A 72,089-nucleotide genomic window follows, 5' to 3' on the forward strand; every position below is an offset into this window, starting at 1 on the left:
GGTCCGGCACCAGGGCAGGCCGGCGCTGGCCTCTCGAACGACGGGGCGCGGCGGGGGGAGGCAGGGGCGGGAGGGATGGACAGCGGCGGGGCTGGCCGGAGGCGGGGGCTGGGGCCGGGGGGCGGGGCTGGCCGACGGCGGTGACTGCAGCGGAGGCGATAGGAGGAGAGATGCGGGCGCACAGGAGGGAGAGAGAAAGAGAGAGAGAGAGAGAGAGAGAGGGAGATGGCCACGGCCCGTTAAGTGGACCTTCTTTGTCGTCTGCAAGCAGACGGCAAAGAGGGCGACCGTTATGGCTGGCCCAGGTCTCCTCTTTGCCATCCGCTAGCGGACAGCAAAGGAGGAACATTGTCGTACGCTAGCAGATGGCAAAGTTTTCACCTCTTTGTCGTCTACTAGCAGACGGCAAAGAAGCTGACCTAGCCACGCCGTGCCCTATGGGGCCCACCTAGCTCTTTGTCATCTGCTAGCAGACGGCAAAGAGGGCGACTGTTAGGGCTGGCCCACGTCTCCTCTTTGCCGTCCGCTAGCGGACGGCAAAGGAGGAACATTGTCGTCCGCTAGCAGACAGCAAAGTTTTCACCTCTTTGCCGTCTGCTAGCAGACGGCAAAGAAGCTGACCTAGCCACACCGTGCCCTTTGGGTCCCACCTAGCTCTTTGTCATCTGCCTTTTATTTCTTTGCCGTCTGCTAGCAGATGGCAAAGAAGCTGACCTAGCCACGCCGTGCCCTATGGGGTCCACCTAGCTCTTTATCGCCTGCCTTGTATTTCTTTGCCGCTGACGGCAAATACCCTTTTTGCCGTCAGCTCTTTCTTTGCCGTCGGCTTCCTCAAAGCGGATGGCAAAGAACCTCTTTTCCATCAGCTGGCAGACGGCAAAATGCCAGATTCCAGTACTGTATGATCATGCAAAGCAATATGACAATGAATACTCAAGTCATTAAAACAAGAGTGGTGGAAGTTGCATGGCAATATATCTTAGAATGGCTATGGAAATGCCATAATAGGTAGGTATGGTGGCTGTTTTGTGGAAGATATAATAAGGCTTATGTATGATAGAGCATATCATATCACGGGGTTTGGATGCACTAGCGAAGTTTGCACCGACTCTCGAGGTGAGAAAGGGCAATGCACAGTACCGCAGAGGCTAGCAAATTGCAGAAAGGTAAGAGTGCGTATAATCCATGGACTCACATTAGTCATAAAGAACTCATATACTTATTGCAAAAGTTTATTAGCCCTCGAAGCAAAGTAATACTACGCATGCTCCTAGGGGGGTTGGTAGGAGTTAACCATTGCGCGCCCCCAACCTTCACACAAAGATACACAATCAAGGATAAATTGTGCTCCGACTTCCCGGCATAACGAGACACTATACATGCATGCTTCAGGAATCACAAACCTTAACACCAATATTCTTACTAACCACAAACGTTTACTAGTACCTCCCACATATTCCATCTCTATATAGCAAAACTATTGCAAGGAATCAAACATCTCATATTCAGTGATCCATAAGTTTTATGTAGGATTTCATGACTAATCATGTAATTGACCAATTAATCTTGACTCTCTAAATAGAAATAAGTGAAGCATGAGAGTTTAATTCTTTCTATAAAAGATCATGCTCTAACAAATATAAGTGAAGAAAAAGATCATTATACAAACAACGGTTTTCTATGTGAAGAGACACAGGCAATCCAAACTTCAAATGATATAAGTGAAGCACATGAAGCATTCTAGAAAGCCATATTCAAAATATATAAGTGAAGTGCAATGAGCATTGTATAAATCAACCATGGACTATCTCATACCATCATGGTGCATAAAAGAAAAGTGAAAACTAAGCACAAAATACGCTCCAAGATTTGCACATATCACATGAAACAAACGAAGACGAAAACATACCGATACTTGTTGAAGAAAGATGGGATGTCTTCCGGGGCATCCCCAAGCTTAGACGCTTGAGTCTCCTTGAATATTTACTTGGGGTGCCTTGGGGCATTCCCAAGCTTGAGCTCTTGCCTCTCCTCCTTTTCCTCATATCGAGACCTCCTCGATCTTTGATCACTTCATTCACACAAAACTCAACAAAAAACTCGGTAAGATCCATTAGTATAATAAAGCAAATCACTACTCTAAGTACTGTTGAAAACCAATTCATATTTTGTTTTTGCATTGTATCTACTGTAATATAACTTTTCCATGGCTCATACCACCGATAAAAATAGATAGTTTCATCAAAACAAGCAAAGCAATGCATCAAAAACAGAATCTATTTTAAACAGGACAGTATGTAGCAATCTGAAAATCTACCATACTTCTGGTACTCTAAAAATTCTTAAAAATTTAGGAATAAAGAAAAAATTAGTATAGCAATAGTTTGCAAAAAGTTTCAGAACCTTTTGACGTTCCAGTAAAAAATGAAAATTCACGCGCTACAGCCAAAGTTTCTGTTTCTGCACCGCACATACCAACAAGCAATCTACCCATCCTAAAGGCAAATCTGGGCACATTATTTTTATAATACAATGGAATTGTACAAGGGGATAATTATTTTTGTGAGAATCTTCATGAAAAATTCTACATTGTTTCCATGAGCATGAACAAGTGTTCAAGGTCGACCCTCACTTCTCCAATGCATCACCTTTCAACCGCTTCTCTTTTTATGAAGTTTTAAGTTCCCCTCTATATTTTCTTTTGTTTTTAAACTTGATAAAAGCACTCAACATACATAAATGACTCTCTAAAACTTCCGGGTTGTCTCCCTCGCAGCGCTTTCTTTAAAGCCATTAAGCTAGGCATAAGCGCTCAAGTAATGGATCCATGCGGATCCCAAGGTATATCAAAGCCAATTTTAATTAGCAATGATTTGGCATTTATTAATGAGCACAAAGCAACATATATCATGCAATGACGAAGTCTAACTCTCTTCCTATGCATCGGCATATCATAAAAGAACAATTCATGCACATCAAGTAATGGCCAATACATATCATAAGTAGTTTCTTGCAATTTTATCGTGTTGGAAACATAGAGAGGTGGAGATGTAGTTCCTCTCTCATAATAATTGCAAGTAGGAGAAGCAAGCACATGCATATTATATTCATCAAAATCATCATGTGCAATGGTAAAAAGCAACCCATCAATATAATCCTTAATAAGAGCAAACTTCTCTGATATAGTGTAGTTTGGAGAATTCAAAAAGATAATAGGACTATCATGCGTGGGTGCAATAGCAACAATTTCATTCTTAACATAAGGAACTATAGCAATTTCATATCCATAAGCATCATTCATATTGGCATCATGGCCACAAGCATCAAGTTCATCAAAAAGGGATATTTCAAAGGAATCAATGGGATCATAGCAATTATCATAGCATTCATCCTTCGGTAAGCATGAAGGGACATTAAATATTGTATGAGTTGGAGAGTTACTCAAATTAGAAGGTGGTCACGGGTAGCTAGTCCGCTCTTCCTCCTTTTGTTCTTCGCTCTCCTCATCATCTTTTTCATCCAATGAGCTCATAGTTTCATCAATTCCTTCTCCATAGACTCCTGCAAAATATTAGTCTCTTCTTGGACAGCGGAGACTTTCTCAATAAATATATCAATATCGGAATTGTATTTGTAATTATCATAGCAATATTTAAGGATGGCAAAATTTTCAGGTCTATAAACATCATCATTAAAAGCTTCATACTTTAAAAACAAAGATTCAATTTCATAAGCACCCTTAAAAGCAACAAATTCTTCTATTCGTTCCACATCATAGTAATCATATCTACCATAACCATAAGAATCTAAGGTTTCATTATCATTAAATTTGCATGAAAAGGGAAGGTGTGGAGCATTCATCCTAGAACAACAAGTAAAATCATATCTCTGACATAAACTCCAAGTGTACCAATGCAACATATCAATTTGATCCCATAATAATTTCCCTTTTTGTGTCAAGCGATAATCCCTAAAGTATTCACGTTGATCCAACGTTACTCCCATTATCATGTTGAATGGGGTTTTCTCGGGATTATCAAAGTAGTGCATATTTTTCACATAATGATCATCGAGGGTTTTAGGAGGTTCCCCATCTCCATGAGTAGCAAGTACAACAATTTTTTTTGGTGTTTCATGTTCCATATCCACAACTAAAGATAGAGAACAACTTAAAACAGGAAATAAAAACTACTTAGTGATAAAGCAAACAAGCACACACGAGAATATTCACCCCTCGCTGTTGCTCCCCAGCAACGGCGCCAGAAAAAGGTCTTGATAACCCACAAGTATAGGGGATTGTTTGTAGCCTTCTTCGATAAATAAGAGTGTCGAACCCAACGAGGAGCTAAAGGTAGAACAAATATTCCCTCAAGTTCTATCGACCATTGATACAACTCTACGCACACTTTCACGTTTTCTTTACCTAAAACAAGTATGAAACTATTTTACAAGAATAAAACTATGAGTTCTTTGCGAGAATAAAACTACGGATAAATTGTGAGTTAATAAAGATAGGTACCTTTTGTCAACAAGAAAGTCATTGGTCCCTAGGTAATCGATAACAACTACCGGCAATCATTCTTGTAATTTTATATGAGGGAGAGGCATGATAACATACTTTCTCTACTTGGATCATTTGCACTTATGATTGGACCCCTAGCAAGGATCGGCAACTACTAAAGATCATTAAGGTCGTGAAACCCAACCATAGCATTAAGTATCAAGTCCTCTTTACTCCCATACGCCATAACCCACTTATCCGCGTTTAGGCTGTTGTCACCCCCGCAACACTAACAATAAGCAAACCATGAATATATTGCAACACTCTACAGCGGGGGCCCCTCACGTTTGCGCGAGACAGAGGGCACCGTAGGACAGCACCAAAAATAAAATATACAGTCATACCAACCAAGATCACGATTAACCCACGGGACAAAATGGATCTACTCAAACATCATAGGATAGCCAAATATCATTGATAAATAATATATGGAGTTGAGCACCATGTTTAAGTAGAGATTATAGCAGGGAGAAGGGGTGTTACACCGCTGCGTAGAGGGGGAGAGAGTTGGTGTTGAGGGTAGCAAGATTGTTGATGTAGATCTTCATCACGATCCTAACCGGGGGAGAGAGCCCCCCTCCTCCTTCTTCTTCTTCCTTGGCCTCCCCCTAGATGGGAGGAGAGTTCCTCCTTTGGTCCATGGCCTCCATGGCGACGGAGGGGCAGGAGCCCCTCCGAGATTGGATCTCCCTCTCTGTTCTCTTCTGTGTCGTGTTCCCCAGATCTGACCTTTCACGGTTTCTTAAATTTCCGGAGATCCGTAACTCTGATTGCGCTGAAATTTTTACATGATTTTTTTCATAAATTATCTTTCTTGCGCTAGAAGAAAGGCTCCAACCGACGTTCTAGGAGGGCACAAGACACCAGGGCGCGCCTGGGGCCTATGGCATGCCCTATTGGGTTGTGGGCTCTATGGGCCCCCATTTGCGTTGATTCCACCTCCCAAAAATCACATAAATTCCAAATTAATTCTACGTAAATTTTTATCACGTTTGGACTTCATTTGGTATGAATTTTCTGTTATACAAAAACATGCAAAAAACATGAACTGGCACTAGGCACTGGATCAATAGGTTAGTCCAATAAATCATATAAAAAGTTGCCAAAAGTATGTGAAAGTTGTATAATATTGACATGAAACAATCAAGAATTATAGATACGATGGAGATGTATCACGCACGCACAAAAAACACATTTTTTTTCAGCGCGGTGCTTATATAGCGCGGCTGTTGGAGATGCTCTTAGCATGGTAGATGTTGATCTTTTTCATATAAATAAGGTCAAACTTTATGAAGTTTGACTTTAGACAATTCTTATATGCAGAGTAAAAGGACCGGAGGAAGTATTTAACATGCCTTTCCATTTGATTTAACAATGGCACTGTTTGGATACTCTAACTTAGCTAGAGGTTAGAGTTAGTTTCTAGCTCATGACAGTTAAAGGGGGGGAAGGGGAGAGAGAGAGAGAGAGAGAGAGAGAGAGAGAGAGAGAGAGAGATTGGTGGAATAGTTGATTGTATTTCTTGAGCCTCGTTGGCATATATATAGGACTACATGGTCATCTTGGAGTACAAGTCAAGGTAGAATAAATCCTATGCTATCCTACATTTCCTAAATAACAATGATACTCAACAATGACTAACCCTAAACTAACTCTAGACAAAGAGGTGTTTGGATGACCTGACCGAGTTCATGTGTTAAACAACTTGTAGATCTTGCGTCATGGCCGTGGGCTTTAAAATGTTGTTCCCGTGTCTTTTTGGGTGCCAGTAGCAAGGAGGAATTATGGTAAAGACCTTTGTATTTTTCTTATATGCGTGTTAACAAGGCTGAATTAAAACATCCAGTAATTCTCAAATTGAAGTTATCTGTGCTATTTGATTTAGATATTTCCATGCAGATGTGCATTTGGTTTTGTAGAGGAAAATAAAATTGTAAATATATATTCTTTGCCTGCATCAATTTGTGTGCAATGACAACCCTTTCTTTAGAAGAAAAAGTGAATACATAGGTCATGGCCTTTTAGGTTGTTAATAAATTTCTTCAAAGCTTTTGACAATTGTTGACAAATTACATGTGTTTTTCCTTTTCTATATTAACAATTTCCCGTGTGTGTACCCTCAGTCTGAATCATACCACGATGTACCTTGTCATTAACTTTCTTTACTGAGAACTACTTATATTTCATACTATTGATCATATGAGCAAGATGGGCCATTGAGTGCGGCAACGAGATTGGATTTGATAGATAGAGATGGTGGGCAGAAGAAGAACAAGGAGGGTGATATAATGGTAAAGAAAAAACTTGAACATCTTTCAATACATGTTTAGTATAATTGGTTATGCCCCATTGCAACGCATGGGCAATTACCTAGATCCAAACTTGTTGGTTTGGTATGTGCTTTTGATTCATTTTCCCCATGGAATCAGAATGTTGTAATGGCATAAGTATAGCCCGATGTTTTTGCATCTTTAATTGGTAATATGACTGCATTACAGTGCTTCCCATTGGAACCTGCGATTTATGGTGATGCCATGTACTCCCTCCGTTCCAATTTACTCGTCGTGGTTTTAGTTCAAATTTGAACTAAAACCACGACGAGTAAATCGGAACGGAGGGAGTAGCTGAGTTATGATTTGTTGGTCATGCAATTATTTTTTTCCTTGTGTTTTGTATAGATTGATGGAAGATCTTTGTACAGAACTGAAGATTAGGAGGAACAGAAACATAAGAAACAGTTCAGCAAGTCTTGTGATGAAGGCAACATTACTTTTCTGGTCCATTTTTGTCATATGATTGCTGTAACATCAATTGTACATCCGTTCCAAGAAAAATAGCAAATTGTACATATGCAAATGGTCGAGTGAAATTGTGAATTGATTTTTTCAATGAATAAAAATGTGGGCTTTTCTATACTTATGCATGATTACATCATATTTGTTTTGATCATTTCCACGGATCTGGACAGGGAAGTTGGATTCTTCCTTACTAGAGACGACCGATAAAGATGATTGAAAGGCTCTTTCCAAGCACAAGGTAAATCTTGTGCATTTAACTTTTTAGTATAATTTTTCCAGTATGATGTTTATTTTCTGAAAACTATATCGCCGTTGTAGTTTATCTGATGAAAATGACATTCTATGCTTGGTACTGATTTATATCTATACCTTATCTAGACATATTAATTGGAGAAATTCATGCTAAGTTTTGATCTACAGATGTCTAAGCCACTAAACTTAATTGTAAAACTGTCATAACTTAATATTTATGTAGAAGAAGAGCGGAAAGAAATCAGCAGCAGCATGCATGGCTTCTGTAAAAAGGTGATGGCACTTTTAGTTCTTTAGCAAATCGGTCGAGTTTTGCTCATATGTTGTTAGCCCGATGCATCGATCCGTGGTGAGCAAAACTCGACCAATACATAAATCACAAAATAATATACTATGCACCTCTGCCTTACCCAGTGTGTGATCCTGCTGGAATTCTGCCTGAGCGTGCTGCCAAGTAGATTTTTTTTTTCATTCTGATGGGCAGTTGTGGTTTTCAGTAGCAAAGTCTTGGGGTTGGAAATGAAAAGTACTTCTCTTTTTTATTTCATTTGGTTGTGCTGCTTCATCTTCATAGCACAAATGGGCTTGCGCTAATGTCTAAGACAGGAGCAATTATGCATTTGTCACGGGTTGTATTGTATATATTTCTTGGTATTATTTTTGATGAAAATGCATGAGTGAGCTGGATTCATTACTTTTTGAGAAGGAAATAATGGTGCGTTTGGTTGGCGGAAAAATGTGTTCCAGCGGTTATGATGGAAAACTATAGCGAGCGGTTATTTCGGCCACGATGGTTGTTGTAAGAGCGCTTTGTCTATCCTTTTGTAATGCACAGGCATGTTTGCTATATATTATTATTGTGGACAACAAAAATTCAAAAAAATTATTTCAGGCAAGATTCCAAAATCAATGAAGTATTTATGGGCTGGTTAGGACGGTGCTCATATTGTTTGAAACTGAACTATTTTAATCTCAAGTTGTGCTACCGATGGGTGCGCTGCTGATCATGCGAGAGAATTAGGACAAAACAAAGTAGCTATTGTTAGCGGTGTGCAGGGGTTGTGGAGCGTCTCTATGAATTATGACAAATCAAACTCTGCCATTGGTGTGCACTATTAGCTAGGCAAGCATGAAGATTAATTACAAAGCCTGACAGTCTATGCGCAATAGTGTTAAAAGCAAGATACTATCCAGATGGTAAACTTGAGGATACCGTTTTCGCCGGAAATGCTTCTTCTTCTTGGCAAGCTATTAGCTACGGTCTTGAACTCTTGAAAGAAGGGTCTGATTTGGAGAGTTGGGAACGGAAGAAATATACGCGTTTGGCGCGACAATTGGATACCCAGACCCTTCTCCTATAAACCATTCACTTTACAAGGGAGGTGCAGAATCCGCTCCGTCTCAGATTTGCTTAATGAGAACGGTTCATGGAAGGTTGGCTTGTTACATGAATTCTTTATGCCAGCGGATGTTGTGGAGATTTTGAAAATCAGGGCGTCGCCAAGACAGGAGGATGATACGTTGGCGTGGGGCCCTGGCAAGTTTGGGGCCTTTTCAGTGAGGAGTGCATACCAGTTTGGCTTCGAGGAAGCTCACAGAAGCACTTCGACGGGCTCCAGCTCATGTCCAGATGGGTGTCGGGACTGCTGGAAATTTATATGGTCGACTGATGTTCCTCCCTCAGTTCGTAATTTCGCATGGCGGGTCGCTACAAACTCTCTGCCTACATGGAGTAACAAGCATATAAGAGGGCTGGAAACTAGTGATTTGTGCCCTGTGTGTTCGATAGAGTCTGAGGACTGCTTCCATGCACTATGTCGCTGCACCCTTTCGAGAGCTCTCTGGGATGCTATGTCAGAAGTATGGACTCTACCGAATATTACTACCGTGCAGAATACAGGTGTCGAGTGGCTGTTGCATGCTCTTGCTCCTCTGCCAGATATTGAGCGTTCAATGCTTCTCATGACATTGTGGAGGGCGTGGCACATACACAATGAGATTGTCCATAATAAATCCCCGCCACCCATGGAGGCTTCTCGAAGGTTCTTGATGAGCTACTTGGACTCTCTAATTGGCATTAAAACTGATCTAATTGCTGATGCTAGCAAAGGGAAGTCAACCATAACATATATTCCAGTTCGGCCACATGAGGTAATGGTCGTAGCAGACCCCAAGTGGTCTGCTCCTAAGCCCGGCTGGGTTAAGTTGTGTACTGATGGTTCATTTGTTGTTGATGGATCGGCCGGTGCCGGAATGGTGTTAAGAGACGACAAGGGAGCTATCATCTTCTCTTCCTGTAGGCAGTTATTTTTTTGCCGGGATGCACTTGAAGCTGAATTATGTGCATGCATGGAAGGTTTATCTTTCTCCATCCAGAGAAGTGAGTTACCAGTGCAGATCGACATGGATTCTATAATTGCAGTGAATTTGATCCAGGCTTCAGAGGTTGACAGATCGATATATTCGTCTATCATCAAGGAGATTAGATATCTTATGTCTCTACGTGAAAATTGTATTACTCATGTAAGTCGTAGCCAAAACAAAGTTAGTGATAGCTTAGCTAAATTTGCTCGTAGTGAGGGTAGAACCATAACTTGGTTAGGTTCTGGTCCTCCTGAGGCTTTGGAACTAGCTGCGATTGATTGTAAGGACTTTGGTGGATGAGTAATACAAATTTCTACCCGCAAAAAAAAAACTCTGCCATTGGTGAGTAGCATCTGTTTTTCTTCAAAGGCATGTGGCAACGCATGGGCGTTCTACTAGTGTCACATACTCCCTCCGTTTCATAATGTAAGAAGTTTTTTGACACTACACTAGAGTCAAAAAGCGTCTTACATTATGGACCGGAGGGAGTAGTATATAAGATGATCTCGAGAACTTAACTAAAACATAGATTCATACATTAATTTTTCCACCTCCGCGTCTGTCGCAGCAATACCTCTCTGGCCACCGTCAAGGCAATGTCAGACGTCTGCAGTCCCCATCCGCTGTCCTGCCTGCCTTGGACTACGCCACCATTCATCTAGGATTCGTCTGCAGCTAGGTACTCTCCGCCCCCTGTTGACGCCGTCCATGGTAGACAGTGATGGAGGATGAGTTGATGTGTGACGTGTGGAAGGTCTACGGACTTTGTGGGCATGAGGCAAGGGGGCTCTACGTTTTGGCAAAACATGCATGCTTTGTTTCATGCACTTCGCGCCCTACGACTTGCCAGTCATTCATGATCGCAAAGTGAAGTCGCTAACCCATCGTTGATACACCATCTTCAACTCGGTCATGAAGTTTTACGATGCGATTGCACAAATGGAGAGAAGGTGGCCACCTGGCTCGCACACCATTGACATCATGAGTTTTGCTTCTTGTTGCTCCACATATTGATCAATTCTTTGATTCACTCAATGTTGCAACCTGATAATCGTCACATTGTATAGCCTGGATGTGCTTGAATTGTGTTATTTTTTATAATTATTTTGAGAGTTTGACTTAATAAAAATAAGGACGGGTGTTTAAGCGGAGATGCCCTAAGTCGTGTGTTCATATGTGTGAATTATATACTTGAGCGGTTGCATCTCTGAAAAAGAAAACTGCGGAGCTATTGTCAATAGCAGCGGCAGCTAGTCCGGACGTGTCCGCCGGGCACGGCTGGCCGTTGAACTCGCGGTCAGGGCTGATGCTAATCCCGTGAACCGGTCCTGTCCAAGTAGTACTTCAACATGCACGTCGCACTTTTCACCGTTCCACGGCGTCGACCCGTAGGAGCCTGGTTGCGAATTGGTCCATAGAGGGGTCTCCGCATACCCTGAGCGAATCACCACCGTCAAAAAGAAGAAAACCCTGGGCAAGAGAGCGGCTCGTGTGACTTGCGCGCCAACGGGACAGCAGCGATGCCGCCCATGCCGCCATGCCGGCGGCTAAGGTTCGACTTGGACCCAGCTCTATATAATAGCACGCACGCCGCTCTCGTGCATCAGCTGCACACATTCGATCCAACGCCCAACCGTCATCGTGCTAGTTGCTTCGCTCTGCTGTATTTGGTGCGCCTGATCTGGCCATGGCAGGGCCGGGCGAGAAGCCGTCGTCCACCTCCGCCAACGGCACGAAAGCCCCGCTGCCTCCGGCCGCTCCCGGCGGCTCCGGTATGTACCACCGCCTCCTCTCTCCTCTCGCTCGCTTCTGGATGGTGAGTTCGTGAAGGTCTCGCGCGTGGTGATCGGCTTTCTTCCCAGAAATTTGACGTCTGGGTACCGCGGTCCCGTTGCCATCTCTGATTCTTTGGCTTATTTCCTTGTTTCTTCCACGTTGCACTTTGCTGTAAGAAGAGGCTCTTGCCGCACCGCGTGGTTCTTTGCATTTTTCCTGCCGTCGGCGCCTCGAGATCGACCGTCCGTCAGACAGGGAGACATGGGGATATTGCTAACGGGGGTCCGCCGGTCGAGGCGATTTGTCCTTTTGTTGACTTGGGGCGGCGATCTCGATGCTTTGCGTACTTCCAAATTTTGCGCAATTTGCGTCAGCCACGAAATATACTGTCGGGGGTCGGTTGTCTTCTAGCAGTAACTTCGCAAGGCACGCAGCCACACGAATGTTTTCTTTCCTTTTACACGGTACACACCCATATACAGTCACCTATATGAATATACACATGCATATCCTACCTCTATAAAACACAAGATTGATCCGGTACATAATTTTAAGATTGGCAAAGTCAGAATAGACACCTCATAATCAAGGGAAGCGTCCCCTCCGACTGAACGAACATCACCCAAGGAGTTGAAATAAATTAAGGAGGCTACGACCACCAATGTCCAGTTTAGAATTTAAACACGAATGAGCTGATTTCATCCAATAAAGCTAACCATTTGATCAGGTTCAGTCCGCGTTTTCCTTTATGAATTACAAGTATGAATTCTGCATCGAGCACCGTACGACAAAACTACTTTAGCAAACGTTTGCGGGTAGCAAGTCTCGGTGGCAATTAGTGTGGACGTTCTAGGACAGTTGACCTTTAGGCTGGGGTAAAAACCCTTTTCGAAAAAAAGGACAGTTGACCGTTATTAATTAGTAGCCTATACTACATCAGCATGTTTGACTTCCCTATATGGAGGTAAAGAAAACCCCAACTTGTACTTTGAGTTTTGAACAATGCTAGTATATAATTTTGTGATAATATACTTTTCCCAGCATATGTGTATTCTTTTATAAAATTTGTTTAAGATGTTGCTTTCTCTAGACGGATATACATAGGGCTTACTCCATCGATAAGATCAATAGTAATACATAAGATGTATGATACAAAAATTATACCATTGGTAACTCCTTTTTTACCTCTCTTTTTTAAAATTTCTTTTAAATCAAACACATTAACGTGCGGGAGAATGGCGGCCAGCCAGCATGGCCACGTGGTGCATGCTGGTTGGTCGCGGTGGGAAACTTTTTGATTTTTTACTTTGGAGATTATTTTTGAAAAATGGAAGTGAGACTTTTTTTGAGAAAAAAATTTAGAGATTATTTTTGGAAGTGGCATTTTAATATATATTTTTTAGAAACTTTTTAGGCCTTTATCTTGAGATGGATGTGATGTCCATATTTTTTTGGTAGATGCGAGTGAGACTTCTTTTTCCTTTTTGAGTAAAGTTTTTTAGTTTTTTTTTCCTTTTGAGATGGATGTGATGCCCACATGATACGAGATTTTTAAAAATAAAAATTGAGATGAAGATGAGTTTATTTTCTGATAACATACATTCAAGTAAGGTCATTTTTTTCTTCTTCTTTTTTCCTTTCAGAGGAAGAAATGCGTGCACAACTTCCTCTAAGGCCCGCAATGGCGGGCCCCAACCACTGGTAAACACAATTGTGAACCTTTGTAACGCACATGTCATGTATTATTGGTCTGCGTGATGATCAAAATAAAGTTCAACATACGTATTAGACTCTATATCAGGCTGGGGACGTATTTGTTATGGAATGATGTTCAATATAATTGGTTTTTAGTTGTAATAATTAATTGTTATTTGTTGTGAAAAACATTATAACTCTTGGGTCCTGAGAAAACAAAAACATTTCAAAACTAAGGTACGAGCAATGACATCAGTGTAATAAATGGTGCCTTTAAAACTTCAAAATGTTTTAATCCTCTGATCGCATATTTGATTTACTATCCATCTTCACGGTCAGCTTTCTCTTGAAGAGCGCTTTGATAATTGAAACTATATACCATATATGTATGTTTCGATGAAGAAAAACCATCTTGAAAGTTGTCACCTAGTGATTAAGGAATTAGCCATTCAATTGGCACGATACAATGACAAACTCATTTACTAGAGAAAAAATGTCTATATATATCCAAGTACTCCCTCCGTTCGGAATTACTTGTCGCGAAAATGAATGTATCTAGACGTATTTTAGTTTTAGATACATCCATTTTCAAGACAAGTAATTCTGAACGGAGGGAGTAGTTTCTAAGTCAACGGCGAAAACAACTTTTAGATGAAAAGACTGACGATTTAGTGTTAATTTGCGGATTTGAAAAAAGTTCACATGGCAAATTCATTTACTACTCCCTCCGTTCCTAAATGTAAGTCTTTGTAGAGATTCCACTATAAAACGCATACGGATGTATATAGATGCATTTTAAGTTTAGATTCATTCATTTTGCTCCGTATATAGTTCATCTAGTGGAATCTCTACAAAGACTTATACTTATTTAGGAACGGAGGGAGTATGGGAACAACGACGGCAACGAAAATCAACACCGTCAGTCTATCTAGTTTTCGGCCACCATGTGGCCCATTCTTGTTCCAGGCCTGATTTATGGGGAAAAACTAATGGATCGAGACTCACCCATAAAAAGGGTCCAGCTCCTATTTGGCGCTACTTTTAGTGTTATTGGTACATGGCGCCCACGTCTAGTTAGGGTCGCTGGTAATGGGCTAGAGACAATCGCCATCGCGTTTCTGGTTTTGTGTATATCCAACGCCGGTTTTTTGGAAGCTTCCAGAAGTTTTTGTTGTTTTTTTCCTTGTTTTATATTTGTTTGTTTTTTCATTTTCCATTTCCCTCCTTTTGTGTATTTTTAATGTGTGAACTTTGTTTTCCAAATCCATGAACTTCTTCAAATGCATGACTTTTTTCCAAATTTGCATATATATTTTTAATTCATGAACTTTTTCCAAATTTGTGAACCTTCTTTTCAAAATTTATCAACCTTTTTAAACATCCGCATACTCATTTCAAATTCTGTTCACTTTTTCCAAAATTAATATTTTTATTTTCCATAGTCAACTGCCAATGGTCCTAGGTCAACGGTCAATTGGTCAAACGACGGTCGGGTCAACAGCCACCCGATCAACCGGTCCACTAGTTACTTGGGCCGGCCCATAGTGTAGTGATCGTATGAGAAACACCGGGTCTTAGACCTCTCATGATGGGTATTATCATAAGTTATTTTTTGAAAAGGACAAAGGTCATATATTAAATAGTACAAACCCACAAAAACATCCTTATAGAAATTGAAAAATACATCTAAATCCTTGAGGATGTCAAGCTGTTCTTCCTCTTACATCCATAGGCGGCAAACCGTGAGCAAAGCTTATGATGCCTCTGGGGCTCTCTCTTAGCGAACCAATATTCTTTAAGCACTGGAGCTTATAGAAGTAGCGGTTGAAAAGTTGTCGATGTAGATCAGAAGACGGTTGTGATCACGATCTGTGTAGCAAATATCAATGCATATAATGTTAGTGTATGATAACTCTATGGTGCATAGTATCATAGGGTACTTTAGATGATGTAATTGATTACTTTGTTGACTCATACTAACACCTCATTATTATGATATGGTATAATAATCTGATACTAGTACCTTCTCTTTCTTAAATTAGTGTTTTTTCTTTTGCGGGGGTTCTTAACTTAGTCTTACGATCATGCCGACTCTATAGCGAAGTCTTGGCGAGCATCCCCTCCCCGTGCCCCCCGCGTCGCCCTCCCCGAGCGAGGCGACCGGGGCGGCTCCCCACCCCTTCCCCTCCCCGCGAGTCCCCGCCCCCCTTCCCCCTCGCCGCTGCCGCCGGCGGGCGCGGCCGGGCGTTGCCCGCGCGGCGCCCCGCAGTCCGGCGGTGGCGGCCCTCCTTCTTCACCCGTCGCTGGACCCCGGCTCGGGTGAGCGGTCCTGGCGGCGGAGCCCTTCGGCCGGCGGCGTTCCGGCGCGGATCTGGACGGCGGCGAGGCGGAGGCGTTGCCCCTTGGCGGCGGTGACGGCCCATGGCCTGCGGCGCTCGGCTGGCCCAGATCTAGGCCCTACGGGCCCGATCTGGGTCGGGGCGGGCCTGCTGGTGGCCGCAGTGGGCTGTTCTCCGGTGGTTTCCGGCGAGCTCCTCGCGACAGGGACGGCGGCTGCTGTGCCTCGACTGCTGCAGCACGGCGGCGAAGCTTCACGGGCCCACGCAGGGCCTGGCCGGACAGGGGGTCTGGTGTGCCTCTGCTGCTATGCCCGGTCTGCTACCGCCTAAGCCGGTGGAGGTTGTTCCCTCCCTCGTGGCTGCGGTGCTGCCGGTCCTTGTCTTCGGGTGTCTCGTTTGGATCCGGCCGGCCTCGCTTTGTTGGCCGTGGTGAGACGACGGCGGTGTCCTCGTGACTGTTGGCGCATGTTGGTGGGCGGCGGGTGTGGTGGAGCCGAAGGTTGGTCCTGGGTGGTGGGCGCGAGAGGTCGGGAGAAATCCATGTCGGGTCTTGCCGGCACCAACGCGGTGACGCCTGCGGGCGCCACCATCCTTCTTGAAGGGCGTCGGGTGACCCTCTCCCCCCTCTACCCTCCATGTACCGGGAGAAATCCTAGGACTCGTCCGGGCAGCAGCGTCGTCATCGTCGCATTCCTTCTTGAAGGTGGTGCTTGGTACACGACAACTCGGTGGCTTTGGAGCGTGGTGGTTATCTTCGGTGGGCGCAACGATCGCGGTGTGCCGTAGCTTTCGTCGATCCGGCGTTGTTGGCATTTCTTCTCTTATTTTCTCTTGTTATTTCTTTTGGGCGTGCTTGTGCTGTTTGCCCCAGCGTGGTTCGGATTGTTGTATCGGGTGGTTGCTATATCAATATAGCGGGGCGTAAGCCTATTTCGGTATAGCGAAGTCTTATAAGGCATCGCCGCCTGAAGTCCTTCCGGGGCAGCCAATTTTTTTCTCTCTATTTCCTTTTGTGTTTTCTTTGGTTCTTTTATTCCTTTTTGCGTTTGTGATGTTCTTTTTCTGTTTTCTCCTATTTAATAGGGGAAAATCTAAATAAGTTTTTAAAAATTATGTGAACATATATTAGAACACACATGAACAATTGTTTTCAAATGTATAATATATATGACATTTTTCGTCTGTAGTGGATTGTTTTAAATATGAGATGAGCATCTTTCGAATATACGGACATTATTTTAACGCACATTAAGATTTTCAGTTTTTATGTACATATGTATTTTTTTTCCGTATTTTAAAATTTTACTGATATATATAATTTTAAAAACAAAAAAATACAGTCGTCATACAGGAGATCCGACTCTACACAGCTCACTTAATTTTCATTTCTCATAGTCAACCCTTTTTCTATTAAAAAAAGAAAAATCAACTTGCCTTACTATAATCACTACATATAATTCTTTCTGTGGTTTTTTTTTTCTGTATATTGTACACATGACTATCACAATTCCGTATATTGAACCAGATTTGTGCCTATTTCCTCAAGTGTTTGTGGCATTCTCCATCTGAAACAAGTTCTGGAGTCTAACAAAATGATATCCTCTCATAGGTATAGCTAAAAGGCTTCCCCGCCTTGCATTTGTGTTCCTGCTTGCACTTCTGTACCGTCAGCTTCAGGCTCCGCCTCCAAAAATCTGCGGATCCCCAGACGGCCCTCCGGTCACCGGGACAAGGATCAGGCTCAGTGACGGCAGACACTTGGCTTACCACGAGTCCGGTGTCCCGAAGGAACATGCCAACCATAAGATCATCTTCGTCCATGGATTCGACTCATGCAGATACGACGCCCTGCGAGTATCACCCGTACGTCAGAATCATCAGTTGAATTGAACCTGAATGCGCTTTTCGTGCACATGGAACAATTGATCATACAGGAGTGTTGCTGCAAACTGTGACATGCAGGAGCTGGCGCAGGAGCTCGGTATCTACATTCTGTCCTTTGATCGACCTGGATACGGCGAGAGTGACCCTCATCCTGCAAGGACCGAGAAGAGCATCGCCCTCGACATCGCGGAGCTAGCTGATAGCCTGCATCTCGGGTCCAGGTTCTACCTCGTCGGGTTCTCCATGGGCGGCGAGATCATGTGGAGCTGCCTCAAGCACATCCCCCACAGGTACCACCCGCCAGACTTCTTCTCTACTTGACCCCACTGCACAGTGACAACTACGTCACTAATTGGAAAGCTTAGGGTTTTTTTTTTAGAATAATTGGAAAGCTTAGTGACAACTGCACTTTCATGACAGGCTTGCTGGGGTGTCTATCCTCGGCCCCGTGGGCAACTACTGGTGGTCAGGCTTCCCGTCGAACGTGTCGTGGGACGCCTGGTACCAGCAGATCCCTCAGGACCAATGGGCCGTCCGTGTTGCGCACCACGCACCCTGGCTGGCCTACTGGTGGAACACCCAGAAGCTCTTCCCGGCCTCGAGCGTCATCTCCTTCAACCCCGCCATCTTCTCCAGAGAAGACATGGCCATGATCCCCAAGTTCGCGTCTCGACCTTGCACGGTAATACTTACAGACCAGCGAACCAACCCCAGCGCTTGCATCTCTGAGAGCCACAGTGTGTGCTCCTTTGTTTGTCTCAATGACACACCCGTTGTTTGCATTTTTATTTTGTGTGTGCATAGAGCCAGGCGAGGCAGCAGGGGGAGCACGAGAGCCTGCACCGGGACATGACCGTCGGGTTCGGGAAGTGGGGCTGGAGCCCGCTGGAGATGGAGAACCCGTTCCCGGCCGGCGAGGCGGATGTGCACCTATGGCACGGCGCGGAGGACCTCATCGTGCCCGTTAGCCTGTCGCGGTACATCGCGGAGAGGCTGCCATGGGTGCGGTACCACGAGCTGCCCACGGCCGGGCACCTCTTCCCCGTCGCGGACGGCATGGGGGATGTCATCCTCAGGACGATGCTGCTGGAGGAAAACTAAAGTGGGTGTAAGCTAGAGGGAGTGACAGCGATGTTGTCTGCGTTTTCTTGTCTTCTTTGTACTAATGTTGTTGGTGTTTTTTCAACAACGGGACTCTTTTTCATTGAACAACGAGGCTGCTCCTATGTAGAAAGCTCATGACAATAACTCCATGCCTAGTTTCCCCCCAGCAGCTTCTTTTTTTGTTTTGAAGGAAACAGCAGGGCTCAGCTGCGTATTCCCCTGAGCAGCATTACCCTATCTGAATGGCAAGTTAGCAACAAAATCAGCAATACATGAGTTTAATTTTAATGGTATTTTTAGAATCAGGAATGAGCGAGCTGTATCATATCTTATGTTACCATCTTTTGCAATGAACTACTCCCTCCGTTCCTACATATTTGTCTTTCTAGAGATTTCAACAAGTGACTATATATGAAGCAAAATAATCGAATCTACACTGTAAAATATGTCTATATACATCTGTATGTGCTAGTCCATTTAAAATATCTAAAAAGACAAATATTTAGGAACAAAGGAGTATAAGAATATTTTACAATATAATTGATGTGTGCATCACTCAATGCAGAGGACAACAATTCCTCCTTTCCAGAACAATGATAATCTTGTTTACCAGACTATATTTTATCTACTTCCATAAATAAATAACACAGGCCAATTTTTTTTGTTTACAAGTGCATTTTGTACCAAAATAAATTCAGCATACCATGGTTCAACAACCAGTGTCCATCGCAGAGAAAAAGGTTCAACAACAATAGAGCCGCTGCCCAACCGGATTTGGTTCGATGGACGATGAATGGATTTTAATTGATCATCATGTCAATAAAAAATATAAAGCGAACGAAGTCAAATTGGACCTCCTACACCCGACCAAAAAAAAAAATCTCCTTTGATTGCATTTTTTTTGTTGGTAGCTTACCAAGCTGACCGCTTGGTAAAAAGAAAAATCTCCCTTGACCGAAAAAGGCTCACGCCCCGCTTTATAGATAAAGCCAATGCCAAAGCCAACATCCACAAGGTTCACACCACCAAGGTTCACACACACACAGTCCAGGAACAAACAAGCATCAAGGGTTAGTGCTGAGGGCACAGCTCAACAAGCCCAACACACACACAAAAAGCGGCACACACGCCGGGAGAGAGACGCCTCTAGTCGGGCTCCGGGGGAGGCGGCGGGAGCGGCGGAGCCAGGCGGAAGGCCAACGAACGAAGGTCGGAGAGGAGTCTGTCGATGGCATCCCGGTCCGGAGGGCGGCTAAGCGGCCGCCAGAGCTGCAAGTAACCACACATTTTGAAGATGGAGTCAGTTGCACGTCGAAGAGGCACCTTCTGAATGACAAGCTTATTGCGAACCGTCCACAACGTCCAAGCCAGCACCCCAACGCACAGCCATCTAATATGTCTGTAGCGTGGAGGGGAGGCCTGGATTTCCGCAAGCAAGTCGGGGAAGTTGTTATTACACCACTGTCCCCCAACCGTTTCGCGAAAACACGCCCATAGGAACTGTGCCGTGCAACAGGAGAAGAAGATATGATTGGCATCCTCCGCCGTGTCACATAGGGGGCACATCCCATCCCCAGGCCCATGGCGCTTGAGGACCTCCACGCCGGACGGTAGGCGGCCGCGGATCCATTGCCACAAGAAGATCCGGATCTTAAGTGGGAGGCGGATGTCCCAGATAAGGCCGAATGGCTCCGGGGCAACTGATGGGGCAATAGCCGCGTAAAGGGACTTGGTGGAGAAGCGGCCTGAGGGATCCAGACGCCAGGAGATGGCATCCGGAGAGTCAGCCACGTCCATAGGTAACAGGGCGATGTCCTGGAGGAGGACATCCCAAGCAGCCACCTCGGCAGGGCCAAAAGGACGACGAAACACGAGGCGCCCTAAGTCAATAAGAGCCGCCTCGACCGAGACCCGAGGGTCAACTACAATGTCGAAGAGGATGGGGAACCGGGCGGCCAGGGGGGAGTCCCCTAGCCACCTATCAAGCCAAAACAAGGTCGAGGCGCGAGAGCCCACCGAGATGGAGGTGCCTATCCTCAGGACTGGAAGCAGCTGGACGACTGCCTGCCAAAATCTCCCTTGAGACGACATAAAACGTCAGAACTGAGACGTGCAAATGATGACCGTGGAAAACAATGCACCCTTTCATTTCGCCAAACAGGCACCGCAACTTACAACATCCACGGCAACATCTGGCCACCCAGAGACGACGGCGATGATCCATGGGCGTGCCCGCCCAATCCTCACAGCCCTTCCGTGCGGCCGGATCACACGACCGTGGCACTATAAATTACATACGTAATCACCCAGCGTTAGTTACAGCTCCCTGGGTCTTCGTCAGGATCTTCACGTCAGTCGGAACCGGATCAGTGCTTAGTGTCAGCTATAGTTGCCGTCCAGATGACGATTGGGTTCGCCTGTGACGAGGAGACTGCCCGAGGCACATCCTCAGGCGCTGGGAGAGGCTGTCCCCCATCTCCTCCCTCTCGCGCTTGAGCTTCTTCCACAGGGCATGGATCTTCTTCTCCTTCGTTTTCGGGGGCGATGATTTGGCCAGTTTCCTCTGTTCGTGTCTCCGCGGCGTGGCCAGAGCATTTACCGTCATGTTCTGCGGAGCAAATTACCAGGTCAGGGAGTCTTCCTTTCTCTGAGTGAGTTAGCTAGTCGACATTATTTTGTGAAGTGACTAACGGTTATGGAAATCTTGATTTCTTCTTGTGTCTAACGTGGCTACTTTCGCCTTAGGTAGTGAAGGCAAGAAACTCAAGAAATGTACCTCATGCTTATCACCAACGCCGCGTGAGAATGATCCATCACTTGCCGCACCTAACGATGAACATCTGCCCCAACTTTCTCTGTTTGAGCTTGTGTATGAGCAGGACTCCTCGTTGTGCCTACTGGTTTTATCCTATTAGGAAATGCATAATTATTACCAGCACGGCGCTTACAAAATGATATATTTTGCACAATGGAATTGATCACGATTCAGGAAATGCATGAAATAATGCACGGAGCAGACAATGTGGTGTTGATAACCTGTGATGAGTACTGACCACCCATGTCAGTACTCTATTGATCAGAAATACTCACAATGAAGTAACTTAATGCATTTCAAAGCCAATAAATAGAAGGATCACAACGGATGGTCAGAGGATGAGTGGAAGATATGACAATGAACTTGACTGCCAAAAAAGGAGCAGCTAAAGCAATTTATACACTTTACCTGCAAATGCAGTCCAACACTATCACCATCTGCACCAGATAGGTTATGATTCTCATCTAAGAGGAAATCCTGCATTCAATGGAAATGTATCAGGAAAGTATCTTTCAAAATAGATACTAACATATCAGCAACAAACCTACCAAGTCATTGTCATTCTTAATGGACAACTGATTCGCGCTCTCCGATAGTAATTCAACTACCGAAGTTGTAGCTGGAAGAAAAAAGTGAAGGAGTTAGTGAACATTGAACAACACCAAGTTAAAAACTTGCGAGGAAGATGAGAAGGGGCCTGTGCCAGACAATTTCGAAAGCCATGTGCATTTGTTGATGAACTGCCTGCATCGGTTTTAGCTGCCCTCAGACCATTGATGATCTCAAAGAACAAACTCTACAAAAAAAAAACAAGAGTGATTTCCTTGGAAATACTTCATATCAAACGCCCCAAATCAGGTCACAGAGTGATATTTCATGAAAATTACCTCATTGGCCATGGTACCAATTTTTACATGTAGCTTATTTGAGCCTGATGCAGGCAACTGGGGAGGACGCAGAGTATTGTAGAAAAATATCGAAACCGAATCATAGTAAGATTGAGGTCTTGGGGAATTATGGTCACCCTCAAATTTTACCATACTTTTATCCCCCTGTACATAAAAACATGTGTTAAATCTTAAATGTACCATGCTCTTTAGCAAGGAAGATCGTCAACCAGCCCTCCATAAATTATTTTAGTTGTGGTGCGACCGCTACTCCCTCTGTCCCAAATTAGTATGATTTTGTTTAGGTACGGATGTATCTAGACACGTTTTAGTGTTCGATACATCTGCATCTAGACAAATCTAAGACAACTAATTTAGGATGGAGGTAATATTTGCCAGTGAAACTTTATAAAGCAAGCCACATATGCATTTACCCCATATGCTTCGTGAATACGATCACAGTGGTGAGGCTGAATAAACATGTCACTCAGACCATGTCCAAATAATGCAGGAATAAATGTCTTGGGAGCAAGCTGGTTAAGAAAAAAGAGAGCATTAAAGTTAGTTGCAGTTTGAAATATGCAGCTAGTTTTGAAGTTGCTGAAATGAAACATAAATCCACAACACTTGAGATGTCAAGGTTGAATAATCTATGCTGGTAAAGGATCAAAGAAGGTATCGCCCTTCAAACCCCAGCAATAACAAGACAATCAGTGTTGGACTGCCGTGAAAATAGAAACTCTGAGCTTTCAAAAACTAGAGAGGAAGAGATCTAATTTAGTTATCTTCGGATCAATTTAAAATAATGTAGAAGAAACTCGTAACAAATCCAGGCAAAGCTGAAAGTTTTAATAAGTGGGCTTCTCTGAGATTTGCTGACATTTGCTTAATTACACTGTATCCACACTAGGACCAGATGGGTTCCTAGAGTTTTGCTTGTATTTGGTTAATCAATAATTACATAGTATCCTTTTTAAGGATAATTATAGTATCCTTGGTGGGAACTGGAAAATGCCAGTTCCAAAATCTAACGCTGGGGCAATGCAACAAATAACAGCAACAACAGAAACAAAGCCTTTAGTCCCAAACAAGTTGGGGTAGGCTAGAGGTGAAACCCATAAGATCTCGCAACCAACTCATGGTTCTGGCACATGGATAGCAAGCTTCCACGCATCCCTGTCCATGGCTAGTTCTCTGTTGATACTCCAGTCCTTCAGATCCCTCTTTACGGACTCCTCCTGGTTACATGATCATTACACCTTATGAGTTACTCCCTCCGTCCGAAAATAAGTGACTCAACTTTACACTAATTTTAGTACAGAGTTAGTGCAAAGTCGAGTCACTTATTTTGGGACGGAGGGAGTACTAAACACACATTGTTGTGCCTGCATGAACCTTGGCCAGGCCTGCCAAATGCACACAACAGTTATAAAGGGCTGTTTGGTTGCCTACACGAGAAGCTCAAGCAAGGCCAGCAGGAACCCTAAAGCACCCACAGCCAGGCTATGAGGAAACAGAATTATTGATATTGAGTATTTCTCCATGGCCAGGCTGAGCTGATTCAACTACCATTGGTCATCTTCCTCCTCTATCTCCACACCCATGGTTGCCATGGTGGCAAGCAAATCCAAAATTCTTCCACCAATCCCAATGACAAAATTGGGATCGTCATTGCCGAGAAGACATCTGATCCTGCGGCTCGCCATATAGGAGTAGCTCAAGCTCACTACCGCAAAAAGCTCCAGCCAGATCCTGGCAAGCCAGGCTACGGCAATACACCATAGCAGGCTACGCGCGCCACCTCCTAGACATCCTATGACCACGCTCAAGCCCAATCCCGCTACTGCATAGGATGGCCATGTCCAAGTCCTCTCCGGTCACTGCGGCCACGTGAGCGGCATGATGCCCTCCCCAACACTCCACACAACCTCCTTGTCCATGACGAGCCGCACAAGCTGTGGCATGAGAGCACCGTGATGGTGAGCTAGGACAAGCCACACCGTGCCTTGGCAAAAGCGCATCAAGCTCAAGTCGACTATTGCGCGTGTCTCGCCAACGTGCTTCAGCTGCATGGTTTTCGACTCGCGCGACTAGTCGTCGACTAGTCGATGAGTCGCACAAAAATGTCGACTCAACTTAGTGTCGACTCATGACTCTAGTCGCGACTAGTCGCAACTGCAGGCTCGACTTTTTCCGAGTCGCTACCCCAGAACGACTCATCGACTTGAAAACCATGTTCAGCTGTTCGACGAAAGGTAACCATATTCAATCCCATGCAGGCAAGTAGACAAGATCTCTCCAAATGAGCCTGTTCAACAAGACCATGTGCCTGGATCTTCTAATGAAGGCAACCGAATACTCACTTATGTATTGTCGTAGCCTGGCTTGCCAGGATCTGGCTGGAGCTCGCCCCATGACAGCCTAGCTCATGGGGCCTGGTAGCCAAAATGATGCAGGCAGCCAAACATGCCCGTATTTGATTGTCGTTTACCAGAACTTATCTAATCTGAGACATAACCCTTTACAGTGAGTCATGGGCAATGTATTGCAAAGTGTACACTGTTGCAAAATGGTTCTCTTATGATCTTTCACGAGTTCAGTCATATCTGGCTATATGTTTGTGACAAGGTATAGTTTATGAAGTGCACCTTTACAACATTAAGGTCCATTATGTCAAACTTCGCTCTTTTCTGAATGGTTCGTCGCATGTACTGTACAGCCATCTTAACCTGAAAAAGCAGAAGACCTCGTTAACACTACGCAATTACGTCAACACTCATTTGAAAACTGTTTACGTTAGTGAGAATGAAATAAGCCACCAAAATCTAAGTATCTAATAAACACATCGTCCTTCTATACATCACAGTGAGCAAACAGATTCCTCAACTAACTCAATGATAGAAATGAAAGCTCAAAATGTAGGAGTCACTTATGTCCTAATATTGAGTGTCTGCAAATTATATTTGTAGCAGAATAAGAGTGCAGTAAGATAAAACTTCACAAACTTTTGCAAGTTGCAACTAGAGGATGTGTGTCCAAGCTAAATTCGGATGGGTATACTCTGAAGGAGGTACTACTTGGCAAATTCTGTTAAAGGTATAACCTTTTGTCTCATACTTATTCCGAAACTAACATCACATCTAAGGAAACTTCAAAATGCAGTATCACGATTTTCTAAAATTAAGGCAATACATTATGCATTTTCTTCCATGATCATTTCACAATGGTGGGGAAGCAACAGACTCTGCAGTAGATGCACCTACCGTGAATTTAGGAACTCGAATTTTGTAAACATCCACAAGTTCCAACATCAAGCCATACAAGTTGGTGAAAGCACTATCCAATACCATGCCAGCAATTGAGGGATCTTCTGCTCCATATAGTAGGCTGTGTTACATTTATACAAAACATGAATTAAAGGCCTGAAGATGTACATAAATATCTCAATCTAAGAATTAAACGGAAGAACCAAGAACCACTTGAACACACACAGTTCTGTTCAGGAACCATCTAGTGCATTGTGATCTAAAAATATTGAATCATGTAAAATGAAATAGAGAGATGCCCCGAAGGAAATGGAGCACGCATTGTATACAAACCAGAAAGTACCTTGTAACAGCACCCATCGATCGCCCCCAAAGGCCTATACGGGAAACTTGCTTGTTGGTGCGCAGGAATGATACTGCACATTTGAGGTCCTCTTTCTAGAAGTAAATTACTGTGAATTTCAGAATACAGTGAACAGCAATATGAATGCAGAAGAACAAAATGTATACTGATTATATACCTCATGCCAACCAAGGCTGACATAATCTCCGTCCGATAGACCTGAACCGGAAAAGTCTAGTGTGAAAACTGTGATGTTTGAAGGAAGAAGTACTACAGCGGCTTCATTTGCGTCTGCTCTGCATCCGCTGCATTGAGTTAGAGCAAAATCCTGTTAAATATTCCAGATGATATTGGTGATTGCTCGAGGTGATAAGCTAAATCATAATTATTAAGTACATTGATTTATAAATTTGTGCTTTTAATCCAGTGCTACAGTTTCCAAAATCTACATGTATGTTATATAAAGCAAGTTATATTAAATAAGAATGCCAAAACTAACAAGTGCCCAATGCATGAACAAACATATGCTAGCAGTGATCACGCAGAGTAAGTACCTATTTCCATGGCAGTAGATCACACACGGGAGGGCAATATTTTCTGGAACGGAAGCAGGAAGATAGTGGCTGCATTTCAAGGTATGGCCCCTTGGATTTGTGAGCTGCCAGGTTAAGGTATACCAATAAGGTTATAAACAAACATGTTCCCAGTTGGGGTCACTTCTCATCAGCAAACTAAAGAAAGAAGAAACCTCGATAATTGGTCTCCTTACTTGCCTCCAAGTCTAGTCGTTTATACCTTCGCCCTGCGAGCATAAACTCTCTCTCCCATAAGTACTGATCTGGGTTATACTCTGACCTGTAAATTAGTCATTCAATCCCATCAGATCAGCTGCAGATGCTTGAAATATTTGAAGTTCAAAACCTTACCAATGGACATGACATTTCTGGTCTAATTAAACATCTATCATAAGACTCGGATTTTATAAGGAATGAAGAGACATGACTTGGTTCGAGTTGATACTGTAAAAAACTATATACATCATCCTATTAACAAAGCTAAACCTTAAACCTAAGTTTGAAAAGGAAGCATGGGCCATAAACATAACAACTAAAACAGAGAAGTGCAACATCAGAGACGGTGCAACAGAGGAACAGCCTACCATTTATCTCAGTCTCTCCTCCATAAGGATCTCAGTTCGAAATTTGAGCAGCATTAAGATTGCCACGAAGGTTAAAGTTACTTCTTAGTGCTATATGGACGGACATCACGTCTGAACAGATACAAGTACAGTTATTCGTAACATGACAACCTTAATTACAATTGCATTGTGGCTAGCTTTAACTGCACATGATAGTACTGATTTGCAACGAGCGAACAACATAATCAAGTCCAAGTACTAACTGAAACAACTGCCCCCATCGTCCTCACAGATTTTAAGTGGAACTTGCAATTTCCAAAAGTACGGTTAACAAGGCAGGCAAAATGACTCGGCATTGTCAACCGTACCACACACAATGAACAGCTATATAGACGAGCATTAAAGCAATATAACTAATCCGGACCTGATGTCGCATGTGTACCGAACTATCGATTTGTCCCACCGACATTGTTCCAATTTACCACAACACGGGCACGGCCACATGCCAATGCAACGTCGTGTCAATTAGCACCAAACAACAAAAGCAACAGCACATCATGCGGGACGTAGGAGGGTACCGAGGCGGCCGGATGACGAAATTGACGAACTGCTCGATCATGGCGTCGGCGGCGTGCCGCTACAACGCGACGCCCGTGCGTCGTATGGGACTGTGGGTGGGTGGGCTCCAAGCGCTCACGGTGAGCACGCCCGCGGCCCGCCCGACTCTCACGGCCCCAGCTCGTCCTCTCCGAATTCCACCCCGCCCACCCGCGAGAACGCACCGGAGCCCACCACAGCCGCAGCAGGAGTCTCCCGGCGAGCGTAGGCGCGCGCGACGGATCTGCGCGAGACGCCGCGGGAGCTCGCTGCCGCGCCGAGTGCCCGCCGGATCCGGCACGGTTGCCGGCGACCCGAGGCTCGAGACTCTCGCCGCGAGCCGCGGAATCCGGCGGGGAGGGCGGCGAGCGGAAGGGGGGAGGTGGGTGGGCTCTGGTTGGCGGAGGTGGTGGGGGTGGGAAGAGGGGACGAGCGAGAGGGAGGGAGCAATAGCCGTGGGAAATGGAGGATGGTAATGAAAGCCGAGGTAATCGGGACAATAAAAATAAATATTCTTTATTTCTGCAAACAAATGTTGAGAGATACACGTGGACGTACAAGTTTTCCTTTTTAGGCAGGTACTAGAAGGTAAGTACTTCGAATTATGATCTTGCTCCCGTTTTTGGGAAATAATCGTACATTTAAATATTGCAACATCAAAAAACAAAAATCTGATTGTTTGTGACCGCCAAAGCGAAACAAAGAGTCTGGTGGTTATCTTATTTTAGGTCAAGGTCATGGGGATTGAATGTACAATCGCGCAGGGATTTGATCTAAAAGGTTATATTATACAAAACATGAATGTGTTTATGTTATACAGTACATTATATACTTCCTTCGTTTGAAAAATTTTGTCCTTCAAATAAATGTATCTAGCGCCAAGTTAATGCTAGATACATTCATTTGAAAAAAAATTGGGACAAATTTTTTCGGACGGGGAGTATCAATGATTGTTCATAAATGTGAAACACTATACTCTCGTGGCTTTACATGAGTTCACTCTAGTTTATCCTCGATTCCTCAAAAATGAATTCATTCTAGTTTATCCTTGATTCCTCAAATATTGATGGTGAATTTGATTAGGTTTTACTAGCAAAACATGCCCGTGCGTTGCAACGGGAGAAAAACAATATCACACATCCCTGACAAGCATTGCTTAAGACCTCACGAATGTGCACCTCTCTATTTCAGCACCACGCCATTTTGAAAATAATATCTGGCTCAATTTTATTAGATCAGATTCTAACTGGTCAATTAGTTTTATGTGTGATAAACAATTTAATACCTCTAGAAATTATTAATAGTTTTTTCATCCTTTTGAATAGTAAGGCTTATTTTTTATGATGCTTGGATTGGACGGTGAACTTTAAAAAGTCGCGTCATCTCTTCTTTCTAACGTCTACCCCTTTTCTAGTTTGATGAAGATGAGATCTTATTTTAATTACAGATCTAGCACCAGTCGAAAGCACCTATACGCATGCACATGTGCTCACACTTAATAATCTCAGACCACGATTACATCAACATCCAATTGTTTTCAGTCTGCTACACAAATTAACTTTTTTGGAATAGAAATAAATGTCATAAGATAAAAAATTCAAGTCTAAAAAAACCCCATCAAACTATTGGATGGGATGAATTGCTGTAAAATCTAGGAGAACTATTCGATTGAAGCTACCAGAAATGATTTGCGCAATGCCCTATGTCAAGTTGGCAAAAAATGAATAAAATCATCCAGTAGTTTGGCTCACATGAATTAAATCCACATATTTGGCATGTTGCGGACGTTTTCCCTTTGTTAACTAAGAAATTGATATTACCAAATAGTTGTATTCTTTTTGTAAGGAAAAGCAAACAAAATCTTACCACGGGGAGGTTACTTTCTGCAAAGAAAGAGAAATATGAGATTACTTCCTACAGAGAAGGAGAAATTTGTGGTTACTTTCTGCAGAGGAGAAATCTGACCTCAAAAGAACAATGTTGTTTTGCACATACACAGGCTGATTGATCTTTGCAGCCGATTGGAACACACAACCACGCACGCACGCGAATACGGCAAATTGATCCTTTCATTTGCAGCACACACGTAAATCCATCTTTCCTTTAAATGTACAGCGTACACATCCCTTGTGAACTCCATCCTATCTTTCCTATTCCAAATCCATCTGTCCTTTCCTTTAATTTGCAGCGTACACATCCCTTCTGAATATTTAATACCACCTGAAATCAAGCAGCATCCAACATCCCTCCCTGGGATCCATCTTTCTTTCCTATATGATTTGGAGCGTGCACAATTCACTCCTCGTGAATTCATCTTTCCTTTAATATCTTGTCCTTTTTAGGTGTCTTGCTCATATTCTGGGCAACTCTCTATTGTATATAAATTGATGAAAATTGCTCTGAAGGAGCGATGTGGGACTAATAACGTGACGAATCATTGCTCCGTTGGTAGTCAATAATGAAAACAATTCCTATGTTCATACGTGAAAATTGGATGGATGAGATGGTTGGTGGTTTGAAGCTATGGTTGAGCTAGCAAGGTTCGAGTCCGGGTTCTATTGGCAGTTTATTTTTAAGCTGACTATTTTTTTTGGAAAACCAGGACATGGCTGCCGGCCCAAGGCCCAATAGCTCAGCTATCGATAGAGTCTCACGTACGACGGACAAAATTTTCTTGATGTACGAAACGGACGAAAATTTAGGAGGAAGAAGCGATCACCCTTTTATTATTATAGGTAAAGATATAGATAACAAGTTAAGTCCTATAATGCCTTGTACAATGTAAGGTGCTTAGGGAAATAAACCATGTTTTTCTTAAGCACGGATGCTTATTTGTATAAGGTAGACGCTTAACTAGGCATCTATTATGTAGAAATAGGCACCGGTGCTTCAGAAAAACTCAATTTATTTTCCTAAACAGCTCCTTAAGCACCTAGCATTGTACAAGGCCTAAGAACACCAAAGACTCACCAATTTTACCACACACGTAAAAATCCACTTCTTGCTCAAGCAAATCGCCAGCCAAAGTGAGACACTCAGAACTCAAAAAAAAAACAAGTAGTTGGTTGTGGAAAAGGCATGTGTGTGAGTATGAAATGCCCACATTAACTAGATCAACTAGATGACCCATTACGCTCATGCCGCAAAGGCCAAATCCAACAGAAAAGATGGACAAACTATTGTTGGAAATATGCCTTAGAGGCAATAATAAAATGGCTATTATCATATTTCTGTCAGGACCCCGACTCAATGCCACATCGATCTAGCATGTAACACCTCATATCACTTTGCGGCCTCACGCACGGTATTCCCACGGGTGTCGCCTTACCTTTGCCCGGGACCGTTTGCGCCTTTTGGCACACGTATATGATAGTGTCGCTAGCATCCATATGATAAGGAGCCCGGGCTGACATGACTAGTCGTAAACCCAAAGTGGCACAGACTTACAGGGACAGGCATCCATGACCCAGCATCGAACGTGTCGGTCATCAGCAAGTGGGTCCGGGCTGTAGCACTGGGCTAGCAGGACTCCGGTAAACCGGGCTGTAGCGGGCTAACAGGGCTCCGGTACTCAATGCGTGACATTTCCCCGAAGGGACAGACACAGGAACAAAGAAGGACACATGCCGGCCAGCCTAAGTGTTCCGGAGCAGTAGCAAGCTACCAAGGCTCAATGAAAACACTAGGAGACATTTCCCGGTAAGAGAGGCTACTAAAGATAAACAACTAGATAGTCAGATCCCACACATACCAAGCATTTCAATAACATACACACAATATGCTCGATATGTGCAATACAACATGGCATCACAAAATGACTCTACGACTCAAGTAAGTATTCATTAGGCTCCGAGGAGCGAGATATTACAAACAGGGGTCTCATGACCCAACATTCAGAGCATACAAATCAAAGCACAAGCGGAAGCTATCATGTCTGAGTACAGACATCTATAAACGAAAAAGGCTGAGAAGCCTGACTATCTACCAGATCCTGACGAGGGCACAAGATCGTAGCTGAGATAACAAGCTAAACGTCGAAGTCCACGTGGAGCTACTAGTGAGACTGAAGTCTCTCTGCAAAAACATAAATTAAGCAACGTGAGTACAAATGTACCCAGCAAGACTTACATCAGAACTAACTACATATGCATCATTATCAACAAAGGGGATGGTGGGGTTTAACGGCAGCAAGCCAGCTTTGACTCGGTGGCTATCCTAAACTACGACTGCAAGTAACTTTTTGAGGTGGCGCACACGAGTCCACAGATTCACCATATCAATACACCACTACGGATCCGCTCTCGTCTCCCTACAAGAACGCCATCCATAGCACTCACGCTTATCTTGCGTATTTTAGAGTATCCACTTTCACTTGTCTATGAACTATGCAAGGGGTCCAAGTTTCCATATCCGAGGAATCCGGCTATTCGAATAGATAATGATAACCCTGCAGGGGTGTACTTCTTCACACATGCTTTCGCCACTTATCGCCCTGTACACGTCATGTACCTCGGCAACCTTCAAGCGGAAGCCGGGCGAGGGAGTCGGCCACGACCTGACTAACCGAACAAGTCTCTAGTCCAGGTTTATCGCCTATTCGGATTCCATCCGCAAGGAGATCCGGCCGGGGTGTCGCTCACGGCCCCAAACGATGTGTGCAGGGTTCCCAAGCCCACCATTCGGGTGCCACTTGGTACACCGTGCCACTGTGCCTAGTCTGTCCCAAGCCCACCTGTACCGGGTGCCACTTGGTAGACTACTAACACTACCTACAAACACCAGAAACTAGTTGCAACTCCTGGACAGAGATCAAGTTGATTAATAAGTCGAGAGAGCTTGGAGCGCCCGGAGCCCAATGTGTGGTAGTAACTGATCATGGATCACAAACACAGAACTCAGTTCCTGAGGACGGCTGCAATGAGACAACCCACCATGTACTCCTACATGGCCTCTCACCGCTACCTTTACCAAAACGTGTTCACACACTTAGCTCACACACAGTAGGACATGTTCACACACCTCTGATTCATCCCTGATGAATCAGACCTGACTCAACTCTAAGCAGTAGCAGGCATGACAAACAAGCATGAATGAGTAGGCACAACAGGGCTCAAACAACTCCTACTCATGCTAGTGGGTTTCATCTATTTACTGTGGCAATGACAGGTCATGCAGAGGATAAAGGGGTTCAGCTACCGCAGCAAGTAACAAATATGTCGTTGTTGTCCTAATGCAGTAAAAGAGAGCAGGAGCGAGAGAGTGGGATTTTATCGGAATGAACAAGGGGGTTTTGCTTGCCTGGCACTTCTGAAGATAGCATTGAGTCTTCATCAGTGTCAACGATCACATCGTCGGTACAACGTCTATCGAGGGGGAATAACACCGGCAAACACAGAAGAAACACGATCAATGCAATGCGCAATATGATGCATGCTATGACATGGCAATATGAATGTGTTTTGGGCTAATGCACCTAGCTATGATTTAAATGAAGTTGGTTTGAATACATGATTCAAATTCCAACTCCATATATGGTTATTTAAATGCCCTTTATTTGTTTTGTCCAAAACAGAGAACAAACATTGCTCAAACATGCATGAAAGTGGTACAGATGGATTCCTTAAATTTTTCTGATAATTTTTCATATATAATTTATTTCATTTGGAGTTACGGTTGAATTTCTATGAATTTTAGAAGTTTAGCTATTTTTTGAAATTAAATAAATCATTTCTGATTTATTTAAAACTCCAGAAAACATTTACTGCGTCAGCATGACATCACGCTGACGTCAGCAGGTCAACTGCGGCGGTCCAGGTCAAACCCTGACAGTGGGTCCCGCGTGTCAGTGTAATTAGTTAAACTAAAATTAATTTAAACTAATCCTAAATAGTTAATAGGGCTGGGCCCCACAGTCAGCGAGTCAGTGGGTTAGCTAAAATTTAATTAGCATCTAAACTAAATTAGCAGGGCCTCGGGCCCACATGTTAATGACCCAGGGGGGGTCAAACCCTGGTCAACTCGGTCAAACCTGCCGGCGACTAACCGCCGGCGAGGTCCGAGACGGCGGCGATGTGCGGAATCGCAGCACAGGCCACGGTTCGAGGCGCGGATGGCACCGTTGGAACCCCGAGCCTCGTCCGCGTCGTCTGGTGCTAGTGGGGTCGCCGGAGACGACTTAGATCGACGGCGGCGTCCGCTTCCGCGGCGGCCGGAGTTCGGGCGCGAACGGTGGCGATGCTACGGCGCACTAAAGGAGAAGCCGAAGAGTGCTACGTGCTCCTGGGGGTTCACCGAGCACGGTGACGTGCTCAGGCACGGGCTGCGGTGGCCCTGGCCACGACGGCGAGGAACCACGACGGCGGTGAGCTTTCGGCTTCGGTGGACCGCGGTGCTAGAGGAGGAGAACGACAGCGGAGAGAGAGGGGTTAGGTAGAGGAGCTCACGGTGGGGTCGTAGGTGATCTCAGCAGCCTCGGGGACGGCCTGGTGACGACGAATCGGTCAACGGCGGCCGTCGGTGCAGGGAACGAAGATGGCGTCGGCGACGGCGCTGCTGGGCATCCGCAGGCGCGTTCTTCGGCTTGGAGCTTCACGGCATCGAGGCGGAGCTAGAGGTCACAACCACGGGGCAAGGGGACGGCGGTGGGCGCGGTGCTTTGCAGCGGCGGGCACCGGCTGATTTGGGCGGCCGTGAGAGAGAGAGAGAGAGAGCAGAGGAGGAGGAAGGGGTCCAGAGCAAGGGGGGGAGAGGAGCGAGGGGACACGGGGCGTCGTCGTGGCGTCACTAGGAGGGCCGGGGAAGCAGGAGGTGGCCGGGGAAGCAGGAGGTGGCCGGGGCAGCGTCGGCGCCCGCCACGCACATGTTCGTCCTCCTGGCAGAGGAGGAAGATGACAAGGGGGGGCGCTGGGCTGGGCCAACAAAAGCTGGGCCGGCTCTGCTGCAGGTGAGCGCCAGGTAAGTGGCTGGGCTTCTCTCTTTTATTTTTCTGTTCTGTTTTATTTTTTTTAACTTTGTTTTGCCACTGTTTTGAATTAAAAATAATTCAAACAATGCCAAAAACTCCTCTGAATATTTTTGTTTTGCTAGATGGACTTTTCCAAAAGCTCATAAAATATTTCAGGGGTATTTGAAATTATATTCTAATTATATGAATATAATTCAAATTCAAATAACTAATGATTTAAATTCAAAGTCCCAAAAATAAATCCTTTTAAAATGTTCATTATTTTTGGTTTGGATCAAAACCCTTGCCAAAAATATTAAACATCTAATAAGAGCATTTTGGAACAATGAATGAGATTTTAGGGTTTTTTGCCCTTCTTTTATTTAGGGTTTTGAGGCTTCCAAATTTCCTCAGTTCAAGTTTCAAAAATTTAAACATGATGCAAACACTAGGCAGCGCCATAAGCTAGGGATGTGACAATTTCCCATTCATGATAAATGTTTATTATTCATGTTGGAATTGTATTGACCAAAAACTTAAATACATGTGTGAATACATAAACTACACCGTATGCCTAGCAAGCATCTGTCAGACTAGCTCATTGATCAAAGATGGTTAAGGTTTTCTAACCATAGACATGAGTTGTCATTTGATAGTGGGATCACATCGTTAGGAGAATGATGTGATGGACAGACCCAACCATAAGCTTAGCATCAGGTTGTTTAGTTATTTGATATAGCTTTGTTCATATCAAGTATCAGTTTCTTAGACCATGAGATCATGTCACTCCCGGATACCGGAGGAATGCCTTGTGTGCTATCAAACATCACTTCTTAACTTGGTGATCATAAAGGTGCTCTACAGGTATCTCCAAAGGTGTCTGTTGGGTTGCATGGATCGAGACTGGGATTTGTCACTCCGTGTGACGGAGAGATATCTCCGGGCCCTCTCGGTAATACAACATCACAAGAAGCTTGCAAGCATGTGACTAATGAGTTTAGTCACGGGATCTTGTATTACAGAACGAGTAAAGATACTTGTCGGTAACGAGATTGAACTAGGTATGGAGATACCGACGATCGAATCTCGAGCCAGTAACATATCACCGGACAAAGGGAATTGAATACGTGATTGACTGAATCCTTGACATCGTGGTTCAACCGATAAGATCTTCGTTGAATACGTAGGAACCAATACGGACATCCAGGTCCCGCTATTGGTTATTGACCGGAGAGGAGTCTCTGTCATGTCTGCATATTCCCGAACCCGTAAGGTCGCACGCTTAGCGTTCGGTAGTGCTAGGGTAGTATTGAGATATTAATAGTGGAAAATCTGAAGGTTGTTTGGAGTCCCAAATGGGAACCGGGAAATCACGAGGAGCTCCAGAATAGTCCGAAGGTAAAGATTCATATATTGAAAGTTGTTATCGGGGTTCCGAAAAAAGTTTGAGTTTGTCGGTATTGTATCGGGAAGGTTCTAGAAGGTTCCGGAGTGGGGCCCACCTGCATGTGGGACCCACAAGAACGTGGGTAGTGGGGAAAGTCCCCATAACCCTGGTCTAGGCGCACCAAGATCCTCCCTTAAAAGGAATATTATCATATCCCGGAGGGATAATATCATGATCCCTAGAAAAGGGGATAGCAATCGGTGGGGAAGGAAAGGAGGAATTTCCTTCCTCCCACTTTGACCAACGACCCTAGGGCCTTGGAGGGCAAGCCATCTGCCCCTCCACGCCAATATAAAGGTGGGGAGGCATTGGTGGCTGCCCCCCTTTGACCCTTGCCCGTTACCTCTCCCAACTCCTCCCACGTTTCACCAGTACGTGCTTGGCGAAGCCCTGCCGGAATTTCGCTGCCACCACCACCACACCATCGTGTTGGTTCAGATCTCATCTAGCTCCTTTCCCTCCCTTGATGGATCAAGACGGAGAGGACACCGCCGAGCCATACGTGTGCTAAACTCAGAGGTGCCGCACGTGCGGTACTTGGATCGGATTGGATCGCGATGCGAGTACAACTATGCCAACCACGATCTCTAGATCGTTAACGCTTTCGGTCTATAAGCACTAAAAAAATACACGTCCGTGATGATACATGTTTGTCACAGTAGGTCACTTTTTTGTCATGCATGTACATCCATGACAATTTTATGACAGAATCGGGATAGGCATACCTGTGCTGTCGTAGAAGTGTTCCATGACAATACCAAAATTATCATTACGGAAGTGTCCACTTACATGACGATAAATGCCGCGTCATGGAAGTGCTTTCGTCGAGGGTAACCGACACGTGGCATCCACCGTAACGGGTCGCCGTTAAGCTATCGGGTTCCGGTTTGGATCTGATAACCCGTTAACAGCCCGGACCAATGGGGATTTTCCACGTGTAAAATCATCATTGGCTGGAGGAAAGACGTGTCGGCTCGTTGGTGGGCCAGATGTCGTCCGTCCAATGGAGGAGACATGCATATGATACGTCGACACATGGCAGGGCCCAACCAGGCCCATATAGGTTAAAAAGGCCGGCCCAGTCAAAGGCATGTAGTATTTACTCAGGTACTAGTGGGCCAACCCAATAATGACATGTTTAAACATGGCCCATTACGGCCCGAAGCCAGATCTGGCCCGTTAATTGTTCTCCAAATATTTCGGCCCAGTTACGGCCTAGTAACATTACGGCCTGTTAGAGGCCCGATGTAGACATGGGCCCATTTCAGCCTAGTGTGTCTTTCGGCCTGGGAATGGCCCGTGCTGCCCATGGGCCATATGTGGTCCGACGCGACATCCGGCCCTCTAACGACCCGTGATAGAGGTGGCAACAATTCAGCCCAACGTGACTTTGGGCATGTTAAAGGCCTGTCATATAATTCGGCCCGTTGATGCCTCTACTAAGCTTTTGGCCTCTTAAAGGCCCATGATATTGGTGGGCCAACTAAGGCCCGAGATATGTTTTAGCCTGGTAATGGCACGTCATATAACTGGGCTAGAAAAGGCCCGATCTACATTTCAGCCTGCTAAAGGCCCATCGACGACTAGTGAAAATTGAGGCCCAACATGCATTTCGGCCTGCTAAAGGCCCATGATTTCTTCTAGGCCATAACAGGCCAGCAGAATATTCATCCTGTTAATGGCCCAAAGCTACATGGGCCCAACTAAGCGCTGGGTCCACTAAAGGCCCAACTAAACTTTGGGCCGAATATAGGCCCATGTAAGTTGTGGGCCTGGCACAAAGTGTGAAGGCCCCAATGGCCTTTTAGGCCCAAGAAAGTTGCAGGCCGGCCCAATTGTGGCCCGCTAAAAAGCAGGCCAGTTAGAAGCGAATGTTTTGGCACGACCGACTACATCAGATTTTCTCCATTTTTTTCAGATAGCGAATGATGGCAGTAGCTAGTAGGAATTAAGAACAAACACACTCTATACAATAAAGAAACTACGGCATAGTAACTTAGAATAAACCTACACTATACAATAAATTTTTTATGGTATATTACATCCACTGGGCATCGAAGTTCGCCACCAATGATCATAAAGCGCAACGAAGAAGCAGATTATAAAAACTGGGCGCCATTGCAGTGTAACAAAATAATATTGAACCAAGTCCACTTACAAGATAGTTCAAGAAAGGTTAGCCTTGCGCGGGAACTGCTACGCAAGCTGCTGAGCAAGGCTGTGAGACCGACCTAGCATGTCGGTCATAGCTTCCAAGTGTAGCTGTTTAGCAATGAGGTTGTCATTGGTGTTCTCCGCAATCTTTCTTGGAGATAGGACTTCGAGTCGAAGTTGAGTTGTAGAATGCCTTTCTTCTAGAACTTGGGACTGGAGAAGTCGAACTGATTCAGACAGCGAATTATGTGAGCTTGTCTGACTGCTAGTCTCAAGTAACTTGAACACTGCATCAAGACAAGAGGGGTTGTCTCGCTATCTTCAAGATGTTTTGCCTTCTTTGCTGCAATATATGTTGGGTTTGTCTCACAACCTTCAGCAGACTTGTGCATGGCATCAGGCATCTCATCCTGAAACAAGCAGAGAGATGACATGTTTTGCACGTGTATAAACAAAGATGATAATTGTGTTGTTAATTCCATCCAATTTTAAATTAGAAAATAAAGAGTAAGTTCAAAATATCAATAGCATAATTTGGCATTGTTCATAATGCAGGGAGCTTCGCCACACTACTGGATTACCATGTCAACATAACAAGCATAGATGAAGGGCAAAGACAATCATTGTATCTATTTTGATTAATGTGCATGGCATGTTGTTCATATCATCAGCCACATCAGTAAGATAAAACAGGAGATGACAAGGTGCAAACGTGGGCTGCTTCACCACACACTGGATTATAGATCCACAAAAACAAGCATACATATAGGGAGTATTGAGTAATATGCATGGTATGAATAAGGAATTTGGTTTTACAAGTAAAACTTGGAACTTACGATTGTTGCGAACATGCATTTTGATAGAAACAACAAACTAAACAGTAGTTAAAGGTAGGGGGTATGAGCAAATTAAACAACAATTGAGGATAAAGGCTTTAGAAGCACTGACTTACATTAACAGTTAACACCGACTTTATAATGTCCTTCTCCATGTCAAGGGAAGGATCACTCAAGAAATTCAGCACAAAATCTTCTTCATAAGCATTGCCTATTGATAACCCACAAGTATAGGGGATCGCAACAGTTTTCAAGGGTAGAGTATTCAACCCAAATTTATTGTCGACACAAGGGGAGCCAAAGAATATTCTCAAGTATTAGCAGTTGAGTTGTCAATTCAACCATACCTGGATAACTTAGTATCTGCAGCAAAGTGTTTAGTAGCAAAGTAGTATGGAAGTAACAGTAACAGTGGCAAAAGTAATAGTAGCAGTTTTGTAGTAATTGTAACAGCAGCAACGGTAAAGTAACTAAGCAAAGAGCAATATGTGAAAAGCTCGTAGGCATTGGATCAGTGATGGATAATTATGTCGGATGTGATTCCTCATTTAATAGTTATAACATAGGGTGACACAAAACTAGCTCTAGTTCATCAATGTAATGTAGGCATGTATTCCGAATATAGTCATACGTGCTTATGCAAAAGAACTTGCATGAAATCTTTTGTCCTAACCTCCCGTGGCAGCGGGGTCCTATCGGAAACTAAGGGATATTAAGGCCTCCTTTTAATAGAGTACCGGACCAAAGCATTAACACTTAGTGAATACATGAACTCCTCCAACTACGGTCATCACCGAGAGTGGTCCCGATTATTGTCACTTCGGGGTTGTCGGATCATAACACATAATAGGTGACTATAGACTTGCAAGATAGGATCAAGAACTCACATATATTCATGAAAACATAATAGGTTCAGACCTGAAATCATGGCACTCTGGCCCTAGTGACAAGCATTAAGCATAGCAAAGTCATAGCAACATCAATCTCAGAACATAGTGGACACTAGGGATCAAACCCTAACAAAACTAACTCGATTACATGGTAAATCTCATCCAACCCATCACCGTCCAGCAAGCCTATGATGGAATTACTCACGCACGGCGGTGAGCATCATGAAATTGGTGATGGAGGATGGTTGATGATGACGACGGTGACGGATTCCCCTCTCCGGAGCCCCGAACGGACTCCAGATCAGCCCTCCCGAGAGAGTTTAGGGCTTGGCGGCGGCTCTATATCGTAAAACGTGATGAATCCTTCTCTCTGATTTTTTTCTCCCGAACGTGAATATATGGAGTTGGAGTTGAGGTCGGTGGAGCTACAGGGGGGCCACGAGGCAGGGGACGCCCCCACCCTCGTGGTCAGGGTGTAGGCCCCCTGACGTTGATTCTTTCGCCAATATTTTTTATTAATTCCAAAAAGTTGCTCCGTGTATTTTTAGGTCATTCCGAGAACTTTTATTTCTGCACAAAAAATAACACCACGGCAGTTCTGCTGATAACAGCGTCAGTCCGGGTTAGTTCCATTCAAATCATGCAAGTTAGAGTCCAAAATAAGGGCAAAAGTGTTTGGAAAAGTAGATACGACGGAGATGTATCACCTGTACTCTACATTTTGTAGAGAGTAATTATAGATATGATAATACTGGAAGGGATAGAGGATAATGAAGATAAGATGCAGATTGACGCTACATAATCAACTACCAATCCCTGGAAGTACAAGCGTTACATGACAAAATGTACTGACAAGAGCAATGGGCTACACTTCTGCACTGGCATTGTGTGTGTATTCAACTTTTTGGTAAGATTAAATATAGATCTGATATTTTTTTAGTAAATGGTGGGCGAGGGAGATAAGATGCAGAATGCTACACAATGAACCAATCTCTCTTCCCATAATATAAGTGTTTTGAACACTGGTGTACTGTACAAAACGTTCTTATATTATGGGACGGAGGGAATATCTGTTAATGTAAGTACAGTGATAGACAACATTCAGCCCTTACAAGAGGACTGCAGAGCTAAACCTCTTCAAAAGCATTGGGTTGATTCTAAATTTATGTAAGAGTCCGTACAGATCTTATAATGTCCACCAAATGGAGGATAACAAGGCTAACATGTGCAATGATGCTACATAATCAACCAGCTATGAAAGTAAGTATAGTCATGCAGGGCAAGAGGTACTCACAAGAACAATGCAGTATGCAGTATAGTTATGAGATTGTATGGTCCCTTGAGAATGAATGTTCTTCTACAAACAATTTTCGTACAAGTGAGACGTTAAGGCACATGCAAAAATGTAGTTCAAATTGTGATGTGATATCATAGACAGTACCTTACACTGCAGACGAGACCAATGTGTAACAAGATTATTTCAGTCACTGTCTGATAAATGTAGCACCGAGGACTTTACAGAAAAAAATTTAGAGGATTGCCATCAAAGTGCGCTTGCCTCAAGTAGGTACGATACTTCATCAACGAGTGCTTGAAAAGCGCAACCAACGCTTGCTCGTCTTGACAATCCAGTTTGGTCCTTGCCTATTTAAAAGAATGAAATCTTGTGTCTTCTATCAGCAGAAATATATGTAGTAATTACCATGAATAACATTAGTACATTACTTACGCTTAAGTTGCGGAGGAAGATTGGAAATTGTCCTTTTGCCTGTGCTATAATCTTTCCATGAAGGAAAAATGTGCACAAAGTTCCTGACAACAATATAAGCTTCGTCTTGTAAACTGGGAAGAAGTAGAATAGGAGTCCTATTTGCTGTAATTGGGTCTCTCTCTCGTTCAAAAAGGGATTTGGCAACTGGATTTGGTGTACTCTGCTGGAATGGGGGTTTTGCATCATAGAGGTGGTGCTTTGCCAACTGGCATCATCATACTGTTTGCGGCAGTTGGGGTCTGCTGAGTTGGGGCATCAGAGATGGCCAGTGTAGTAGGGCTAGAGTCTGCTAGAGTTGTGGCCGTGTTTTCTGGGTCTGGTGATATTGCAACTTTACCTAATGGGCTATTTGATTTATCAGGTGTCACTACTTTTTACAAATACTTTGTTCGTGCTCCTCCACAATCAGCAATCACCCTCTTCCTTTTGAACGTCTGATACACAAGAACAACATTTGAATGGATAAATATGGTATGATGACAGATGGAACATGTACTGAAAATGGATAGGCAGGGCGTATTCACATACACAATGTGTAAACTAAGCTAATGGTAGTGCAACAAAGTAGAAGCAATGCAAAGCATCAGTTGCAAGATATGTGCAACCAATATAACCTTGGAAAGTTAGAACAAGTACTTTGATGGGTGAATAAGATAGGGCATCTACCTCTAACCCCTCCACTAGGAAGCTACATTGACTTAGGTCTCCCTCTAGCTCAAAATCACTGTTAGGATCATATTCTGAGCATGAATCTGTAGGTGGAGAGCATTTGTATTGCATTGCATCCAGACTTGATTCCAGTCCCTTAATGTCAAGTTTGACAACCATGGCATTGTTCTGCTTTATTCTTTTCATGCGTGCAAGCTCATAATCATTATGATGATGTTTAGTATATGAAATTCATGAGAACATAAAAAGTAGTCAGATTATCTATGGAATGCATTGCGGATTCAACTCGAAGAGTGTCTCCTTATAAACCCTTGCATATGCAAAGTTCACCCCCAACCGTGCTGACCAGACCACACACAGAAATACAAACCTCTTATGTCTCTATGACATGCAGACACACATTTCAAAACTGAAGTAGGAACATTAGAATCATATCAAATTCGTATTTGAACAAATAAACTGAGGAATTATGAGCGGCATAATGTTTAGCTTCAAGGGTGTAGTGCTAGTAGTGCGACACAAAACAAGTAGGCAGATTGTATTTCATGTAAAAGATCGTAGTCTATGTAAAAGGTGGAAATGACACTTTCTTTCTATATAATGCAGTGTTCGTTGCCCACACATGATGGAAGAGATCACACAGAGAAATATTATTCACTCATGTCTGCGGTTCCAATATTTTGAAATAGGGCGATCCACCCTAAAAGAATATTGACAACAAATATGACAAGGCAAGCATATAGATGTAGAATTGTAACTGCAGTAAGAGACCGTCCAAAATCTGAATCAAGAAGTTGGTCTAGCACTTATTGTTTGCAACTAATTGACTTGAATAATTGGATATCGAATCAAATGAGTAAGAAAGACAAGTAAAATTGTCAATAAATCTGGCCTGTAGTAGTAATCTGAGTCAATGTCACTATGACCAACAATCCAAAATGACTAGTGTCTGTTCCTAGGGTCGGAATTTTGAAACCCTGTGAACTTTACAGGCACTAAAGATTACCGAAATACATCCGAACCATCAAGTGTAGGTAGCACTCAGTACACAACAAACCCTAATGACAGTCCTGCCTAATGAGTAATGAATCAATTAAAAAATCAGTGGTGAGGAGTGGCTACTGAGTGTTGAGGACGTATCTCAGGATAAATCGGGTTGACTAAGTGGTTGTTGCACGCCTGAGCCCTGAATGGACTGGGAAGGTAGGCACGGCGGCGCGCCCGGGCAGCGGTGAGCTGTTGGGCGAGCGGCTCCTGACCTTCTGTTAGTCTAGCTTCTCCTCCTAGAGTCATGCCGTCCGGGGACGGCAAGTCGTCGGCGAGGTAGGCGGCTGGGGCGAGTAGAGATCGAAAGCGCATCAGAATAGAGGGGAATCAGGGCCTGGGCCGAGCCAAAATCCCAGGGTGGGCCGCGGCCCACCATGGGCACCCTATAGATACACACCCGAGCGGCGTACATGCATTTTTGAAACTAAATTAGGAACATTTAGTTGACCAATCAAACAACTCTGTTTTAATAATATCAGATTCGTATTTGAACAACTAAGCTTGTTTAGCTTGATGGGTGGAGCAGTGCTATTATGACACGAAGCACGTATGATGATCATATAGTGATCATAAAAGGGGGAAACCCTAAGCATTTTTTTAGCAAAAGAGGGTTTCCCCTCCGATTTCTATTAAAGAAACCACCACGGAACCAACATGATCAATTAAACCCTAAGCATGATCAATTAAACCCTATTATGGCTGTGCCATGGCAGATTTAAAGTTGCAAACCGCAGAAATGTTATTTACCATCCATTGTTTGCTTCGAACTAAGAACTAAATTCTAAGAGCTTAAAAGAAAGTACAGTAACCAAGTTATGATCTATTTTTTGGTTGAGATAAAAAAGTTGAGCAGATATGAAGTACCACCTCTCTTGCGACGCTGTGTAGGCATCAGGGGTGCGATGGCTGTCGGTGGCGTTGAAGCAAATCTATGACGGTAGACGGGTGCATCGGGAGTTAATTCCCGTTGCAGTGGACGAGAAGGTCGTGTGTGCTGCCCCGGCAAAGAGGAGGACGACGCTGATGAAGCGAGAGGACGCGATGCAAGGCTCCTGGTCCGTCGCCGTGGATGAGAAACATCCATCTCTAGCAGTGGGCGACGCGGTCCTGGTAGGCGCTCCAGCGTGGTGGAGGACGGACGGTGGCGATGGATGGGGTGGAGGATGGCGATGATGGATGGGGTGGTGGATGGAGGAGGCTGGTGTGGGGATGGTGTTCTAGCGCGGACGGTGTATGAATGGGAAAATGGAGGGAGAGGTACGGGGAACCATGTTTTTGGGACACGCCTGTCTGATATATGGGAAAGTTACGAACTTAGCCCCCATTTAAAATTTGGACGTTTCATTGGTTGGGGATAGGAAGGTAATCTCGCATCTCCCCAATATTTTCCCAGAGTGATTTCGGGCGAGGAGAGGGCGTTTTGGCGCCCACGGTGTATGAACGGGGCTGACAGGTAGGGCGGTTGTGTCACGTCTGAGTGAAGTTATGAACATGCCCCTATTGAAAATATTTGCCTACATCGATTTCGGCCGAGTCAAGTTTGTTTTGCCACCCACCGTGTATGAATGGGGAAATGAAGGGAGAAACAGACGTCTTTTGGACGAGCTTGAATCAAATGTGTTTTGCCGCCCATGTTTGGCGCCCACCGTGTCGGAATGGGCTCAGAGGCGGTCGTGTCACGTCTAGTTGAAGTTACTAACCTACCCCTATTGAGAGCAGTGGAAATCGGGCCGATGGATTGTCCGTGTAAGGGGTAGACAGTAATTTCCATCTCCCAAACACTGGCTTTGGGCAGCCGACATGGGAGTGGATATTTTGCCGCTTCTTTCGAATTTTGGGACAATAAGCATGCACGTTTACCCTGGCAACTAAATTTGAATCCATTTTGTATTCCTATACGAATTTTTATAAATCATTCTATGTGTTTTTATATATCTTCAAAAGCACAACAAAGATGTATTCCACTGTCATATATGAATATGATTTACAAATGCCGAAACTCAAATTCAGAAGCTAGAATCCAGTTTAAGGTGAATTCAAATATTTGAAACCACTTTATGTCCAACTCAAGTGTCACCACAGCATAATGTGTACTCCCATTTAGATATGCACACAAGCGATGTCTCAAGAATGAAAATACCGAGTCAATCAACCAATAATTTACAAAACTAACAGACATATAAACACTTATAGAGTATATGGATCAATAATATCAACTAACATACATAAGCCAGGCCACTGTACTTTTTTGGGTAGAAGAGCATCCTTCTTTTAGAGAAGCTAGTACAACATCTTGGCCCTTTCATATGCGTGCCACTTAAGGACCATTTATACTACTATTATTGTTGAACGCACATTCAGCCCGATTGGCACATTTGTAAGTCTGGCACAGCAATCAAAATGAAATGTCTCAGAGTCTTATCATTAATACAGACTTGTGCTAAAAAAAATTACAACCCCAAAAAACAAAAAAACAATTATTACATGATCTCTAAAACAAATGGTTTGATCGATTACATGAACAAACAACACAAAGGTTATTCAACGATGGAAAGAATATTGCACCTATGATTTGCCAAGTGGGAATTTAATTTCCTTTTTTCCTTCGGGACCTTAACAATGCGGTCAGTCTCATCTTGCTTCATTTTGAAATCCACCACATATTTAATGGTTGTCTTGAGTACTGCTTGTGATTATGTTGTTTGCTTCCTCAACATGTCAACTTCATCTCTAAGTGCAGAAGCAGAATCTCTTTCTACCAATAGTTTAGCCTCTAGAGCATCAGCAGTTTGCAATTCATGATGCACGATTAGGCCGGTGCCACTGCTGTGGCATGATAAAACATCCATGGGGACCTTGCTCTTTGATCTTGGGCTAACCTGTTTTGCCATTAAAGTTCTGATTGGATTCCAAAAAGTTGAAGTTAGCAAAACATATCAACTGGGAGTTATAACAGCAAACCAGTTAAACAAACAAGGAATTAAAGAGTTTCAATTGGATGCTGAAAGTAGTTATTAACATCATTGTAACCGGTTGCAGCAACAAAGCAGTTAAACAAACAAGTTATGCAAAAGGTACCTGTTGCGGCATTGGAGTTTCTCTTGGATCCTGAAAAGTTGAGTAGCCAGTAACGTGACTAGAGCAACCGGTTGCAGCAGCAAAGTAGTTAAACAAACAAGTTTCACAAAAAGAACCTGTTGTGGCGTTGGAGTTTCTCTTGGATCCTGAAAAGTTGAGTAGTCAGTAACTTGATTAGAGCAACAAGTTACAACAGCAAACCTGTTACACAAATATTTTTTTGAAAATATACCTGTTGTGCAATTGGACTTCCAATTGGATGATGAAAACTTGAAGTTGGTAAGATGATTACAACAACAAGTTACAGCAGCAAACCAGGTAAACAAAGAAGTTTCTGAAAACATACCTATTGTGCCAACAGAGTTTCAGTTGGATCATGCAAACTTGAATGTTAGCAATCATAAATAAAGTGTTGCAAGAGCCATACAAAATTAACATCAAACTAGTAAAACTAACCAGTTTTGGCAACGTAATTAATTACACATGAACTAGTAAAACTAACAAGTTCTTGGCAATGTATTAAAGTAACAAGTCAGTACCATTTACCAGCAACACAGACATCTGTAAATTTCTTGGACGTAAGCAAAATGATTCCAACACATATATAATATAAGTTAAAAAGACGGTGTCCCTCGTATAAACCTGACAATTGTCTATCTATGAACATGCAAACATTACTAGTGCTACAAGTGATAACAGCAAACCATTTAAACAAACATGGTATTAGAACGTAAATTACACGTGAATTCTACTGCACCCTAGAAGTACATATGACCAGCTATCTATGTGCTTAAGTAGCTATTTAAGTTCAGACAAACAGGTAATTCTTAACAGTAAATATGAAACACATAGATAGGCGCAGTCTATAATAGGATTAACAGGCTATGGCATTATGTAATCAGTAGCAAACTAAATTAAGCCAAACAACATAATTGAACAATTTTGCAATAAGTGGCTAACTAAAATTCCGAGAAGCAGGTAACTGAACTTACGCTAGCTCTTTGTACAGGCACACTACAACTTCTTTTTCTCTTACAAGGTTCTACGAAGGAGTCCATGTCATTAACTGCTTGGATACGCTATCCCAATACTTCTTTCTTCCCACACTGCATTGGTAAGTCGAATGGTTAATATGATAAGATGGTGCGTCCTTGATATGTTATATGAGGACGAGTTGTCAGACTAGTTGTAACCACACACATCAAACTGGCCTTTACTGTATATTTCATGCAATTACATTTGGCTTATCGAGATCTAAGCAATATACAATAGGATGAAAAGACTGGCATCCTTCACATTATTGGCGAACTTAGTTCATAGAAACAAGCAATTCAACCATTCCGTGGGTAAATCAAAAGCGCCACTGGAATATTTTTCACTACCCCAATCATACACGTAAAAAGGGGCGACACCATCATAGGGGCTGTTATGGGCAGCCGCCGCGGGTGGCTGGAAAGTGTGCACCTAGTTTGAGTCGTCCAGGTTGGCCCAAGCTAGTTTTGTTCGTCCCAACACACGAGCAGGCAATGTAAAAAATGAAGAAAAACGTTTCAGTTTGGATGGGCCAATAACGTAAGTGCAAAGCAGGCCCTATAGCAGGCTCGCGTCCCAAACGAGCGCCTCCCATATCGATCGACAGCAGGAAAAATCCCAATTCGTTCGCTCCAGCCTCCAGCCTGGTTAGCTTCTAACCTAGCCGCCGCTGGACAGACCGACACAGCACTTCCTCGCGCCCTTGTTGGATGCTGGTCGCCGGGCTTCAAGCGAATGGAAGGACAAGAAGATGAAGATCCAACTCTGGGTGTAGCCTACGTGGGAGGCAGTGGCGGCAGCACGGGCATGGCATCGAGCTTGTGCAAACGGACAATCGCAGCTTGCAAGAGCAGCATGCGCAACAAGCAGGTACATCACATCCCTGATTATATCTAATTTAACTGTTCAATTTCTGGCCAATAGTTAAACCTGACGGTGTTGTAAAACTACTTGTATGTAGGGAATCTATGAGAAAATGAAACCAATTTCTGCTTATTTTATAAATCCCCCAATCAATACTAAACTGACTAAACCTGATGTATCTAATCAAGTTTACGGTGCAAACATACAAGCTCATGTTGTTCTTGAGCCTGAAGTGTCGAATGAACAGACTGCTAATGAAGGATTTCATGCAAACATTTTACATGCTCCTCGTGATGGACATATAGGGTGTGTTGGTAGGGTGCATGGAGGGTGCATGAGGGCAAAAGTTCCCAATCCGACCCACTTTTGCTTGTTTGGTAGGGTGCATGAGCTCACATGGGCTATGCTCATGTGATGCATAAAAGGGTCCTCAGCTATGCTCATCTCATGCACCCCAGAAAGGGTGCATGGAGGCAACCATGCTGGCCCTGACACTCGTCCCCACCCACTAGATCCAGACCACGTCCAGATATGTTTATATTTTAAAAAATGTTCAGAATTTCAAAATTTGTTTAAATTTTCGAAAAAGTCTAGAATTTCAAAAAAAAATGAAAAAGTTTAGGATTTCAAAATTGTTTAAATTTTCAAAAAACTTTCGTAATTTCAAATCTTGTTTGAATTTTCAATAAATGTTCAGAATTTCAATTTTTTTTAAAAAAATCAACAATGTTCGGTATTTCAAAATAAAATCAAAAAATGTTTGAATTTTAAAAAAGCAGAATTTCATTTTTTTTAAAATATACAAATTTCAAATTTTTCTTTAAATTTTCAAAAAAGCTTGGAATTTCAAATATGTTCAAATTTTCAAAAAGTTTAGAATTTCAAATTTTATTATAATTTTCCAAAAAATGTTTAGAATTTCAAAATAAAATCAAAATATGTTTAAATTTGTGTTCATATTTTTCCATTTTTGTTCATCATTCTAAAAAAATATTCGAAATTGGAAATTGTTCAGCATGTCTAAACACATGCATGCTGCCAAACAAAGTGTCAGCTCAGCATGTCTCGACGCATACATCACTGCCAAACAACAGCAACTGCATGGACTCATCATGTCTACACTCAGCATGTATGAGAGGAGAACAACTAGGCTAGGTCCATGCATGCTACCAAACACACCCATAATGTCTAATGAGGGATCTAATGCAAGCATTTTGCAAGCTCCCATTGAAGGATTTAGTGTCTAATGATGATATGCTATGTTGACAGAGACACAGAGATTTGCAAGCATTGATGACAAGCAAATTATAGTACATCTTCATGGCTTGAGGAAACGTCGAGGCCATCTACCAGAAAGTCCCCATATCATGACAACATAGCATAAATACTTTTCAAATCTGTTGTTTGAAACTATTGGCATAGTTGTGCGAGATAGATATATTGATATGCAGTTTGCACACTGGGTATGCAATTACACTTCGATATTTTCAGCCAGAGAACGAATAATTCAAGCAAGTACAGACCATGTTAGTAGTCCTTGTACACCATGTTGCATTTTGTGTTTTTTGGTTCTTACATCATTTAGTGCTTTATAATCTGGAACTACTTTGGATCATAAGCTGGTTTTTGAAGTGCATGCAGCTTCACATTTCTCAAGTTATGTTGATTGCCGGAGTGCAAGTGCCTTCATATTTTTTAAGTTAAATTTTCGTCTATTGGGGAATGTAGTATTTCAAAATTTTCATATGATAACGCAAGATCTATCTAGGATATGCACAGCAATGAGGCGGGAGAGTGTGTCCACGTACCCTCGTAGACCGAAAGCAGAAGCGTTTAGTAACGCTGTTGATGTAGTCGAACGTCTTCACGATCCAACCGATTCAAGTACCAAACGTACGACACCTCCGCATTCAGCACACGTTCAACTCGAAGACGACCCTCATGCTCTTGATCTAGTTGACGACGAGGGTGAGTTCCATCAGCACGACGGCGTGGCGACGGTGATGATGACGTTACCGGCACATGGCTTCACCTAAGCACTACGCCGATATGATCGAGGTCTGTAACTGTGGAGGGGGGCACCGCACATGGCTAAACTTGGCGTGTTCTAGGGTGCCCCGCTGCCCCCGTATATAAAGGAGGGAGGGGAGGCATGCCGGTACTTGCTAGGCGCGCTGCTACGTCTCGAGCTTGCGTTGGTTTTCCTCGAAGAGGAGAGGATGATGCAGCACAGTAGCGTAAGTATTTCCCTCAGTTTTTGAGAACCAAGGTATCAATCCAGTAGGAGGTCACGCGCAAGTCCCTTGTACCTGCACAACACGATAGCAACTCGCAACCAACGCTTAGGGGTTGTCAATCCCTTCACGGTCACTTACGAGAGTGAGATCTGATAGAGATAATATTTTTGGTATTTTTGATAGATAGATGCAAAGTAAAAAGTAAAGGCAAAGTAAAAACAAAGCAAGTAAATAAAGTGATGGAGATTGATATGATGAGAATAGACCCGGGGGCCATAGGTTTCACTAGTGGCTTCTCTCAAGAGCATAAGTATTCTACGGTGGGTGAACAAATTACTGTTGAGCAATTGATAGAATCGAGCATAGTTATGAGGTTATCTAGGTATGATCATGTATATAGGCATCACGTCCGTGACAAGTAGACCGAAACGATTCTGCATCTACTACTATTACTCCACTCATCGACCGCTATCCAGCATGCATCTAGAGTATTAAGTTAAAAATAGAGTAACGCCTTAAGCAAGATGACATGATGTAGAGGAATAAATTCATGCAATATGATAAATACCCCATCTTGTTATCCTCGATGGCAACAATACAATACGTGCCTTGCAACTCTTTCTGTCACTGAGTAAGGACACCGCAAGATTGAACCCAAAGCCATGCACTTCTCCCATTGCAAGAACTACCAATCTAGTTGGCCAAACCAAACGGATAATTCGAAGAGACTTGCAAAGATAACTCAATCATACATAAAAGAATTCAGAGAAGAATCAAATATTTTCCATAGATAAGTTGGATCATAAACCCACAATTCATCGGTCTCAACAAACACACCGCAAAAAGAAGATTACATCGAATAGATCTCCACGAGAGAGGGGGAGAACATTGTATTGAGATCCAAAAAGAGAGAAGAAGCCATCTAGCTACTAGCTATGGACCCGAAGGTCTGAACTAAACTACTCACACTTCCTCGGAGGGGCTATGGTGTTGATGTAGAATCCCTTTGTGGTGGATGCCCCCTCCGACGGAGCTCCGGAACATGCCCCAAGATGGGATCTTGTGGGTACAGAAGGTTGCGGCGGTGGAATTAGGTTTTTGGCTCCGTCTCTGGTCTATTGGGGATACATAGGTATATATAGGAGGAAGGAGTACGTCGGTGGAGATCTAAGGGGCCCACGAGGTAGGGGGCGCCCCTAGGGGGAGGGGGCGCGCCCTCCACCCTCGTGACCTCCTCGGAAGCTTCTTGGAGTAGGGTCCAAGTCTCCTGGATCATGTTCGGTGAGAAAATCACGTTCCCGAAGGTTTCATTCCGTTTGGACTCCGTTTGATATTCCGTTTCTTCGAAACACTGAAATAGGAAAAAAAACAGCAATTCTGGGCTGGGCCTCTGGTTAATAGGTTAGTCCCAAACAAATATAAAAGTGGAAAATAAAGCCCAATATAGTCCAAAACAGTAGATAAAGTAGCATGGAGCAATCAAAAATTATAGATACGTTGGAGACGTATCAAGCATCCCCAAGCTTAATTCCTGCTTGTCCTCGAGTAGGTAAATGATAAAAAAGAATTTTTGATGCGTAGTGATACTTTGGCAAAATTTCAATGTAAATCTTCTTAATCATGGCATGAATGTTCAGATCCGAAAGATTCAAGATAAAAGTTCATATTGACATAAAAATAATAATACTTCAAGCATACTAATTAAACAATTATGTCATCTCAAAATAACATAGCCAAAGAAAGTTCATCCCTACAAAATCATATAGTTAGGCTATGCTTCATTTTCGTCACACAAAGATGTTCCCAACTTCTATACCCCCGATGACAAGCCAAGCAATTGTTTCATATTCAAATAATCTCAAACTCTTTCAACCTTCACGCAATATATGAGTGCGAGCCATGGATATAGCACTATGGGTGGAATAGAATATGATGATGGGGATTGTGTGGAGAAGACAAGAAAGGAGAAAGTCTCATATTGATGAGGATAATCAACGGGCTATGGAGATGCCCATCAATTGATGTCAACATGAGGAGTAGGGATTGCCATGCAACGGATGCACTAGAGCTATGAATGCTCAACAAAAGAAAACTAGTGGGTGTGCATCCAACTTGCTTGCTCACGAAGACCTAGGGCATTTTGAGTAAGCCCATCATTGGAATATACAAGCCAAGTTCTATAATGAAAAATTCCCACTAGTATAAACAAGACAATTTATGAGACTCACTATATGAAAAATGTGGTGCTACTTTGAAGCACAAATATATGAGACTCACTACATGAAGAACAAGGTGCTATTTTGAAGCACAAGTGTGGTAAAAGGATAGTAACATTGCTCCTTCTCTCTTTTTCTCTCTTTTTTATTTGCCTTCCTTCTTTTTTTATTGGCCTTTCTTCTCTCTCTTTTTTTTATTTCGTCCGGAGTCTCATCCCGACTTGTGGGGGAACCATAGTCTCCATCATCCTTTTCCTCACTAGGGCAATGTTCTAATAATGATGATCATCACACTTCTATTACAACAACTTGATATTACAACTCGAAACTAGAACAAGATATGACTCTATATGAATGCCTCCGGCGGTGTACCGGGATGGTGCAATGAATCAAGAGTGACATGTATGGAAAATAATGCATGGTGGCTTTGCCATAAATACGATGTCAACTACAAGATCATGCAATGGCAATATGACAAAAGTAATGCATGTCACGATGATGATGGTGGAAGTTGCATGGCAATATATCTCGGAATGGCTATGGGAATGCCATGATAGGTAGGTATGGTGGCTGTTTTGAGGAAGATAAAAGGAGGTTTATGTGTGATAGAGCGTATTGTATCACGGGTTTGGATGCACCGGCGAAGTTTGCACCAACTCTCAAGGTGAGAAAAGGCAATGCACGGTACCGAAGAGGCTAGCAAAGGCGGAAAGGTGAGAGTGCGTATAATCCATGGACTCACATTAGTCAAAAGAACTCATATACTTATTGCAAAAATTTAGAAGTCATCAAAAATTCAAATACTACGCGCATGCTCCTAGGGGGATAGATTGGTAGGAAAAGACCATCGCTCGTCCCCGACCGCCACTCATAAGGATGCACAAGCCAGGTACACTTCATGTTTCAAATTTGTTACACAACTTTAACCATACGTGCATGCTACGGGATTTGCTAACTTCAACACAAGTATTTCTCAAATTCACAACTATTCAAATAGCACGACTTTGATATTATCACCTCCATATCTCAAAACAATTATCAAGCATCAAACTTAATTTAATTAACTCAAAAAAGAGAAAGTTTCACAAATCTTGAACACCAAGTATATTAACATTAAGCAAATTACCATGCTATTAACGACTCTCAAAATAATCTAAGTGAAGCATGAGAGATCAAGTTTCTTTAAAACAAATCCACCACCGTGCTCTAAAAGATCTAAGTGAAGCACTAGAGCAAAAAAATTATCACGCTCTAAAGATATAAGTGAAGCACATAGAGCAAAGCTATCAAGCTCAAAAGGTATAAGTGAATCACATAGAGTATTCTAACAAATTCCAAATCATGTATGGCTCTCTCAAAAGGTGTGTACAGCAAGTATGATTGTGGTAAACTAGCAAGCAAAGACACAAATAATACAAGACGCTCCAAGCAAAACACATATCATGTTGGTGTATAAAAATATAGCTCCAAGTAAATTACCGATGGAAGTGGACGAAAGAGGGGATGCCTTCCGGGGCATCCCCGAGCTTTGACTTTTTGGTGTCCTTGGATTATCTTGGGGGTGCCATCAAGCATCCCCAAGCTTAGGCTCTTGCCACTCCTTGTTCCATAATCCATCAAAAGAATTCACCCAAATCTTGAAAACTTCACAACACAAAACTCAACAGAAATCTCGTGAGCTCCGTTAGAGAAAGAAAACAAAAGACTACTTCAAGGTACTATAATGAATTCATTCTTTATTTATATTAGTGTTAAACCTACTGTATTCCAACTTATCTATGGTTTATAAACTAATTTACTAGCCATAGATTCATCAAAATAAGCAAACAACACACGAAAAACAGAATCTGTCAAAAACAGAACAGTCTGTAGTAATCTGTAACTAACGCAAACTTCTGGAACTCTAAAAATTCTACCAAAATAGGAAGTCCTGGAAAATTTGTTTATTGATCAGCAGCAAAAAGAATCAACGCAAAAGCACGTTCCTGTGATTTATCATAACTAAATTCGTGCGCGCAAAGTTTCTGTTTTTCAGCAGAATCAAATCAACTATCATCGTAGGTTATCCTATAGGTCTTACTTGGCACAAACACTAATTAAAACATAAAACCACATCCAAACAGAAGTTAGATGGATTATTTATTCCTAAACAGAACCAAAAACAAAAAACACAAAATAAAATTGGGTTGCCTCCCAACAAGCGCTATAGTTTAACGCCCATAGCTAGGCATAAAAGCAAGGATAGATCTAAGTATTGCCATCTTTGGTAGGCAATCCATAAGTGGCTCTCATGATAGATTCATATGGTAATTTTATTTTCTTTCTAGGAAAGTGTTCCATGCCCTTCTTTAAGGGAAATTGGAATCTAATATTCCCTTCCTTCATATCAATAATTGCACCAATCGTTCTAAGGAAAGGTCTACCAAGAATAATAGGACATGAAGGATTGCAATCTATATCAAGAACGATAAAATCTACGGGCACATAATTCCTATTTGCAACAATGAGAACATCATTAATTCTTCCCATGGTCTTTTTAATAGTGGAATCCGCAAGATGCAAGTTTAGAGAGCAATCATCAAAATCACGAAAATCTAGTAAATCACATAGAGTTTTGGGGATAGTAGAGACACTAGCACCCAAATCACACAAAGCATGAAACTCAAAATTTTTAATTTTAATCTTAATGGTAGGTTCCCATTCATCATGGAGTTTTCTAGGGATGGAAACTTTCAACTCAAGCTTTTCTTCACAGGATTGCATCAAGGCATCAACAATGTGTTCGGTAAAGGCCTTATTTTGACTATAAGCATGAGGAGAATTTAACACGGATTGCAACAAGGAAATACAATCAATCAAAGAGCAATTTTCATAATTAAATTCCTTGAGATCCAAAATAGTAGGTTTAGCAACATCACGGTTTCTATTAATTTCAACCCTACTTTCATCAATTTCATCATCAAGATCTAGAAACTCAGAATTCTTAGAACGCCTTCCAGGTAAGGGAAGATCATATTCAGATTCATCAAGATTCATATTGCAAAACAAAGATTTAATGGGGGACACATCAATAACTTTTAGATCTTCATCTTGATTTTCATAGGGATTAGAAGAACACGCTTTAATAAAGGCATCTTTGGAAGCACACATCCTAGCGGTTCTTTCTTTGCACTCGTCAATGGAAATTCTCATAGCTTTGAGAGACTCATTGATATCATGCTTAGGAGGAATAGATCTAAGCTTTAAAGAATCAATTTCAAGAGAAATTCTATCAACGTTCCTAGCCAAATCATCAACTTTAAGCAATTTCTCTTCAAGCAAAGCATTAAAATTCTTTTGTGAATTCATAAACTCTTTAACACTACTCTCAAAATCAGAGGGCATATTATTAAAATTTCCATAAGATTGTTGTAGGAATTTCCATAATTCTTAGAAGGATTGCTAGGAAAAGGCCCAGGATTAAAATTCCCTCTATAAGCGTTGTTACCAAAACTATTCCTACCAACAAAATTCACATCCATAGATTCATTATTATTCTCAAGCAAAGTAGATAAAGTCATATCATTAGGATCAAGAGGAGTATTTTTAGGAGCAAACATCTTCATAAGTTCATCCATCTTTTCACTCAAAACATTGATTTCTTCTATAGCATGTACCTTTTTACTAGAAGATCTTTCGGTATGCCATTGAGAATAATTAGCCATAATATTATCAAGCAATTTTGTAGCATCTCCTAACGTAATTTCCATAAACGTGCCTCCCGCGGCCGAATCTAAAAGATTTCTAGAAGCAAAATTCAATCCGGCATAAAAAATTTGTATGATCATCCATAAATTCAAACCATGAGTAGGGCAATTGCGAAGCATTAATTTCATTCTTTCCCAAGATTGGGCAACATGCTCATGATCAAGTTGTTTAAAATTCATGATATCGTTCCTAAGAGTGATAATCTTAGCGGGAGGAAAATACTTAGAGATAAAAGCATCTTTGCACTTGTTCCAAGAATCAATACTATTTTTAGGCAAAGACGAAAACCAAACTTTAGCACGATCTCTAAGTGAAAACGGAAATAACTTCAATTTGACAATATTGTTATCTGTATCTTTTTTCTTTTGCATATCACACAAATCAACAAAATTGTTTAGATGAGTAGCGGCATCTTCACCAGGAAGGCCGGCGAATTGATCTTTCATAACAAGATTCAGCAAATCGGTATTAATTTCACAAGACTCATCATTATTAAGAGGAGCAATCGGAGTACTAAGGAAATCATTATTATTGGTATTCGAGAAATCACACAATTTGGTATTATCTTGCGCCATGGCAACAAGTAATCCAACACACAAGCAAACAGAAAGGCAAAGGGAAAAGGCAAACGGGAAAGAGAGGTGGAGATTGGGAAAGAGAGGGCGAATAAAACGGCAAGGGTGAAGTGGGGGAGAGGAAAACGAGAGGCAAATGGCAAATAATGTAATGCGAGAGATAGGGATTGTGATGGGTACTTGGTATGTTGACTTTTGCGTAAGCCTCCCCAGCAACGGCGCCAGAAATTCTTCTTGCTACGTCTCGAGCTTGTGTTGGTTTTCCCCGAAGAGGAGAGGATGATGCAGCACAGTAGCGTAAGTATTTCCCTCAGTTTTTGAGAACCAAGGTATCAATCCAGTAGGAGGTCACGCGCAAGTCCCTTGTACCTGCACAACACGATAGCAACTCGCAACCAATGCTTAGGGGTTGTCAATCCCTTCACGGTCACTTACGAGAGTGAGATCTGATAGAGATAATATTTTTGGTATTTTTGATAGATAGATGCAAAGTAAAAAGTAAAGGCAAAGTAAAAACAAAGCAAGTAAATAAAGTGATGGAGATTGATATGATGAGAATAGACCCCGGGGCCATAGGTTTCACTAGTGGCTTCTCTCAAGAGCATAAGTATTCTACGGTGGGTGAACAAATTACTGTCGAGCAATTGATAGAATCGAGCATAGTTATGAGGTTATCTAGGTATGATCATGTATATAGGCATCATGTCCGTGACAAGTAGACCGAAACGATTCTGCATCTACTACTATCACTCCACTCATCAACCGCTGTCCAGCATGCATCTAGAGTATTAAGTTAAAAACAGAGTAACGCCTTAAGCAAGATGACATGATGTAGAGGAATAAATTCATGCAATATGATAAATACCCCATCTTGTTATCCTCGATGGCAACAATACAATACGTGCCTTGCAACTCTTTCTGTCACTGAGTAAGGACACCGCAAGATTGAACCCAAAGCCATGCACTTCTCCCATTGCAAGAACTACCAATCTAGTTGGCCAAACCAAATGGATAATTCGAAGAGACTTTCAAAGATAACTCAATCATACATAAAAGAATTCAGAGAAGAATCAAATATTTTCCATAGATAAGTTGTATCATAAACAAACAATTCTTCGGTCTCAACAAACACACCGCAAAAATAAGATTACATCGCATAGATCTCCACGAGAGAGGGGGAGAACATTGTATTGAGATCCAAAAAGAGAGAAGAAGCCATCTAGCTGCTAGCTATGGACCTGAAGGTCTGAAGTAAACTACTCATACTTCATCAGAGGGGCTATGGTGTTGATGTAGAAGCCCTCCGTGGTGGATGCCCCCTCCGGCGGAGCTCCGGAACAGGCCCCAAGATGGGATCTCGTGGATACAGAAGGTTGCGGTGGTGGAATTAGGTTTTTGGCTCCATCTCTGGTCTATTGGGGATACATAGGTATATATAGGAGGAAGGAGTACGTCGGTGGAGCTCCGAGGGGCCCACGAGGTAGGGGGGCGCGCCTAGGGGGAGGGGGCGCGCCCTCCACCCTCGTGACCTCCTCGGAAGCTTCTTGGAGTAGGGTCCAAGTCTCCTGGATCACGTTCGGTGAGAAAATCACGTTCCCGAAGGTTTCATTCCCTTTGGACTCCGTTTGATATTCCGTTTCTTCGAAACACTGAAATAGGCAAAAAACAACAATTCTGGGCTGGGCCTCCGGTTAATAGGTTAGTCCCAAAAATAATATAAAAGTGGAAAATAAAGCCCAATATAGTCCAAAACAGTATATAAAGTAGCATGGAGCAATCAAAAATTATAGATACGTTGGAGGCGTATCACGCGCCAGGGGAGGGGAATCCTACTAGGACTCCAAGTCCTAGTAGGTTTCCACCTAAAGGAGAAGGGGGGAGGAAGGGAGAGGGGGGCCGTGCCCCCAACCCCTTGTACAATTCAGACTGGGCTTGGAGGGGGGGGCACCACCTTCTGGACGCTGCCTCTCCTTCCCACTAAGGCCCACTAAGGCCCATCAACTCCCGTGGGGGTTCCGGTAAACTCCCGGTACTCCGGAAAATACCCGAACTTCTCCGGAACTATTCCGATATCCGCATATAGCCTTCCAATATATCAATCTTTGTGTCTCGACCATTTCGAGACTCCTCGTCACGTTCGTGATCTCATCCAGGACTCCGAACAAACTTCGGTCATCAAAACACATAACTCATAATACATACCATCATCGAACGTTAAGCGTGCGGACCCTACAGGTTCGAGAACTCTGTAGACATGACTGAGACACATCTCCGATAAATAACCAATAGCGGAACCTGGATGCTAATATTGGCTCCTACATATTCTACAAAGATCTTTATCGGTCAAACCGCATAACAACATACGTTGTTCCCTTTGTCATTGGTATGTTACTTGCCCGAGATTCGATCGTCGGTATCATCATATCTAGTTCAATGTCGTTACCGGCAAATCTCTTTACTCATTCCGTAATGCTTCATCCTGCAACTAACTCATTAGTCACATTGCTTGCAAGGCGTATAGTGATGAGCATTACCGAGAGGGCCCAGAGATACCTCTCCAAAACACGGAGTGACAAATCCTAATCTTGATCTATGCCAACCCAACAAACACCTTCGGAGACATCTGTAGAGCATATTTATGATCACCCATTTACGTTGTGACGTTTGATAGCACACAAGGTGTTCCTTCGGTACTCGGGAGTTGCATAATCTCATAGTCTAAGGAACATGTATAAGTCATGAAGAAAGCAGTAGCAATGAAACTGTAACGATCATAATGCTAAGCTAACGGATGGGTCTTGTCCATCACATCATTCTCCTAATGATGTGATCCCATTCATCAAATGACAACACATGTCTATGGTTAGGAAACATAACCATCTTTGATTAACGAGCTAGTCTAGTAGAGGCATACTAGGGACACTTTGTTTTGTCTATGTATTCACACATGTACTAAGTTTCCGGTTAATACAATTCTAGCATGAACAATAAACATTTATCATGAAATAAGGAAATAAATAATAACTTTATTATTGCCTCTAGGGCATATTTCCTTCAGTCTCCCACTTGCACTAGAGTCAATAATCTAGTTCACATCGCCATGTGATTTAACACAAATAGTTCACATATGTATGTGATAACACCCGTAGTTCACATTGCCATGTGACCAATACCCAAAGGGTTTACTAGAGTCAGTAATCTAGTTCACATCGCTATGTGATTAACACCCAAAGAGTATTAAGGTGTTATCATGTTTTGCTCGTGAGAGAAGGTTAGTCAACTGGTCTGTCACATTCAGAGTCGTATGTATTTTGCAAATATTCTATGTTTATAATGCTTAGCATGGAGGTACTCTAGCTAATAGCTCCCACTTTCAATATGTACCTGGATTGAGACTCAGAGTCATCTGGATTAGTGTAAAAGCTTGCATCGATGTAATTCTTTACGACGAACTCTTTATCACTTCCATAACCGAGAAATATTTCTTTAGTCCTCTTAGGTAATTAAGGATAACTTTGACCGCTATACAGTGATCCACTCCTGGATCACTATCGTACCCCCTTGCCAACATTATAGCAAGGCACACAACTGGTCTGTTACATAGCATGACATAGTTTATAGAACCTACGATTGAGGCATAGGAAATGACTTTCATTCTCTTTCCATCTTCTGCCATGGTCGGGCTTTGAGTCTTACTCAACTTTACACCTTGTAACACAGGCAAGAACCCTTTCTTTGACTGATCCATTTTGAACTTCTTCAAAACTTTATCAAGGTATGTGCTTTGTGAAAGTCCAATTAAGCGTCTTGATCTATCTCTATAGATCTTGATGCCCAATATGTAAGCAGCTTCACCGAGGTCTTTCATTGAAAAAATCTTATTCAAGTATCCCTTTATGCTATCCAAAAATTCTATATCATTTCCAATCAACAATATGTCATCCACATATAATATTAGAAATGCTACAGAGCTCCCACTTACTTTCTTGTAAATACAAGCTTCACCGTAAGTGTGTATAAAACTATATGCTTTGATCAACTCATTAAAGCGTATATTCCAACTCTGAGATGCTTGCACCAGTCCACAGATGGATCGCTGGAGTTCCCACACTTTAGTAGCACCTTTAGGATTGACAAAACCTTCTGGTTGCATCATATACAACTCTCCTCAGAGATATCCATTTAAGGAATGCAGTTTTGACATCCATTTGCCAGATTTCATAAAATATAGCAATTGCTAACATGATTCAGACAGACTTAAGCATCGCTACAGGTGAGAAAGTCTCATCATAGTCGACTCCTTGAACTTGTTGAAAACCTTTCGCAACAAGTCGAGCTTTGTAGACAATAACATTACCGTCAGCGTCGGTCTTCTTCTTGAAGATCCATTTATTTTCTATGGCTTGCCGATCATCGGGCAAATCCACCAAAGTCCACACTTTGTTCTCATACATGGATCCTATCTCATATTTCATGGCCTCAAGCCATTTTGCGGAATCTGGGATCATCATTGCTTCCTCATACTTCGTAGGTTCATCATGGTCTAGTAACATGACTTCCAGAATAGGATTACCATACCACTCTGGTGCGAACCGTACTCTGGAAGACCTACGAGGTTCTGTAGTAACTTGATCTGAAGTTTCATGATCATCATCATTAGCTTCCTCACTAGTTGGTGTAGGAATCACTGGAACTGATTTCTGTAATGAACTACTTTCCAATTCGGGAGAAGGTACAACTACCTCATCAAGTTCTACTTTCCTCCACTCACTTCTTTCGAGAGAAACTCCTTCTCTAGAAAGGATCCATTCTTAGCAACGAATATTTTGCCTTCGGATCTGTGATAAAGGTCTACCCAACAGTTTCCTTTGGGTATCCTATGAAGACGCACTTCTCCGATTTGGGTTTGAGCTTATCAGGTTGAAGCTTTTTCACATAAGGATCGCAGCCCCAAACTTTAAGAAATGACAACTTTGGTTTCTTGCCAAACACAGTTCATAAGGCATCGTCTCAACGGATTTTGTTGGTGCCCTGTTTAAAGTGAATGCAGCTGTCTCTAATGCATAATCCCAAAATGATAGTGGTAAATCGGTAAGAGACATCATAGATCGCACCATATCTAATAAAATGCGGTTACGATGTTCGGACACACCATTACGTTGTGGTGTTCCAGGTGGCGTGAGTTGTGAAACTATTCCACATTGTTTTAATGAAGGCCAAACTCGTAACTCAAATATTCTCTTCCATGATTAGATCGTAGAAATTTTTATTTTCTTGTTACGATGATTCTCCACTTCACTCTGAAATTCTTTGAACTTTTCAAATGTTTCAGACTTGTGTCTCATTAAGTAGATATACCCATATGGCCATATCTGCTTAAATCATCTGTGAAGGTCAGAAAACAACGATACCCGCCATGAGCATCAACACTCATTGGATTGCATACATCGATATGTATTATTTCCAATAAGTCACTAGCTCGTTCCATTGTTCCGGAGAATGGAGTTTTAGTCATCTTGCCCATAAGGCATAGTTCGCAAGTATCAAATGATTCATAATCAAGTGATTCCAAAAGTCCGTCTTTATGGAGTTTCTTCATACGCTTTACACCTGTATGACCCAAACAGCAGTGCCACAAATAAGTTGCACTATCATTATCAGCTTTGCATCTTTTTGGCATCAATATTATGAATATGTGTATTGCCACGGTCGAGATTCAATAAACCATCAACATTGGGTGTATGACCGTAGAAGGTTTTATTCATGTAAACAGAATAACAATTATTCTCTGTCTTATATGAATAACCGAATTGCAATAAATATGATCTATTCATATTCATGCTCAACGCAAACACCAAATAAAATTTATTTAGGTTCAACACTAATCCCTAAAGTATAGGGAGTGTGCAATGATGATCATATCAATCTTGGAACCACTTCCAACACACATCATCACTTCACCCTCAACTAGTCTCTATTTATTCTGCAACTCCTATTTCGAGTCACTAATCTTAGCAATTGAACAAATATCAAATACCCAGGGGTTACTATGAGCACTAGTAAGGTACACATCAGTAACATGTATATCAAATATACCTTTGTTCACTTTGCCATCCTTCTTATCTGCCAAATATTTGGGGCAGTTCCGCTTCCAATGACCATTTCCTTTGCAGTAGAAGCACTTAGTTTTAGGCTTAGGTCCAGCTTTGGGCTTCTTCACGGGAGTGACAACTTGCTTGCCATTCTACTTGAAGTTCCCTTTCTTTCCCTTTTGCCCTTTTCTTGAAACTAGTGGTCTTGTCAATCATCAACACTTGATGCTCTTTCTTGATTTCTACCTTCGTTGATTTCAGCATCACGAAGAGCTCGGGAATCGTTTTCGTCATCCCTTGCATATTTAGTTCATCACGAAGTTCCAGTAACTTGGTGATGGTAACTAGAGAACTCTGTCAATCATTGTCTTATCTAGAAGATTAACTCCCACTTGATTCAAGCGATTGTAGTACTCAGACATTCTGAGCACATGCTCACTAGTTGAGCAATTCTCCTCCATATTTTAGGCGAAGTACTTGTGAGAGGTCTCATACCTCTCGACACGGGCATGCGTCTAAAATACCAATTTCAGCTCTTGGAACATCTCATATGCTCCGTCACATTCAAAATGTTTTTGAAGCCCTGGTTCTAAGCCGTAAAGCATGGTGCACTTAAACTATCAAGTAATCATCATATTGAGCTAGCCAAACATTCATAACGTCCGCATCTGCTCCTGCAATAGGTCTGTCACCTAGAGGTGCATCAAGGACATAATTCTTCTGTGTAGCAATGAGGATAAACCTCAGACCACGGACCCAGTCCGCATCATTGCTACTATCTTCTTTCAACTTAGTTTTCTCTAGGAACATATAAAAACATAGGAAACTACCATGCAAGCTATTGATCTACAACATAATTTGCAAAATACTATTAGGACTAAGTTCATGATAAATTAAAGTTCAATTAATCATATTACTAAAGAACTCCCACTTAGATAGACATCCCTCTAGTCATCTAAATGATCATGTGATCCAAATCAACTAAACCATGTCCGATCATCATGTGAGATGGAGTAGTTTTCAATGGTGAACATCTCTATGTTGATCATATCTACTATATGATTCATGTTCGAACTTTCGGTCTCAGTGTTCCGAGGCCATATCTGCATATGCTAGGCTCGTCAAGTTTAACCCGAGTATTCTGCATGTGCAAAACTGGCTTGCACCCGTTGTATGAGAACCTAGAGCCTATCACACCCGATCATCACGTTGTGTCTCAGCACGAAGAACTGTCGGAATGGTGCATACTCAGGGAGAACACTTATACCTTGAAATTTAGTAAGGGATCATCTTATAATGCTACCACCGTACTAAGCAAAATAAGATGCATAAAAGATAAACATCACATGCAATCAAAATATGTGACATGATATGGCCATCATCATCTTGTGCTTATGATCTCCATCACCGAAGCATCGTCATGATCTACATCGTCACCGGCATGACACCTTTATCTCCATCGTAGCATCATTGTCGTCTCGCCAACTATTGCTTCTACGACTATCGCTACCGCTTAGTGATAAAGTAAAACAATTACATGGCGATTGCATTGCATACAATAAAGCGACAACCATATGGCTCCTGCTAGTTGCCAATAACTCTGTTACAAAACATGATCATCTCATACAACAATTTATATCACATCATGTCTTGACCATATCACATCACAGCAAGCCCTGCAAAAACAAGTTAGACGTCCTCTACTTTGTTGTTGCAAATTTTACGTGGCTGCTACGGGTTTCTAGCAAGATCCGTTCTAACCTACGCATCAAAACCACAACGATTTTTCGTCAAGTGTGCTGTTTTAACCTTCAACAAGGACCAATCGTAGTCAAACGCGATTCAACTAAAGTTGGAGAAATAGACACCCGCCAGCCACCTATGTGCAAAAGCACGTCGGTAGAACCAGTCTCATGAACGCGGTCATGTAATGTCAGTTTGGGCCGCTTCATCCAACAATACCGCCGAATCAAAGTAAGATGTTGGTGATAAGCAGTATGACTATTATCGCCCACAACTCTTTGTGTTCTACTCGTGCATAAAACATCTACGCATGGACATGGCTCTGATACCACTGTTGGGAATGTAGTAATTCAAAAAGATTCCTACAATCACGCAAGATCTATCTAGGAGATGCATAGCAACAAGACGGGAGAGTGTGTCCACGTACCCTCGTAAACCGAAAGCAGAAGCGTTTAGTAACACGGTTGATGTAGTCGAACGTCTTCGCGATCCAACCAATCCAAGTACCGAACGTACGATACCTCCGTGTTCAGCACACGTTCAGCTCGATGACGTCCCTCATGCTCTTGATCTAGTTGAGGACGAGGGTGAGTTCCGTCAGCACGACGGCGTGGCAACGGTGATGATGACGTTACCGGCGCAGGGCTTCGCCTAAGCACTATGGTGATATGATCGAGGTGTGTAACTGTGGAGGGGGGCACAACACACGGCTAAGGCAAAACTTGACGTGTTCTAGGGTGCCCCCTGCCCTCGTATATAAAGGAGGGAGGGGGAGGCCAGCCGGCCCTTGCTAGGTGCACCGGGAGAGGGGAATCCTACTAGGACTCCAAGTCCTAGTAGGTTTCCACCTAAAGGAGAAGGGGGAAGGAATGGAGAGGGGGGCCGCGCCCCCAACCCCTTTTCCAATTTGAACTAGGCTTGGGGGGCGCCACCTCCTGGTCGATGCCTCTCCTTCCCACTAAGGCCCACTGAGGGAGTCCCGGACTAGGGGGTGTCCGGATAGCCGGACTATCATCATCGGCCGGACTCCAAGACTATGAAGATACAAGATTAAAGACTTCGTCCCGTGTCCGGATGGGACTTTCCTTGGCGTGGAAGGCAAGCTTGGCGATACGGATATGTAGATCTCCTACCATTGTAACCGACTCTGTGTAACCCTAGCCCTCTCCGTTGTCTATATAAACCGGAGGGTTTTAGTCCGTAGGACGAACAACCATTACAACAATCATACCATAGGCTAGCTTCTAGGGTTTAGCCTCCTTGATCTCGTGGTAGATCCACTCTTGTACTACCCATATCATCAATATCAATCAAGCAGGAGTAGGGTTTTACCTCCATCGAGAGGGCCCGAACCTGGGTAAAAACATCGTGTCCCTTGTCTCCTGTTACCATCCGCCTAGACGCACAGTTCGGGACCCCCTACCCGAGATCCGCCGGTTTTGACACCGACATTGGTGCTTTCATTGAGAGTTCCTCTGTGCCGTCACCGACAGGAAGGATGCCTTTTCTCGTCTTTAAAGACGGTATCTTTGCCAAAGGAGCCTTGGCCGCCGGCCAAACCATCCGGCTAGGTGGTTTTCTCATGACCGCCTGTTCGGCCACCATTTTGACGATGACCTCTCGGGTCATCAAAAGCAATCTTCGCGTCAACTCGGAATTCGCCGAGCAGCTGGATCCAATAGAGCTCTCATCTGTAAACGAGCTCTTAGATCGCATCGCCGCCCTGGGAGTCGCTACAGACTACAACCGGATTGGGCTTAAAACCGATCTGAGAGAGATTAACTCTCCCCAGGTTACCCACCACATTGCGGTGGTAGAGGAACAACGCGGCGATTCTTCTTCTATATTGAAAACTAGTCATGTCCGGACTCCCGAACCCTCCATGCCGGATTCCCGCGGAGGGACGGACTTCGATCAAGCACTGAACCTAAAGTCAGGCTTCGGACCAGACTCGTTGGACAACGTCCAGCAATCCAAGCTTCCAAATTCGGAAACTTTTCGGCCCTTGAGCCTCAATATGGGCAGGGTTCCGGACTCAATTCCACCCACCCACCCAGACATATGCGATCTATCTCAAATCCGACAAGAGCCCGCTGAAACAGTACATCATTACTGGGCCAGATTCCTCCTGGTCATGGACAGGATAAAGGACTGCCGTGAGGAAAACGCAATTTCAATTTTCTGCAATAATTGCACGGATGAGGGAATCTTGAACGCCGTCAGTCGTCGTGAACTTACACGCTTCTCCGACCTGGCGTCCATAGTACGAAAGTACTGTGCGATGGAAAGTTTCCGGAAAACCGAAACTAAATTTTGGGACAATCCGGCCCCGAATACAACCCTAGTCCGAAACAAAAGGGTGCATCACACTCAGGCACCAGGTACAAAAACCAAAAAGAAAAAACCCCATAAAGGGCACGGAACCGTACTGGAGGGATGGCTCAGCGGACCCTGTAAAATTCACAGTACAGAAGGCGCCACTCCAACACATAGCCTTTGAGCATGTTGGATACTGCGGCAGGTGGCCAAAAGTGGCGAAGTGCTTCTAGCCCCGGAGAACCACTCCAACAATACCAGTACGGTGTCAACAGTCTTCAAGACTTTCGCATCAAATAACATGCGGAAACGAACAATCCGCAGCCTCGCCGAAGTCTACCAAGTAGCAACAACAAATCCATGGAGCGACACGGCCATCACCTTCAACGCCAGCGACGAACCTAAATTCTGAACAGCCCGAGCACCAGCTGCATTGGTCCTCAGTCCAATAGTGGACGACTTTCGTCTTACCAAGGTACTCATGGATGGCGGCAGTGGATTAAACCTCATCTACGAGGAAACGCTTCAAAAAATGGAAATAGACTAGAGCCGCGTTGAGCGAAGCAGCACAACCTTTAGAGGAATAATCCCTAGCCGGGAAGCACGCTGCACAGGAAAAATCACACTTGATGTGGTGTTTGGCTCGCCGGACAATTACAGGTCCGAAGAGGTCACGTTCCAAGTGGCCCCGTTCAGCAGCGGATATCACGCTATATTAGGACGAGAGGCATTCACAATTTTTCAAGCCATACCCCATTACGGGTACATGAAGCTTAAGATGCCTAGGCCCGGCGGAATAATCACTCTCGTTAGTGATCCGGACACAGCACTCCGCGCCGAAAACAAGACAGCCGCATTAGCCCTGGAGGCACTATCCGAAGCCCTAGCGGTAGAGGAACTCACCGCGCTGCGCTCTACGGTGAATAGGGACGATGTAATACTCGATAAGAGATCCAAGTCCACCTCCTTTAAACCAGCAAATGAAATAGTCAAATTCCAGGTCCACCCAACGGACCCAACAAAGACGGCCTCCATCGGGGCACAGTTAAACCCTGATGTAGACGCCGCACTGTGAGAATTCCTTCGAGAGAATTGGGACATCTTCGCCTGGCACCCCTCAGATATGCCAGGAATCCCACGCAGATTGGCAGAACACAGCCTAAACATCCTAAAAGGATTCAAGCCGGTCAAACAGGCTCTTCGACGATTTTTCGAACCCAAAAGACAGGCAATGGGAGAGGAGCTAGCCAAATTATTGGAAGCCGGATTCATCAGAGACATCAAACATCCGGACTGGCTAGCAAACCTGGTAATGGTACCAAAGAAGGACAAATCTTGGCGCCTATGTGTCGATTTTAAAGACCTTAATAAGGCTTGTCCAAAGGATCCTTTCCCCCTTCCCCGCATTGATCAAATAATCGATGCTACTACAGGGCACGATTCATTGTGCTTCCTCGACGCATACTCCGGTTACCATCAAATCAAGATGGCGGAGGCGGACCAAGCCGCGACGGCATTCATTACTCCATATGGACCATTCTGCTTCAACATGATGCCCTTCGGACTCAAAAACGCCGGTGCAACATATCACCGCATGATTCAGACATGTCTGGCTACCCAGATCGGCAAAACAGTAGAGGCATACGTAGACGACGTAGTCGTCAAGACCAAACACGTCGAAACTCTAGTAGACGATTTGAGGCTCACATTCGACAACCTCCGAGCATACGACATCAAGCTGAATCCGTAAAAATGCGTTTTCGGCATACCAACCGGAAAGCTCCTGGGCTTCATTGTATCCGGTAGAGGAATTGAAGCAAACCCAGCCAAGATCCGAGCTCTGTCACAACTGGATATTCCAAAAGACCTCAAACAAATACAAAAACTGACTGGATGCGTGGCGGCTCTAAGCCGCTTTATCTCCCATTTGGGAGAAAAGGCATTGCCCCTCTATCGCCTCCTCAGGCGCACCGAACACTTCGAGTGAACGGATGCTGCCACTGCCGGACTCGAAGAAATAAAAGCCATATTGGCAACAAATCCGGTCCTGGCTGCACCTAACCTGGGCGAACCAATGTTGTTATATATCGCGGCAACACATCAAGTAGTAAGCGCGGTGCTCGTCATCGAACGAGAAACAGATGGGCATAAATTCTCTCTTCAAAAACCAGTATACTACGTATCCACGTCCTAACTCCCTGCAAGTCCCGATACCCGCGTTATCAAAAGATAGCGTACGCAGTGTTCATGGCATCCCGGAAGCTTCGACACTACTTTCAAGAGTGTTCGATAACAGTGGCCTCCGAAGTGCCCCTCAATGACATTATAAACAACCGCGACGCGACGGGCAGGATCGCAAAATGGGCCATTGAGCTCTTACCATTCGATATAACCTACAAACCTCGGCGAGCTATAAAGTCTCAAGTCTTGGCTGACTTCATCGCTGAATGGACCGAAGCCGAACTCCCTAAAGAGTACGGCGCATACTCCAATTGTATTATGCATTTCGACGACTCCAAAATGCTGGCCGGCTTGGGGGCTGGCGTCGTACTGACGTCCCCAACCGGAGACACAGTCCAATACGTACTTCAGATAATGTACACGGACTCCAACAATGCAGCCGAATACGAGCCCTCCTACATGGTCTCCGGATGGCAATCTCCATGGGCATTCAACGCCTAGAGGTGCGCAGGGATTAAAACCTTGCAATATCCCAAGTAAATGGAGACTTTGACGCCAAGGATCCGAAAATGGCAGCCTATAGCAACGCTGTCCTAAAAATGTCAGCTCAGTTCGAAGGACTCGAATTCCACCACGTGGCCCGGGATAATAACCAAGCAGCCGATGTGTTGGCACGCATCGGCGCGAAACGCGACGCTGTCCCTCCAAACATCTTCCTGGAATGGCTCTTTAAGCCATCCGTACTATGGGAAGAGGAGTCCGGAAATAACAACCCGAAAACAACCGCGCCACCCGACACAGAACAATCTGACATAATCGGCGGTTCAGCCGATGAAATAACACCTTCAGCCCACGAAATAATGGCGGTAATTGCCCCGTGGACAGAACCATTCCTAGCCTACTTAACTAGGCAGGAACTTCCCGAAGACCAAAATGAGGCCCGCTGCATAGTTCGGCGATCTAAAGCCTACAAGGTCCACGAGGGAGAACTTTATAAGAAAAGCACAACCGGAGTCCTTCAAAGGTGTATCTCCGAAGAGGAAGGGCGAAACCTTCTGGCTGAAATTCATGCCGGACTAGGCGGACACCACGCCGCAGCCCGGGCCCTTGTAGGCAAGGCCTTCCGTACAGGATTTTATTGGCCGACAGCCCGGGCAGATGCTCAGGACTTAGTCCAAAGATGCGTTGGTTGTCAGCTCTTTGCTAATCAGAGCCATATGCCACCCACCGCCCTCAAAACTATACCCATTACCTGGCCGTTCGCGGTCTGGGGGCTTGACATGGTTGGACCCCTTAAAGGGGGAACCCACAAGCAAAAATACCTACTGGTCATGGTGGATAAATTCACCAAATGGATAGAGGCTAAGCCAGTTAAAACGGCAGAGTCCGGATTAGTGACAGACTTCATATCTGGGGTAGTACACCGTTATGGCGTCCCCCACAGCATCATTACCGATAACGGCACGAACTTCACAGCCGACGAGGTCAAACTCTGGTGCAAAAATATGGGCATTAAGCTCGACTATGCTTCAGTTTACCACCCTCAAACCAACGGTCAAGTTGAACGAGCAAATGGTTTAATAATGAGCGGCATCAAACCCAGACTAGTGCGGTCCCTTACGGAATCTAACACGCACTAGGTGGAGGAGCTTGACTCCGTACTCTGGGGACTGCGGACCACGCCAAACCGTACTACCGGATTCACACCATTCTTTATGGTATACGGCGCAAAGGCAGTTTTGCCCTGCGACATAATTCATGACTCACCCCGAGTGCGCATGTATGAAGAAAGAGAAGCCGAGCTGGATCAGTAGGACAACTTGGACGCATTGGAGGAGGAATGCGATGTGGCAAAGGCCCGTTCCGCATTCTATCAGCAGCAGGCTCGAAGATATCAAAGCAGAGAAGTACGGGCTAAAACTTACAGTGTTGGCGAACTAGTTCTACGCCTGCCGGACAAGAAAAAGGACAAACTCAAACCCAAATGGGAAGGTCCCTTCATCATCGACCAAGTCCTAACCGGCGGAGCATACCGTCTGCGGAATGCATCGGATAACCGACTCGAGCCGAACCCATGGAACGCAGCCCGCCTCCGAAGATTCTATGCCTAGCGCCGGAATAAGAGTTCGTTTCCTCCCTCCACATTTTCACAATTCAGCTGTCTTTTGTTTCTCTCTCTTCTCCAACCTTTTTCATAAAAGCCCTTGGGGGCCTATTTGCGCTTTGATTCGCACACACCTGATGCGCTACCCGCACTCATTATACCTGGGGGCTTCTCTAACAGAAGCTTAATTATAAGGGCTTCATGCCCAACACATGTGTCAAGCTTCCACATGTACCTTTTATTCACCATTATATGCATTGATATGACTTAAGTTTTGGCCAAGCTGGGTTGCCTGGCTCCTGTGCTTACCCCTACGTTCCTGTTCGTT

The 72,089-nt window shown here is 43.5% G+C and overlaps 2 protein-coding genes across 3 annotated transcripts; one reads left to right on the forward strand and one right to left on the reverse strand.

Moving 5' to 3' along the window:
• Positions 1–11,554: 11,554 nt before the first annotated feature.
• LOC119322280 lies at positions 11,555–19,010 on the forward strand. Of its 2 annotated transcripts, none has more exons than XM_037595777.1 (5): positions 11,555–11,747; positions 17,401–17,648; positions 17,748–17,959; positions 18,090–18,351; positions 18,474–19,010. In XM_037595777.1, exons 1-5 carry the CDS (start codon positions 11,663–11,665, stop codon positions 18,768–18,770), a joined length of 1,104 nt encoding a protein of 367 aa, XP_037451674.1. In that variant the 5' UTR covers positions 11,555–11,662; the 3' UTR covers positions 18,771–19,010. The 2 variants fall into 2 exon arrangements, with proteins under 2 accessions (XP_037451674.1, XP_037451672.1); XM_037595775.1 differs by having other exon boundaries at positions 11,557–11,747; positions 17,395–17,648.
• A 1,880-nt stretch (positions 19,011–20,890) lies between these two features.
• LOC119322279 lies at positions 20,891–28,262 on the reverse strand. The gene is made up of 14 exons (XM_037595774.1): positions 27,801–28,262; positions 26,858–26,939; positions 26,639–26,742; positions 26,263–26,389; positions 26,085–26,179; positions 25,739–25,862; positions 25,124–25,204; positions 22,910–23,008; positions 22,476–22,640; positions 22,297–22,384; positions 22,137–22,207; positions 21,997–22,065; positions 21,550–21,681; positions 20,891–21,381 (listed from the first exon to the last, which is right to left on the reverse strand). Exons 1-14 carry the CDS (start codon positions 27,839–27,841, stop codon positions 21,157–21,159), a joined length of 1,503 nt encoding a protein of 500 aa, XP_037451671.1. The 5' UTR covers positions 27,842–28,262; the 3' UTR covers positions 20,891–21,156.
• Between the last annotated feature and the right edge of the window lie 43,827 nt (positions 28,263–72,089).

Source organism: Triticum dicoccoides, chromosome 6B, assembly GCF_002162155.2.
Source record: "Triticum dicoccoides isolate Atlit2015 ecotype Zavitan chromosome 6B, WEW_v2.0, whole genome shotgun sequence".
NCBI classification, from domain to species: Eukaryota; Viridiplantae; Streptophyta; class Magnoliopsida; order Poales; family Poaceae; genus Triticum; species Triticum dicoccoides.

What these genes read in the sequence shown, in the direction of transcription:
- LOC119322279 (XM_037595774.1), bottom strand. Translation starts at nt 27,841, where the DNA reads ATGATCGAGCAGTTCGTCAATTTCGTCATCCGGCCGCCTCG. An exon ending in TTCGTCATCCGGCCGCCTCG is followed by an intron (nt 26,940 to 27,800) that starts GTACCCTCCTAC and finishes ACTAATTTACAG; the next exon opens with GTCAGAGTATAACCCAGATC. An exon ending in GTGTTGGACTGCATTTGCAG is followed by an intron (nt 21,682 to 21,996) that starts GTAAAGTGTATA and finishes ATTTCCTAATAG; the next exon opens with GATAAAACCAGTAGGCACAA.
- LOC119322280 (XM_037595775.1), top strand. Translation starts at nt 11,663, where the DNA reads ATGGCAGGGCCGGGCGAGAAGCCGTCGTCCACCTCCGCCAACGGCACG. An exon ending in GGCCGCTCCCGGCGGCTCCG is followed by an intron (nt 11,748 to 17,394) that starts GTATGTACCACC and finishes ATCCTCTCATAG; the next exon opens with GTATAGCTAAAAGGCTTCCC. An exon ending in ACGCCCTGCGAGTATCACCC is followed by an intron (nt 17,649 to 17,747) that starts GTACGTCAGAAT and finishes TGTGACATGCAG; the next exon opens with GAGCTGGCGCAGGAGCTCGG.